The sequence below is a fragment of the Nyctibius grandis genome, chromosome 1 (genome assembly GCF_013368605.1).
Source record: "Nyctibius grandis isolate bNycGra1 chromosome 1, bNycGra1.pri, whole genome shotgun sequence".
NCBI lineage: Eukaryota > Metazoa > Chordata > Aves > Nyctibiiformes > Nyctibiidae > Nyctibius > Nyctibius grandis.
In genome coordinates, this window is record NC_090658.1 from 156536 (window position 1) to 228374 (window position 71839).

General features: G+C 48.3%; 1 protein-coding gene across 1 annotated transcript; it reads right to left on the minus strand.

The window, feature by feature from the left end:
• Window positions 1-1084: 1084 nt before the first annotated feature.
• Window positions 1085-56983, minus strand: SLC24A3 (solute carrier family 24 member 3). The gene is made up of 14 exons (XM_068407304.1): window positions 56918-56983; window positions 52007-52091; window positions 50185-50288; window positions 31066-31140; window positions 26182-26207; window positions 24440-24493; window positions 22749-22894; window positions 19899-20059; window positions 19038-19314; window positions 17240-17406; window positions 15821-15935; window positions 14922-15034; window positions 2265-2330; window positions 1085-1234 (listed from the first exon to the last, which is right to left on the minus strand). Exons 1-14 carry the CDS (start codon window positions 56981-56983, stop codon window positions 1085-1087), a joined length of 1605 nt encoding a protein of 534 aa, XP_068263405.1.
• Window positions 56984-71839: the final 14856 nt, after the last annotated feature.

Sequence of the window (71839 nt, forward strand, 5' to 3'; positions counted from 1 at the left end):
TAACTATGTCTGTGCAAAATATGCCTCTTTCCTTTTAAAGAAACCAGTGTCTGTAACTCATTTAGAAAAGTTCCGACGCGTACTTATGTCCTTCTCAGAACGAATAAGACACGAACTATTCAATCCCCCCAAAACAAGAAATCTGATGAAGCAGAGAAAGTTCTGACCTTCCATTTCCACGTGCAGATCATTAAAAACCAGGACACCTCCTCGGTAGCCCTCCTGGGCTGGTGATCAAACTATTGCTTGGAAATACCATAAACACCCTACTAATAGAACTCCAACATTAATAGTAAAATGGTAGCAGTGTTTACCCTTTGAATCCACGTTTACCTTGCATTCCTCATCACACCGGTACAAGGTTCATTATTTATGATAAAAAGTCATCGTCTGTTGCTGTAACAGTCTTCTTTTAATACGCAGTAAATCCATTCACATGCCGAGTACCTTGAATTGTATTCCCATATTACACTGCCCTGTGACCTTTGGATCGTTTCAGGAGACCCAGCGCTCAAAAGGAGAAGCTGCAAGAGAGGACGTTGATCTCTGGCAATTAAAAAAGAAAAAAACAACAACAAAAAAAAACCCAAAACCCCCAAAACCAAAACAAAACTAAAAAAAACCCCAAACAAAAAAAAAACAACCAAAAAATTCCCATGATTCTCCTTGAAAATCAGCCCCTGTACGATGTATCCTCTTCTGCATTGTAGCAATAGTCTTAAGTCATAAATTAGATTAGTCTTCCATCAAATAATTTAAAAAGAGAAGGAATTGTAGCAGACCAGTTTTGCCTGGCTTGACGCCAGTTAGCAGCCAGTTCATCTAGAGTCCCAGTCACACTGTTCAACAACTGAGCTAGGAAATCACATGAATGTTGAAAAAAAATAATCTTCACATCGATGCAGGATTTTTCCAGGTTGTGGGGGGTCAGGGAGAGGGCGGACCTAGATGGGGCCACGGGTCCTATGAACAGCGAACAGGACATAGGTCACGACTTGGAGGCGCACCGCATTCAGGAGATGCCAGCCGTGGTTTGTATTGCACAGGTAAGAAGGAAGCTCCTCCCGACAGTCTGCCACCTGCATTAGTGATCTCTGCACATGGGCAAGTTCACAAAAGTGAAAACATTGAATTCTGTCATGATGGAGAAACACAGGAAGATGCCGTAAAGGGAAAGGCACACACACCCTAGCTTCTTATCCAGTTTCCATTTGTTCATGTGGACACCAAAAACCTACAACAAACACAGAGTAAGCCACCACAGCAGGAACACTTCAAATAAATTGGATAAATGCCCTTCTCAATTACAGGAGCACTAAGACGACCGTCCCCTTACTGATCACGGTCACCTGGAAGCAATCACAATGCAAGTACTGCAGCAAGGGAGCTGAAGGCCACAGCTGAAGTAAACCAGAGTAGCCCCTCGCAGTCACCGAGGCCACACTGACTTACATCACCTCGAGTCCTGGCCCAAGGGCCTCAAGTTTCTGCAATGAATTTCATTTTGGTGAGAACAACCCCATTTAATTCAATCAGACACATTTTCGAAGGCCAGATTCCTTTTTCTTCACTCAAAATGCTTCGTGTGCCCCTCTGCGTCTCAACCTAGAGCCACACAGTCTCAGGCTGTGCTTGACTTTGCTTAGTCTGCTCCCACACAAACCTTTTAAAAGATTAAAGTGCTGTGTACGTGGGAATTGCGTTGGTGTGCCACGCACAGGAGGCCTCCCTATAGTACCTGGTCTCAAGACTTGGAAGATGTCACAGAAATCCTCCTCTCTATCACTTCTAGTCTGCTACGCTGGACTCGGACAGGTCAGGGAACGTGAGGCACCGATTGCAACAGAACCACTGTCGTGTCCAGGCACCGTTCGTCCTGGTCTGTGTTGTATTTCAGAAGGCTCCTACAGAGGGCCAAAGCAAACTGTCCAGCATTCTGTCTACCTGTCCAACAGGAGAATGGATCTCATCATGCACCAAGGGATCTGCTTCAACTCTAGCATGAAAAAATAACTAATGATTACTAACGGATCTCCCGGGCTCCGTCCATGAAAAATATACAAATACGAGAGCCGTCCTGGGACAGCTTCTGCAGGTGCCAGATTAAGGTCCTGGAAAGCTTACAACAGGAGTGACCACTCCTATCCCTTAACAACAGGACTTTGCAACCACTGTTACAGCTGGAGGTGAGAAAGGAACAGGCGAAGAACACGTCTATAAAAATCACTCTTTTAGAAACGAAGAACAAAAGATTATATACATACTGTGACAAAAACAGATGCCAGCAGGAGACCAACAGAATAGATAAGTCCTCTGCTGTTTAACCGGATCTGTAAAAGAAGGAAGTTCACAAAACCACGTCACAATTTCAAGCAACAATATTTTTCTCTGCTGATAATTCTGTAACACTAAACTGCTGAGTTGCTAAACACTGCCTTGGCAAGCTGTAAATGCCAAGTCGGACCATTACATCACAGGTTATTTTGCCTACTCCCTATTGCCAAAGGAGTATTATTAGTGTCCTTAGGACATGACAGCATTTCGAACTGTTCCATCCCCACGTGGGCTTTGTTATCTCTTGTCCTGTTATATCATGACATTTTCTTTTTGGCAATTAACTCCTATGTGAGTCCTGTAAGAACAAACGAGGGAAGGGAAATTTTGCATTCAGTCACTGATTAATGTGGGGGAAAATAAACAAGGACACACACAAGCACCTAATTTCATCCCTACTCTCACTCATCTCAGTAATCTCACAGCCTGAACCTCATCGCTGAAAATCATCGACATCAATGCACCACGGCACACCAGCACAGGCTGAACATTATTTAGCACTGAGGCAAATAAGGCAAAGACATGACTTATTGCCTGCAGGGCTGTGTAGAGGTGTCATCACTGAGGTACCCAGGGGCATCGCGGGCTCTGACGGAGCTGTCTCCATGGCAGAGCCACGATTACATCCACCGTGCAAGTGGAGAACGGAGACAGAGGTCCTCAAAGCTGTGGAGCTATTTAACTGCCATTTTTAGAGGCTTTGGAGTCTAAGGCACTCACCTACATCTTTAAGCCCTAAATACATTTAAAAACACGATTTTATGTGACATAAACCTAAACCTACCAAACCTAATGCTCCAGGGAGTAAAGCCACCTCTCCAGTCCTGTTCCTCGGTCAGGCAGGATCACGCTTCTCCTCAGTTTCCCATTCCTCTCTTGTGGAGCTTAATCATTGCCCCTTTGGGCTTTTTTATATGATCTTCTCAAATAGTATCACCTGCAGCATCGTCAGGGGAGCACTCAGGTGGAATCTCTTGAGGCATTTCTGCAGGGGCTACTGTGTGAGGGAGCCTTCCTCCTAGGGAAGGTCAGCTTCTCCAGGGAAGCAACAGGGCAGCTGGAAGCTGCGGGGTGGGTGCCATGGGTGACCGAATTGTAAATCTTTAGACCACCTAATATCAATTATTATCTTAAGGCCACTATAAGGTAACGCAGCCCACTGTATTCCTCCCTGCACCTTCTGTGCAGTGAAACCCTACCTGAAGTTGAGTTTCAACTGACAGTCACCAAAACTCACTACTATTTAAAGTAGTAACTATTCACATTTCCTGGCAGAGATCAATCTTAGCAAGAAATTATGTACGAGTATTTTTCAAGCATGCTTTGGAAAAGAACACTGCTATTGTTTGTCTAGTAGACTTCGATTTTGTGCACTGCAGGTATATTTTCAGTCACACCATGCTGCTGCTGAGGTCAAACAGCAAAACTACATGCAGTGATCTTCCTTAAACGGGCTGGTATCCAATTCTTAATTGCTCAGCTCACTCTACGTTTGTACACAGGGAAAAGCAAAAGCATTAATCCATTTCTGCAGACAAGAAAATAGTTCCCAGAATGAAAGCTCATCCACCTCAAATAACACATTTTTTTTTAACATCTGGATTTATTTCTTCTTTTTTTTAAATGGTTTTTAGTACAATAAACAATTCAAACTAAACTTCTACACTATGATATTATTTTCTCAACTGCCAACACAGAAAATAATGGTTCATAGTGCATCACTGGCCACTTTTCAGTGCTCACACCCTTCCAGTTAGACTATAACGAAGCCCATTTGCCAGAGAAGTGGGTATTGCTAATCTGATGATAAGCAGCACTACAATTTCGTGAATGCAAGACTGCTGAGGCACTTGTATCATTTTGCACCACAGTCAGGAAGAAATTCTCACCCAAGTATTGCTCCCAAATCCAGAGTAATCATTTAGCTTCATTCCCCAAGGACAACTGAGGGGAAAGTCTGCCTTCCAGAGTCAAGGAAAGGGTTACTGGGTCTGACATCTGGCAAACCTGAGCCTGCAATGAACTCCACACAGCCAGGATCCTCTCTGCAAATCCATGTCAGAGACAAGGTCAAGCATGCTGCAAAAAGACAGGCCTGGAAGGATTTCTCTCTTCTCCTGTACATGCTCAGCATGACAACTCACTGCTGTACTTCCAATAAACTGTGATAAGCGTGAACAGGTCTTGCACAGCTACTACACACTGGAATTGTTACAGTATTTGTACTCACAAGCGTCCCACCCATTTGCAGAGCTCTGTTGCTGCCTGAGAGTTGCTGTTATCTTCACGTATGTTAAAATACTGGCTTACACAAATGGCACGTTTTCCTTCTTTACTGATTTTTACCATCATAAAAAAAGGCTACAGCCATGATGATCATTTGTTCTTAAAGGTATTACAGGATTTCTTTAAGACATAAGCTGTAAGTGTACGTACGTACAGCAGGACCGTTATATTCCTATGGCCTTTACATGTAAAATACAATATTCTCACTAGACTGTCCAAAGAATTGAAGGATTTGGATTGCTTCAGAGTGTGAAGGCAAATTTTGGGACTGTCTGCATAACTGAAGGTGAAAAATGTCATGATCCCACTGTTAATGTAAACTCCAGGTTGTGAGTGGCGGACAGGAGGAAGCGTATTCTTGCAGCTACAGAAGTCTCTACGGCCACGGCAGCTTCTATTACCAGTCCCGAGCAAACCTCAAGTTTTGCTGAAACAAGAGCTGCTCTTGGGATGAGAGACAATGTCAGGATCTGGCCCAGAAGACTTTTTCCTTTGATACCTTACAGTGTATCTCCTGTTGCACTAAGGAGCCAGGACAAGCTAATTCAGGGGCTCTGTGCACGCATTACTGCTCCCTGTAGAGACGCACCGGTCCACTGCACTCCACTCACCCCCCAAATCCTCTCCTCTTCTCCTGCTTCCACTAATCTGAACAGTACACACACAACAGCTACCCTGGATTTGCATTTTAGTTATTCTAAAATGCAAAAAAAACCTAAACTACCTTTGTGTAACTAAAATACAAATATAAAGCCACCTTCCCTGCTACCCCAAATGAGCAGCAGCTGGCTAGGAAAGACAGATACTATTTTACAATAAATTCCTGTCTGGATTTTGGTCAGGAATTCTGTTTGACCAGTGCCAATATCTGTAAAAAGTGTCAGTATGAAATACATCAATCTGAAAGGAATCTACAGGAAAAGGAAGCAAATGGAGCAGCTGGAATTATTTTAGGATGGAAAATGTCTGAATTCAACCTGAAGTGCAGACGCTGCTTCTCAGTTACCTCATTAGCCTCCCCAAAGCCAGCAGACGTTTGGGAAGAAGAGCGTTCCAAAGGCCTCAGTGTCTAATTTGCTGAGGACAGTGCTTCCAAAGAGAGGTGTTTGGGGCTGCTTGCTTGGGACTATCTGCAAGGCTCCTCTGCGGAGGTGATTCAGGGGAATGAAAGTTGCTATTCAGGATTACTCAGAAGTAGAAAGTCTGTGCTAGTAACTTATGACAGCTTTACAAACGTAACAGTAACACACGCCGTGCTGACCCCACGCAGGCAGAGCAAACGTGGCAACCCCTTCAGCAGCGTCAGCACCAATTCTCCCTTGCAGTGGTATTGCATTAAAACAGTTCAGTTCCACTCCAGGTTAACAGTTCTCAACTCAGGCTTAACTAGCAATGCTCCTGGCCTGTTAAGCAAAGCAATTAGCTATTAATTAACCTAAATAACAAGAACTTCCCTTTACGAGGCTTGACGATTCCCACAGAAAGAAAGGATCTCCTGGGAGGGGTGAAAGGGTGTTTTCTAACGCGGTTTTCACTTTCCAGTGCTTTTTGCTCCACAAAAAATCGGACCATTTATTTGGGTCATCGCCTAATACCTCTCTGCCATGGGACAGCAGGATTAAAACCCTTCCATGCACATAGCAAAGGGTGGTTTCCTAGGGCGAGCAAATGCTAGCTGTGGAATGCACTTTGTCAGGAAGCTCATTTGGCTGAACTGGATACATATCACAGCTGGGCTTTCTGGAAGAAAAAATGCAACTCTCTGTGTAAAAAAAAACCTTGCTGGTGAGCTCAAAGCAGTATAAAAGCTGCGCAGAATTCCAGATGTTTCCACTGCGGCTCAGGAGCTGATACATGCATGGCATCTCCCTGCCATGCCATGGAGCAGGCAGAAAGGGACAGAAGAGGACAAAGAGAACAGGTGAGAAGGGCTATAAAACAATGAGCAGGAAATGAAAAACAACAGGAAGACAGTTGGAATAAACCAATGCTGACGTAAGCCTGTCCCCAAAGCAGATGTGCCCTCGGACGGCTGGGAGATGGGTTCCACGGATGGGTGCTGGGTGTGATTCCAGATGCGCTGGGCTGGCTGCACACGTGCTGTGGGGTTACTCTGTGCACACACACACAGCGCAGTTACTCTGGCTCGCTGCTCGTGCACAGAGCCCAGCTGTGTGTGATGCATTGCCTTTCTGTCACAGGCAGCAAGTCTGACCCCACCACACACAGACTTTGGCACATGTGGAGAATGGCATAGGTCCAGGCACTGTGCCCAGGGTCTCTGGGTTATTTAAGACAGCCCCGGAGCAAGCTGATATACACCAGCAAGAAACCTCCCTCACAGTAGATATAATTCTGTTTTAAGCCTGTTGCCCAGATACCTCTTACTGTAAAGGTTTCCTGGAGTAACACAGTGCTGTGAGATTCTTGCAGACTTCATGGCTCGCATTGAGAAGAGAATGAGAGCTGTCTGGGTTTGTTCAGATCCAAAATGCAATGGTACTCTGGTCTTTGAGGGATGTTTTTGCTAAATATTCTTACTCCAACAAAGAAAAGTCTCCTCAGAGCTAGATGAAACCCACTGCCAAGCATCTGGGGGGCTGCAGCCTGAGCATTTGGACAGATGTTCACCAGTAAACTGGCACTGGTGTTGTAAGGGGTTTCCAAGGTCAGATCAGCCAGCAGCAAACAGGTCACGTTAGAGCACTCCCCATTCACCACAGCTGAGGGAGGCAGGCTTGAGCAAATAGCCCACATTGTTTGGGGTACGAGCACATATTCCCTTCTATCACATCTGCTACTGGGCACTGAGGTATTGACTCCTGCATTAAGAGTAACCAGAGGACCATGGCCAAAGCTCTTGGATAGCCTACGCCTAGCTCCGGAAACGGTTCTCTGAAATTAGCATGGAAACCCCCAAATACTAATGAGAACAAGAACACTTAATTCTAGCAAACGCTGCTGTTACTCCTCTATTGCCCACAAAGAGAACACATCCTTCCAAAGGACACAGGTTCAGATTTGCTCTAAAGCCTGTTGCAACTCTGCACAGTATTGCACTGCCTGGTGCACAGCGGGGACTGCTCATCAGAACAAACAGGCAGGTGTAACAGCTTCCTACTGGTTTATCCTACCTGCTGGTGCTGAAGGTTTTCCTGTGGCCCCTCCTGCTTGGCCCAGGTCTACACTACAGCCATGGCTAGAATCCCAAAAGCCACACAAGCAGGCGTGCTGCTTTTTTTAACCTTCTCTCCAGCTCTCGTAGCCTTGCAACATTTTCTGATCTCATGCCCACCTATCTACTTCAAAAAGTAACCATACAGAACCACGAGCTGTTTTATACAGTATTGCTCAGTGGTTCTGAGACAGTTAAATCCGAACTAGGCTGAACAGCCACTGTGCACTTATTTCTCGTTTCTCTCATTTTAGTTCTACACTTGCCTAAAGGATTCTTTCTGTTTCTCCATTTGATTTGGGACTACCTGCTGCTGATTCACAAATTCCCCCTAAGTCTACAGCTCTGGAAATAGCTTTAACTGACAAAACTCTTCCCACCTCTCTGATTATCACTGTAGCCTGCCCTATTTCTTATTGTGCCTTCTAACTGTGAGCACAGCTCAGAAGATTCTGAAATTGGTACAAAAGCTTAAGAAAAATGTGTCCTTGATCTGTTAAATCAGGGTAGAAATCAGTCTTCTCACGACGACCAGGCTAGAAAGCAGCCTTCTCATGAAACAAGTGGCATTGCCTGCAAGAGGCAATGGAATAGCTTTTCTCAGGGTATGTGACAATGTGTAAGCTCGGGGAAAGAAGGCGAGCAAAATGTTCAAAACTCCCAGTAAGGGGGGAGATAATTTCAGGTTTTAGCAAAGGGCAGAAGAAGGACCGCAGCTGGAGTCGTCTTAATTACAGAAGGAAAAGCTCAGTTCTCTGTTCGTTTAAGAATGGGAAATGCTTCTTCCCCAGGAGAGAACTGTCTGCAGACAAAGCACTCCCTCATTCTGCAAGGAGGAAAAATCAACATTCCCAAACTCTCCTTTGAGGTTTGGCTTGTACCTAGTGGCTAAAGCAAGCCAGAAGAACGCTGTTTGACTGATCACACATGAAAGGTTTGCAAGTTCAAAATCTACTCTGAATTTGAACAGAGGCCATCTCCCTGCTTCTTGTATAGCAAATACAAAGATGCTGCCACGAGCTCCAGCAGGCACTAAGGAACCGAGGCTGAAGCTAAACAGCAGAGGGAAAACAATGGAAATAAAATAAATGTGACTCCATCCTTCAGTTCTTTTCTGGCAGCTGGTGAAGGGAAAACAAGGAGCTATTGCCAAAATCCAAACTGGCTTTGCTCCAGGGTCCAAATACGAGAGAAACCACCGCATTCAGCAATATTAGAAGGATTCTGCTATGTTTCCAGCCCCTTGGCTGAAAAAGCTGCAGGTCCTCTGCCTGTTTGGGGATCCTTTTCCTGCAGTGTCCCTGCCTGGCAGTGGAAATTCAGTGTAAATCCTGCATTCCCCAGGTCTTGCCATGAGATGGGGCCTCAACAAACTGAAACTTCAGACATGTGCTGCATTCCTGCATGTTTCAATGGAATTTCCTTCTTGGACCTCTTCTGAGGCTCCTAAGAAAGCATCCTTGGATTGCTCTGTATCACACAATTCACTTTGCAGAGGGTACACACCCTGGAGTATGCAACATGGAGTGCTGCACACAGACACTCAGGGCATTAAGCAAGAAGTGCAGGGGTTGTGGTTGGAGAGAATTCCTGTACTGTTAGGAGCTTTGGAAGGGACCAGACGCTTTTGCTCTACTACAGTATAATCATCCCAGTCTCCCTGTCATGAAACCAGGGAGCAAATCCATTCAATGGCTGCAAACTATTCCAGGAAGCTGGAGGGAGCAGTTAGTAGCTCCAGCGTGCACCTGCTGCTACGCCCATCCATAGGTTTTTGGGATCAGTCAATAAATTAATCCATTAATACCTGCCAAGCTGCATACTGCTGCTGCAGTGATACCAGCACATCACTTTGTGGGTGCTGATGTGACAGCTGGAGAGAGTCTGGCACCCCAGGGCAGAAGGAGGAGTAACATCTACAGAAGTGAAGGGTGATGCTGTGGGCAACAGGGACCCCTGCAGACACTCAGAGTCACCACCCTGTTGCTATCCTCAGCCTTAATGACTGACAGATCCATTGAACCTACCCTCCCTCTTCCCTCAGAGGATTTAAGGTGGTCTGTATGGAGATACTTGGGCCAGAATGGGGCAGGGAGCAGATACACAGGTGGTGGCTGTGAGGAGATGAAGGCCAGCTTTGTCCTGCTGGCGTAAGATTCATCATAGTGCCTTGGAATTAAAACAGTGAATAGCAGACTGGTCAGTGAGCAGCAAAGCAGCAACGCTTGCCGTCTCCACGTGTGTTTCTTGAGCATCTGCTTCCCCCTGGATCCTCTGATGTCTCACAAGGCTCGCACAGGGTTACTCCTCTCTCTAGCTGCCTGTTTGCACAAAAGGAACATAATGTCTCTGAGACTTTTAACTTACTGTCAGATTTTGCTGAAACTGGCTGAAATTATCAGGCAGAGGACTGATGGACAGATATGAGTACACTCCCAAATGCTGATATGAACAAAGGAACCTGGCTGTTTATCCTTAGGCTAAAATCCCTGTTCTCTAAAATACTCCTGGCTGATGTCTGGTTTACAGCTTCACATCCAAAAAAAGATTCCAGAGGGAAGCAATTAGATGGAAGACACGGAGCAACCATCCTTCCACTCTGGATTTGCCAGGGCCACTGGGGAAGGATGCTTGCAGGACTAGAGAGTCAGCAACGTGTCCAGCACTCAGAGCTGGAAGAGATGAGAAAGTGAACTGTTTCAAAGGTCTCTCTAGGTCCAGAGGGATAATGCTTTTTCTCCAAAGGTCCTGCTGGCATGCTAGATTAGCTATGGTTGATAACAGAAGGCCAGAGCTGCAGCAGGAGGGTGGCCAAGTGACCTCTGAATAGTGGAGATGGAAGCTCCAGTGGGAAGTGCAGAGGAAGGCAGAGTTAGTGCCTGGACATTAATGGGTGTCCAGAAATAACAAGGATTCTTAAAATAATAAACATATAGTTGGGTTAGAGACTAGACGTTGTAGAAAGAGAAGGGATGTGATGTGGAAGCTGTTTGATATTGACTAGATCTGCCTTTTGATAGGAAAACCATCAGTGGCCTGGCCCAAACCAAGAACTGTGGGACTGACAACCGAGTTGAAGGCAAAGGGTGAGGGCAAAGGAGGACCTGTTCTTCTCTGCACCAACACTAACATTTTCCTGGAGAAGCACGAGACAGAGCACACTCTGGCTTGGGTTTGGATTGACTGGGCCTGGGAAAGGAGCAGTCAGAACCGGGAGAGGCCCTTGATTAAAATGATTGCGATTTAGCAACGCAGCACCAGGACGTGTCTCAAGAGATTCCCAGTCTGTTTCCAGTTCTGCCACTTACCTACTGCGTGACCTCCAGCAAGCCCATTAGTTTCTCTTTGGCAGGTCCCCTCTTGCTCTTTTCCTGTCTTATCTATTAGATCACAAGTTGTATTTTTCCCCCTCAGGTACTATCTCATGAAGTGAACTTGTTTAAACGAGAAGTCCTGATTCTGCATGGGGCTTCTTGTGGTTGCTGCCAGACAAAACTAGGCAGCAACTGTGACCTTGCAGGACAATGCCTTCGATGTATCAATGTCTCACAACCAGCCACAAGCTTGCAAGCTGCATCTCATCCAAAACTCTCTGCTTACCTCAAATCAAAATGCACCATCTGTAAAATGGGCTCTGAAACACCCACCTGCCCGGAGGAGTTTAAGGAAGGCTCATCCTACAAAGGGTGCTACAGCAGCTGAAAGCGCCATTAGCAGAGTGAGACTGCTCCTCACGTTCAGAATGAAACCCCACAAATCTCCTTCTGGTTGGGAGCAGCTGCTTGGCTGGTTGGTGTGTGAAGCCACTGTACCAGATGTGGCTGAGAAAGTTGAGAACGTGCATAACCACAGGACAGCAGGCTGCCACGTGAGTGTGCACGCCGCAGCACAGAGGAGGGGAAAGGGAGCAGATCCTCTTCTCCATTTTTGCACGGTAACTTGCCAGAACTCTTCACACCAGCGTTAACAGGGAGCAAAATTTGGCCACAGGGGATTCTGAGTCAGGCAGCCTGGAACACGAGATATATAGGGATTTTACAGAGCATGATATTAGAGAAATACCATACTCTGGAGAATGCCCCGAGTGTTCAGACTTCCAGACTACTTTTTTTGGCTCCCACAAAAGCTGTTACTGCCTTAACAGCTTCTTTATTAAAATGCATTTGCTCTCTACTTCCAGCAAAAGCTTAACTTTGCCACAGTCCTCTCATACCAAACATTCTGGGGAGGCAATCACGGTTTTGGATGGCTATGCAAAAGTAATCATGATCAAGCAAGCTCTTTTTGTCTTTTACAAACCTCTCCTTCCCTCTGTACACAAGACAGGGGCATCACGATGGCTCTGAGGAGTTCCTCTTCTGGAGGAGATGCCACAAAGACAAATTCGGATCCTGCCAAAGGAGCAGTACTAAATTGTGACTATTAGCTCAGAAATTACCTACTGCTCCTGACCCGCGGTCGCATTTAGCGGACAAGCAGGTTGGCCTGAGCCTGTGAACCCCCACGCAGTGAGCGGGCCTTGCTCATGCAGCAGCCCAAGGCTCAGCCCTACAGACCTCAGGGAGCAGGAGCTCCTCATCTGCCCCTGCTGACCTCGTGCCAGGCACATCAGCAGGGCTCCCTGGAGAACAAACAGCACCTTGCAGCTCTTAATGCTGTCACCAGGCTACACCTGACCCAGCTAACTCTAGCCTTTTCTGGCCACTTAGTAATACTTAAATAATTAATTACTAATAATGGGGGTGGTGGAGGGGGGCACTGGTTTTGTTTTGAAGTCCAGTTATCCAAGGATTTGGAGAGAAATCCAGGAACTGCAAAGAAAACTGAGGAAACTCTCTTAGCTAAGTGCGGGGCTGTTTCCAAGACTGCCTTTCCTAACCATGTGATCGCACTGTACAATGAACATTTTGGGTGTGCAAAACAGTAGTGACATTGTTATGCCTCCAGGAAAGCTGGCTGCTTCTGTTCAGCCACTTGTTTTCATCCTTTTCTGAAAAAATATAGATGAGCTACAGATAAGCTGCTCATTAGAGAAAAATATTTTATTCCTACAGCATTGCTTCCTTTTGTCACTCATATTCAAAAAGAGGGAAGATCCAAGGAACTACAGGCTGGTGAGTCTGACCTTGATCCCTGGGAAGGTGGTAGAGCAGATAATCCTGGGAACCACTTCTGAACACAAGAAGGATAAGAAGGTGATTGCGAGTAGACATATAGATTTATGAAGGGGAAATCATGTTTACCCAGACTGATAGCCTTCTATGAGGAGGTGGACTTGTTGGATGAGGGGCAAACAACAGGTGTTGTTTATGCTGACTTCAGCAAGGCTTTTGACACTGTCTCTCAAACACCCTCACAGGCAGAGAGAGGAAGAACAGGCTAAATAAGTGGACAGCGGAGTGGACTGGTAATCGGCCGGACCACTGTGCTCAAAGTCCAGCTGGAGGCCAGTCACTAGTGGTTTACCCCAGGGGTCAATGCTGCTTAACGTCTTTACTAACGAGGTGATGGGGCAGAGGGCACCCTGAGCAAGTTCACAGCTGATACAAAACTGGGAGCGGTGGCTGATGCACCAGAGGGCTGTGCTGCCATCCAGAGGGACCTGGGCAGGCTGGAGAAACACGCAGGCAGGAAACTCACAAACATCGACAAAGGGAAAGGAAAAGTCCTGCACCTGGGAAGGAATAACCCCACGCATCAGCACATGCTGGGGCTGACCAGCTGGAAAGCAGCTTGGCAGAGAAAGATTTATCCTGGTGAACGCCAAGTTGACATCCACAATGCACGCTTGTGGCATGGAGCACCAACAGCATCCTGGGCTGCATTAGCAGAAGTGTTGCCAGAAGGTACAGGGAGATGATCCTTCCCTGCTTAGCACTGGTGAGACACACCTGGAGTGCCTGGTCCAGTTCTGGGCTCCTCAATACAAGGAAGATGGGGACTTCCTGGAGCAAGTCCAGCGAAGGCCCATAAGGATGATTTAAGGGACTGCAGCATCTGACATACAAAGAGAGGCTGAAAGAGCTGGACTGTTCAGCCTGGAGAAGAAAAGATTCAGGGGGATCTTACCAATGTGTATAAATACCTGACGGGAGAGGATAGAGAAGGTGCAGCCAGACTCTTCTGAGTGGTGTCCATTGAAAGGACAAGAGGCAGCACACAATTTTAAACACAGAAATTCCATTTAAATGTAAGAGCACTTTTTTACTGTAAGAGTGGTCAAACACTGGAACAGGCTGCTGAGAGCTGCTGTGCAGGCTCCATCCTTGGAGGTATCCAAGACCCAACCGCACATGGTCCTAAGCATCCTGCTCTAGCTCACCCTGCATCGAGCAGAGGGGTGGGGACTACATAGTCTCCACAGGTACTTGCCAACCTCAGCAATTCTGTGATTCTCCAGTCTTTTAACTTTGCGTTCACTCAGTGATTGTAATGAAGAATCTTTCCTCTGTCCCACACTGCTGAGTGTTGTCCAGCTAACAGCAGCTTCCCTCTAGGACTTCATGGCATCTCCTGCTCCTCCTTCTCAGAAAGGAGCTTGCAACAACTTTGGGGGCGAGGGGGTCGCTCTTTTATCATTTGGGAAGTAAAGGACGGTTTCACTGGTGTTGGGTAGTTTTTCTCACACAGGAAAGCTCTGCAGTGTTTTCTGACGATGGTCACGCTCTGAAATATCCAGTTATTTAACAGCTTCCTTCACCTTCCCGTGCGTTAACAGTTTAGAAACGCTAGAATTTTTCTCTCCAAAAGCCCTACAGGTCTGCTCTACCCTTTACTTTCCACGTATGTGTTTATCCCCTCTGGCTTAATAAAGACAGGATCGTTCTCCTTATTTGGAGTATATTCAAGTGCGTGAAAATACAGTATACTCTAGGGAGTCACCTTATTTTTCAGCACAGACTGCTGCCTTTAAGGAGGAAATGGAAGTACTTGCCTCCAAAGGATGGGGAATGTCAACTGACAATCAATAGCTACTTCTTCCAAATTGTAACAGAGCAAAACTATTTGTTTCTTCAAATCCAATCCACAGAATTTTGGACTTTATCTTTTTTTTTCCTAAATAGATCTTTTATTAAAAAAAAAAAATTAAATAAGTAAGAATCATGTGAACAAATGTAGGACTTACATATGATCCATAGTTCACTGCTAGGGTCTGCAAAGCCCACGGGAGGCCTAGGCCAATTAAAATATCAAACACATTGCTTCCGATGGAGTTGGACACAGCCATATCTCCCATACCTGCAGGAATGGAAAACACATACAATCAGACATGTCTCAGAAAGGTCTTTCAACTTTTAAACAGAAATACATTAATATGAGCTAATCCAGACAATTTCCATGGATTAAGGCAAAGAGTTACGGGAGATCCCCCTCACCCCACCCCTCCCCTTTCCCCTTTGCCCTCCCCATCATATAAGGCCAGCAGGGTTGAAGGGGCTGAATCTACCTTCCAGGATCATCTGAGAACTTCCCTCAACTAATCCCCCGCTGCTGTGGGGCCCCTGGCTGTGCTGGCTGTGACCTGCAGGCACCCTTGTGCCATGCTCAGTGGGGCTTTTGGTGCTTTACTGTAATCATGACACATGAGTTTCCACACTGGACTGATTAGATTAGGTCTTTGGGTAGTCTATTAAGCAGCTGGTTGTTTCAGTGAAGACCCACTGGTTTTGTTCCCCAAAGCAGCACTGACAACTTTCTTTTCCTCTTAAAACACCTATCGCTGGAGTCACAAGGGGGGTAAAAAAAAAAAGTTTCCCTTAAAGCCAGTAGTATCTTCCAGTCCTTATGACTGTGGAGAAAAGCTGGAAAGTGACCTGAAAGACCCTTACGCCATGTTCTGAACAATTCTACACCACCAATACTTAAATAAAGAAAAACATTGTGACTTTTGGGGAAGCCTTGAAGTTGACAATAGTGCCAAAACTTTTATGTTTCCACAGTCAGGACACATCTGTGCTACCCAAAGAGGAAGAGGACACAAGGAAACACTTCCACAGCAGTATGACATCTCTGTGATGAACCTACCCTGCCTTGCAACGATGAGGCTTGCCATGCAGTCTGGCACGCTGGTTCCAGCTGCCAAGAAAGTGATGCCCATGATCACATCTGGAATTCCCAGTGTGTAGCCAATGATCGTCACCTAAGGAGAGGAAATAAACTGTCAAGCTGTTTACAAGAATTAAAATCAGAGAGGAGCTTGGCCCAGTTCTGCAAGATGCTGTGAGACAGAGTTTATTGCTCTGCCCACTACCCTGTGTAAGTCTCCTGATCTTGGCTGAAGTTTGTAGACATTATTATACACAAATAATAGCTAAGCAGACACTAAAACAACTGCATGGTTCATTATACTATAAAAATACTATATGCAGGGACATATCCCCAGGTGACTGCAAACAATTCCTATTGGCAGAGACAAGATAACTTTAATTTCCTCTTTCCTTTGCTATGCAGTCTGTGATAAATTAGTATGTTTAAATTTTGGATGCCTTTGTCTAATGATGTCCATCTCCTATTAGCCACATTTAATTGCTCTTCTGAACTCTCTGCAGCATACTCCAAGAAATGTGAACCTTATGTTAGAAGCAGCACAGTGACACTGTGGGCTCTGGTATTTCAGCGATGGAAAGCTGGGGTAGTTTTTTCTTGAAAAACGCCTCAACCTCACAGGTGAAAAGCAGAAGAAAACAAGTAACTTTCTATTTCCTGTTCAGGATAACTCGGGTTATTTAAAATGAAACAAAATAAAAACCCCTTCTCCATAGCTGCTTTGATTAGTTCGCAGGGAAAAGCCTGGCATTCATTTCTGCATTTAGTACAAGAATGAATTGTGAAGGCAGTGAAGATTTTTTTGTTGCCTCCCTCTTCGCAGCAGGGGAGCAGTGGCCAGTGCTTTCGCAAGGTATCTCCACGCTCTTCTTTAGGATAATGAGGCAGCATCAAGTTCCTGTTGACTGGAGCAGTTGTGCAAGGATTTGGCTGAACGTCATGCTTTTGTTCACGCAGAGTTCAAAGCGTTCATTCACAGAATCACAGAATCAATCAGGCTGGAAGAGACCTCTGGGATCATCGAGTCCCAACTCTGTCTCTCAAGCCTGCTTGCTCCAACAAAAGGAAAAGCTATTGAGGCCAGATTCTTACTGGCATCAGGGCTTCTTTACGCTGCCCTGCGTGACAAGGAGGTGTTTAACTGGTGCAAGCGCAATTTTTTCCCATGTTAAAGAATCTGGGTGAAATTCCAGCCCTGAATCACGTTCAAAGGCCGTGGCTACTGGCCTCTAATTTTCTTATGTCAGTGTGGGCAGGTCTAACAGAAACGGAAGCAGACTTAAGGTTTCTTATCTAAAAATTCAGGTATGTAGAACTTCACACACATTTCTCTAAGCTGACACAAACCACTTCTGTTGCCTCTCCCAGGCTGTGGTTTCTGCTTTAGCTGCTACCTACCATCCACACCATCATGTAGGAGAAAGCTGCAATCCAGAGGGTAGAAGAAGCGAAGGTGACCATGAACCATTTTTCCAAGTGGGGTTTGTTACAGTTGGGCACTGTGAAGTACAGGACAAAACTCAATGGCCACGTGAAGAGCCACTTCAGGATTTCTATCTTGCCCGCTGTAAAACAAAAAAGGGAAACAATCACAGCTCTAGTCTGCTTTAGTCCAGAATGTTATTATTTTGCTAATATTAACAAGCAAGATGCCAGGGACACCTCAGCTTAAGTGCTATTCAGGTAATGACAAGACATTCCTTGTTCAGAAGACCACGGTGTGATGGCGGAGACGGGAGGGCAGAGAGGGGCACAGGGAAGGAGTACGAAGACCTCCCCTGGGAGTTTAAGTAAAGGGTCAGAGCACACCTGCTAGCCTACCTGGGTCAAGTTCTTACAGGTACCACATAAAAAGCAAGTTCTAGGAAGAGACCTGACCCATCTTCAGTGACCTAATGGGAGGGTACAGAAAAGATGGAGACAGGCCCTTCACAGAAATGCACAAGGAAATTATAAGAGCCAGTGACTCAACTTGCAATAAGGGAAATTCAGGATAGATGCTACCATAAGTTGTGCATTTTCTTTTTTTTTTTTCCTACCATAAGGGTGGTCAAACACTGGAAGAGGTACCTAGAAAGACTGTGGGATCTCCATCCTTATAGATAATCAAAACTCAACTGGATGCAGCCTTGGGCGACCTGCTCTGAGCAGGGGTTTGAACCAGAGATCTCCAGAGGTCCGTGCCAACCTTTCCCACACTGTGAATCTAGTGTCACAGTCCATAGCACATCTAAATTACTCTCTTCAAGGCTCAGGTTTTTTTTGTTACTCTAACTACAGCTACGCTGTGAGAGAGGAGATCCAAACAGGAATTCCCCAAAACATCTATCACCTGTAAAGGGCAGGACCAGTCACTACAGCATTCTGGCTTGTCTGCAAAACAGCAGGCCTTGCCAGTTGTGGCAACTGTGAGTCAAAGGCAGGGCAGGGATACATTATCATCGTCCCAGGACTAGAGCCCTGATGGGGTAAGAGGGACTGGGCAAAAAGGAGATCTCCATCCTGCAGGCACAGTGCTCACCAACCTGAGGCACACGTGGTTTTTCACAAGTCACGTAGCTGCTCTGACTTTCTAAGCCCTCCAGAAAGAGTGAGAAGACGCTGTGGCTGTGCCCAGCTAACAGCAGGAAGCAGAGGCGCCCAGGACTTTCCTTTGTCTCCGCTCCACATCAGCACCACCACTGCCTTGTCTCCACTAGCACTACAACTTCCCACCCAGGTAAGAGCACAGCTTGTTTCCCAGCAAAGGCAAGGCCCAGACGCAGACACATCTGACCTGCGTTCAGGCACCTTGCCAGTGGCCCCACCATCCTCAGCTTCCTCCGCAGTCAGCAGAGATGGGTCTTTCCAGAGGGTGACTCGGGTTTTGGGGGCAGGAATCACCCCAACCTGGGTTTTGGGGGCAGGAATCACCCCCTGGAGATTGCTGCCTCTCCCCTCACTGTAACAGCAGCACCAGGCTAACTCACGAGCTGCAGCAGAGGTGCATCCAAGCCCTGGAGCCTGCACCCTGAGAAGTTCCTGCTGCTTCCCAGCTCCTCTCATCTTTTACCTGTGACCAAGAACTACACTGCGAGGTGCAGGCTGACGGGAGCTCTCAGAGACAATTCTACCTCAACACGCGTCTGCGATGCTTTCTGGCATACCCAAACTGAGTTTGGCTTTCCGGAACAACACAAACCCAGGAGCTTCTTACTGGGTAGGTCAAAAGGTGTGTACGGCCCTTCATGGTCATCGTCGTCATCGTCTTCCTCCTCTTCCTCGTCGTTTTCGTTGTTCTCGTTATCCTCATTCTCGTTCTCTGTCTCATTCCCGGCCTCAGCCACGTCCTCGTCCCGCCGCGTGCCGTTCACGCCCCGCTCCGCAGAGTTGCTGGGGCCTGTGCCGTTCTCAACCACGTGCTTGATAGGTATTTTGATTGCTACTTCTGACTCACCGTTAGTGTAAGTCCTGCTGTTGATCAGCCTTTGTCTCTGTAAATACAGGCACAAATTCTTGCTGAAAGACAGATTTTTTAAAATTTAATTTTTTAAAGAGAAAGGGAGGAAGGGAAGGAGAGATTTGCAGAGTTCTTTAAAAATTTGGCTTTAAAAGCAAAAGGGATGTATTTTGATCTGATATAACGTGATGCTTGCTTCCAGATGACGAGATAAATCTCACGTATACAACTTTTATAAGAGAAGGACCAGTGGCTGTAGGATTGACTGCAGGAGTACTCCAAGACCAGGGCCAGACTAAGTGCAGACTCAGTGGAGCACCATATTATTAAATAGGTGCAAGTGATATTAATGTCAGATCAATGCAGGGGGCACCTCCTGTGGGCAACAGCTACAGGTAACATAACCACATAATGACTTGAAACTTTATCTCCTAAAACCTCCATGGGGACAGACAGCAAGAGGTGATTTAGTAAAGTCAGTGTCAGAAGGATAAAATCTGGGAAAATGCTATCATGGATCCAGAAAAACCACAAGAGTTCCATTTCGACCCAAACACTGCTCCGGGAAAAGGCAAATTCAGAAGGAGAAGGGGAGGTGGAGGAAGACAAAAGACATACCTCATTGATCAACATGCGGCTGGCCATGGAGAGACGCGTTTTGGGGGGGAAGTGGCTGGTTATCATGATGCGGAGCCCGGCCTCAGAAAAGGAAAGCTGATGTGGGTAGGCAGACAGCAGCTCATCCACCATGATCACCGAGGCTTTACGGTGGAAATTTCCTGCAGCCAAGGAACAAAGAGAAATTGAGGTCGTCTTCTAGCAGCCTCTTTCTCTGCCCTACATGGCTTTCAGAAGAATAAACCTGCGGGTTCCAGAAGTCCTTTAAGAACCATTCCTTCAGCTAGTGCCACTCAAAATATGCCGCCTCTGTCCTTAACTTCTGTCTTTACACGTCCTACATTTATGCCTTTAAATAAGTCACCAACATGGTATCCCCACTCATGCTCATTACAGAGAATTAAACCTGCTCTGCACAGCTCATCACAGGCCTGCATTAGGCAGGTCACTGCTTCCACAGCAGCTATTCCACCAAGGTGGAAACGGTGCTGCAGGAAAGCTGCACTAATTCCACTGTTCTAATCTGCACTTCTGGGAGGATATTGGCCTCACCCGCCATTAACTGTACACGGGGGTGAGGGAATCGTCACTGTGTTCCTGCAGGGTATCAGTGCAAATGAAAAGCAGGCTCCTGCACCCTGGGCTCACAGCTCATGTCTGGGAAGTGCCATCAAACCTGGCAGAAAGCGCATGTGCCAGTCCATGGGGTGTGACCCACAGTGCGGGAGCAAAGGAGCAAGGAGATGGGGCAGGTACCTGAATCGTGCCCCAGCTGGGGCACAGTGCCAGCGCCCATCACCTCTGGGGTGGCACAGTGCCAGCGTCCATCCTTTCTGTGCCTGGATGCTACCTCAGGCTGTGAATTCTGGGCCAGGACTGGGACTCGGCAGCAGGGGAACCTGGGGTCTTCCTCGACACATCTCTGCTTTGGTTTATTAAAAATTAGTGCTGAACACTGGCAGATGTTTCATGGCATTACTATTTATCACCATCACTATTAGTCTTACAGAAGAGCATCTCCTCGGCCTTAGCGCCACTTTTTCTCCTGACTGAGAAGGTTTCCATGGATTGGGGTAGGTAAGTGTGGTCATCCATATTCAAAAAAATCGAAACAGCCAGACAGCTTTTCCTTGTGACTTTTTCCACGCTGGCATTTCCTGCGCGGCACTTGGGGGAACTGCCCCAAACACAGAAATCCTTCTCTTTGATTCTTTTTGGTCCTCTGTTCAGAAAAGGCCTCAGAAAACAAACAGCAGTGCCTGAAACCCTCAGGCAACCTGTTGCAATGGGTGCTACTTGCGACCTCATGCTCCTGGCTGGTGTGCACAGCAGCACCACTCGCCTGTCTGGGCCTCCGGTGGCCCACTGCCAAGTAAATACAGGAACATTCTGCAAGAAAATGAAGCAATCCCTTCGTCTTCCTTCCTCAGCCAGTTTGAGTAACCACAAGTCTCCAAAACAAAAAAACACCAGCAGCTGAGCGGTGTCATGCAAAGACGCATTCTGGGGAGATCTAAACCAAACCCCACCATCAGAACTGCCTCGTGGTGCACAACCTTGAGGCCACCGGGTAAACCTAGACGACTAAGGCCTGAATTTATGCTTACTGAGTTTTACCTGTCCAGCTTTACTGGTACAGGGTGCAGCCACCTTGCCAGCACAGCTTCGCTGTTGAGAGCCCCAGGCTACAGATAGCTGTTCCCATAAAAGCAGCTTCCCCAAACCAGAGAGCACAGCACTCGGAAAAGCCTTCCCTCAGCAACGGGGCAGAAATACCGCAGCTGGCCTCTGGCAGACTCAGAGGGTTTGATGTCAGCAAATAAACCCCTTCACATTTCATGCTTAGTTGCTTACTGTGTACAGACTATGTCTTTCAATCACCGTTTGCAGGAAGAGAGAGACCTATTTTTGTTAATTTTTTTTTAGTCCAGCAGAACAAAAAGGGCAGCCCATCTGTAGTCAGAGACCAGGACTGCTTTAGACAAGACAGAGCTCCTTCTCGAGTTAAACCAGTGACCGGGGCGGGGGGGATGCTAGTCCTGAGGATGGCTGCCTATAAATCCCAAGGAGTTACTGCACGTGCTTGTTGACTGTTGCAAAGATAAAAAAATTATCCTCTGTAAATACAGTTTAGCACATGCTTGCAAATACACACATCAAGCTACTGCTGCTGAGCTATTGAGTGGGTGAATTTTTTTTAAGCTGAAGAAATTCTATGATTCTATGAAATATGATCATTTTTATATGTGATCGTGACCAAAGTCAAATGGAAGCAGATTTTTGCCGAAGTGAAATCTGCTTAAAGATCATTTACATGGAAAGTTGTGCACGTTCAAGACAGCACGCTACCCAAACCAACAGAGAGTCCTCACCCTCCCTTCACCAGGGGGATAGTGAACACAGGTATCAGTAGGGCCTTTTTCCCTGCTCAGTTTATTTCGCTTTGGAATGGAGTTAAATTTAACTGGAGATACCAGATATAAATGGGCATCTTCAGTGCAGAATAACAGCGCCCACAGGAGGACTTACATGGCATGGCTGTAACAGTCTAAATGAGTAGCCCCTGGGCAAGTCTGGCCTGAAGCTGGAGCAGTCCTTTCAGCCAGGCACTTGTGCAGCAGCAAGAACTACCCAGGGGAGGCCTGAGCTGCCTCCAGTGGCAAAGGATGCGGTGGCTGGGGTCACCATGCCACACCCCCAGGCACAGGAGCCGTGGCCATCTGGCAGGGGGGTTACCAAAGGGCCACCTCCCCACCTATCTCATGGCTGATAAGACAGCAGTCCACACCGCGTGGCTAGCAGACAAACTTGTAAACATTCAGAATGATGCAAGCAAGCAGGGTGACTTACTGGAACAGTTACCTTTCTTTAGTAACACCACTGTGGCATCGCAGTTACTGTTATCGTCCATTTCCGTGTTATTTGCTAAACCGTTCACCATATTTGCAGAGTTTTTTGTCTTCCTTTCGAAGCAGTGATGTATGGTTGAGTTGTACCTGCACAAATGAAACAAACTCTAGATGTAACTTTGCTCCTTCTATGTGGATTTCTTGATGCTTTTCCTTTCCTAGACCTATATCCTGTGCGATCCAACTAAGGGAGGGAAGAAAACCCCTCTGGTTTTAAGGAAATCTCGTCACAGTTTGCCAGAGCTCTAACCAAATTGGATACAACGCAATCTCTCCATACCCAGAAGACTATGAAAGATACAAGACATGAATCTTGAATGACATGCATGCTTATGTATTATGTGTAATTAATAATCTGTATAGCAAATAATGATTACTTATCATCCAAATTTAATTTTTATTGTATAATCACACCTGAGCATGAGTGTTGTTTTACCTGTGAAACCACAGAAACACAAGACCTTATGCTAAGTTCTGTCTCAACTTTGTGGGGGGTAAAAAACCAGTCTCTGTTTCTTATTTTATTTAGAGTGGGCAGGAGCTGACACAAACATGAGCTGAGGATCTCACTATGATACTCAAAGGTAAGGGTAGACCACTGTGAACACCTGACCAAGGTCCCTAACCAGGCTGACAACCTCCCCAGCTACATCCAAACAGGTCTGAAACATCTGTTCACACCACAGCGTTGCTTTCAGGAAAAACATCCATTCTAGATTCAGACATTACAACTCTCTGTTTTGCTGGTCAGTTAATTGTTGTGAGGGTGAAGCTACCCTCCATGTTAAAGAAAAAGTTTCTAATTATTAGAAGTGAAATGAATTCTGACTCTGTTCCCTTCAACCCAGCCTCAGTGTTTTGCTGTTCTCACTGAGAATTGCTCTCACAATATTTACTCTATATTCATCATTTCAAAACAAATCTCTACTCTTACTTGTTGAGGCAAGACCACTGGTGTGCTTGGCAGCTGGTAGGTTTTGTTGAATGTTCCAGTTTAAATCTGGGTTTCCTTTACACTGGCTTTTAAAAACAAGGCAGGAGGAGGGGAACCAAGCAGCAGAACAGAGTAGCTTTGCTAGCATGAACTTGTGTGAAAGAAGTTACACAGGTCAGATGCTCAGAAAATCAATGCTGATTGTGCTGCAGTTTTATCACGGGCCTTCAAACAAGCAAGAACAAATTGCTGGGGAGTTTTGCACCCATAAAAAGTAGACTGGAATCTCCTGCGTGTTTATTGCTAAGTAAGGATGCTAAAGCAAAGTCAGAGGAGGCTGCTTTGGTGAGACTCAGAGATGGATTCGGCTCTCTGCTCTGCCACAGCCTCGATGCATTAGCCTTGGTGGGTTCACACGGGGTGAGATCCATAAAGCAGCACCCACCTTTAGATGTCTGATCCTTGGATCTGAACTATGGGGATAAGCAGCCCCCTCCTGCCTCATCAGGATAAATTACAGGTAAGTACACGACAGGGCAAGGTGCTTTAACCCCTGCTGCTGGAGGTACTGCTGGTGTGCAAGCTGGGTGATGCAAGGGCAGCCCTGCCCACAGCCTGCAGTTCCCTTTAATTACCTTTGCAACCTCTGGAGCAGGGAGCCTTACAATCTAAACAAGCCGAGGGCGCATTCGACTTACTTCATGATAACAATGTAGATGACATACATCAGCACTAAGACTAAGGACTCCCACCTGCAAACAAGAGCGACACAGAAAACACATCAGAGCAGGGCACAGCGCACAGCAGTCAGCCATTCCCCCAGTGAGGTCAGCCATTCCCCCATCTGTCAGGCCACAAACTTGTGGAAAGGCTCGACCCTCTTGGACTGTCTTAACACCTCTAGAAAAGGGGATGCATCAAGAAATGGCTCACACACCCACATGTAATGCGCCCTTTGTTTTCTTGACTTCTCCTCTGGTTTTACTTGGCCAAATCAACCCGTCAGCTAAAACCAAGTGACTAAACCCAGGAGTTCAGTGACCAAATTGTGCACCCAAGGAACACCGACACCTCTGTAAGGACGATACCTGTGGGGGCTGCGGCAGAGGGAGGGGATCAGTCGTCCTGCTCTGCCTGCATGGGTGTAAAGCAGGTTGTTGGGCTTTCTGAGCATGCCAAAGCACATCGAGCATGCCGAGATGACCTGAACAAGGGGCAGCTGCTCTGCTGAGATTGCAGCAGGCAGCAGTTTAAACTGCTGATTAGATTTTGTCAGGTTTTTTCTCCATGGTTTCTGTGTCAAACTAATGAAATTTGTATGAAAACAAAATAGAACATGACTTTTAGAACTCGTTTCTAGGTAATCTTTTTCATTGACCAAAATGCTGCATAGTTCCCTCAGACAAACTGCTAGTGCTTGTGGAAATCATCCATTATCAGACTGCTATATACTAAAACTCATGGGCCATTTTCTCTTCAAGGATTTTGAGACATTGCACTAACCATATCAATATCTCATTCCCTGCTTCTGGCAGTTCAACACTTGGCTTCCGCATTGATGTGTTTAGTTGAAGGGCACAGGCAAATACAATGGGGCCTCGAGTCAATTTTAGTTAAAAAAACACAACAAAACAAAGAAAAACAAGCCATTGCAAAACTCAGTGTTTCAGAAATCCTTCTCTGAAATTAAACATAAATCCCCCAGTGAGAACAAGTTTAAGAAAACACGCAACCCAAAAGGCCTGACTCCCCCTAGTGCTTGTAATCTAAATAATACTGGCTGTGAGTGAAATCAAAGCTACCACTGTCATCTACAAGCCCTGAGAGGTGCTGAAAACAAAACCATGAAAGCAAAACAACTGAGAGTACACTTTTAAAAGGGTTTGAAGGCCTCCTAGCCTACCATACCTATTGCAGTACTTTTAAGCACATTCATGGGGATAGTAACATTATTTTTTCTTCAAAGATCTTTAACCAGGTCATTCGCTCTTTAGTATTGTCCTAGGAGCTTTTATTTTTTAAATTATTAAATTATTAAAAATCCAGATATTGGAACACTTACTTATGGCTGCTTGGGTGGCCCTTTCCATTCCCAGGGGGCTGACATCCCTGGCACACGAGCACCCAAGCAGCAGCCTCTGCTGAGCACATCGCCAGCCCCGGGCAGCTGCAGGGTGGGCAGAGGGCACAGACTGCCGCCGCTGCATCGGGAAACAGTCTGAGTGATGCTCTCCCAGGCTTTCCTCTCTGGCTCAGAAAATGCATTATTCTAGCCCATCTTGTGCTGAGGTTTCTCACGCAGCAGGAAACTGCTGCCTGAATTGCCCTGCAGAACTTTTTAGCTTTCTCCTCCTCTCCCGATGAACCTTACTTATTGTAGCTTTTATAGTATAACCAGAAAAAATGAAAAGAGAAGGGATTCACGGCTGGATATACTTACCAGGAAACTTTTTCGTCATAAATAAACTGTGGAGAAAATTTTTAAAAATAGGTATGTTATACATGAAATCACAGCTGAAAACAGTTTATCACCTGAGCAGGGGTCAGAGCGGGCATAGCAACCCAGGGCTCGGGGCAATGGGGCTAAGCTCTGGCCTGTTTTGGCACTGCCCTCCTGCCCAGCCTTTGAACTTTACAACCCTTAGTTTCTGTCACCTAGTAAAGGCAGGCAGGTACTCCTTCCCAAATACCATGGGATCCTTGCATAACCAGGGCTGTTGCAGCAGTGAGGCAGAAGTGGTTACAGGGAAAACAGAAGCGAGTCCGAGAAGGGGCTGTACCTGCCCCTGAGCCACATGGCTGGTCTCACCAGAGACACGGCTTCTCCCCCTGACCTGCTCTTGAGTGGCAACCAGGCAATCAGTATGGAGATTTACAGCCAGCTCCACACGTGCTGTGCAGTTTTGATGGCTAAAAACTGGGCCCAGGGCATTATTTCCTTAAAATTTACATGATCATCACACTAGCTGAATTAAACTACTGTGACAGTCATTTCAGCACACCTGCGGACGGACGCTGAAGCTTTCATAACAATGCTGCACAAGCCTCCTTGGCAAAGGAAAGCGTCTCCTCCTATATGTGTGAGATGCTGCGCGTTGGGGAAGAAACAATGCCATGCCAGAGGTGGAGGGTGCTCGCCCGCCCGCGCCGGGCTCAGGAGGGTCTGCAGAGGCGGGAGGGTGAGCTGGGAGGCGACCGGCAGATGGCTGCCGCGCTCCGCAGCTGGGCCCTTCCCTGCCCCACCACCACCAGCAGTGCTGGGAGCCGAGGGGCTGCCACCTCCCCGGCTGGCAGCACCCTTGTGCCTCCGCTTCTCCTTCCGCCTCAGACTCACATCTGCGGAGGCTGCTCTCGCTGCCGGCCTCGGCTGTCACTCACAGAGCGGGGGACCGCATGGTGGCTCAGCCTGCGTGCTATGATCCACCTGCCACGGCTGCTGCAGGGCCGGCGGGCCGGCCAGACCTGGTGCTGTGGCGGGAGGGCTGCAGGGCCGGCGGGACGGCCAGGCCCGTGCTGTGCAGAAGGGCTGGAGGCCCAGCCAGGCCTGAGCTGCGGCGGGAAGGCCGCAGGCCCGGCCAGGCCTGAGCTGCGGCGGGAAGGCCGCAGGCCCGGCCAGGCCTGAGCTGCGGCGGGAAGGCCGCAGGCCCGGCCAGGCCTGAGCTGCGGCGGGAAGGCCGAAGGCCCGGCCAGGCCTGGCCTGTGCTGCGGCGGGAAGGCCGCAGGCCCGGCCAGGCCTGGCCTGTGCTGTGGCGGGAAGGCCGCAGGCCCGGCCCGGCCAGGCCTGTGCTGTGGCGGGAAGGCCGCAGGCCCGGCCAGGCCTGGCCTGTGCAGAAGGTCCAGAGGCCTGGCCAGGCCTGTGCTGTGCAGAAGGGCCGCCGGCCCAGCCAGGCCCGTGCTGCAGCAGGAGGGCTGGAGGGCCGGCCCTTCATGGCAGCTGAGGCCTCTCCAGGAGGTCAGAGCTGGGGTCGCACACAGCAACCTGCAGGCCCGCGGCCTGGGCAGCCGCTCTGCCCCGTCAGCCTTGGTGAGGAGCCTGCCTTCCCTGCAGCCCTCCCAAAGCACCGAGCCTGCGTTCAGCTCCTTGCTGTGCGGAGAGGCGGAAATGCTGCATTTGCACCAGGGAAACACGTCCGTGGCAGTGCACCAGGGAAAAGGGAGGGAAAGGGAAAAGGGAACGAGCTCCTGAAAGCACAGTGAAACACTTCCCTTCAGCTACACCGACTGTAAATAGCAACTCCTGCGTGACAGCCAGCACCAAGCAACAGTTACATTGGTTACTAGAAGAAAACATGACCAGAAAACGTTATGTGTGTTATAAGTTACAGCTCCCAGTCACTGTGATCTAATCTGACAAGGCCTGTTTTAGGTCACAATGTGTTGGTGTGATGGGACATGAAAGTGTGTGCATTGACCTTTGTGATTAAAAATAGCACCCATCCCACTTTTGTCACTAATGACTCTGACCACGTCCCTTCAAGTTAAGATACATAGGCATCTTTTTCCTTTTAAGGGAAATAAGGAGTAACAGTTTTGCCAAGCTCTACAAGAAGACAAGGTAGCTTTGTAATATTATTTTAAGGTCAAAAAAAAAAATCACGGGGCTGAACCAAGGTGAGGCAAGTATGGCAAGTGCGGTTTATCCACTTCTAATCTCTGTGATTTAGAATTCACTCATTCTTATCAAATGGCCTGGAGCAAACAGGTGAGTTTATACTGCTTTGCTGTTTATTACTGCAGCACTGCAATTCCTTTGCTAGTGGAAATGGAAGGAGACAAAGTCACATTGATTTACCCAGCAGCATATCAAGCTCTTTAAAAGTTGCTGAATCTCTACATTGGCAGGAATGTATCTATTTCCTGTCAGGTGTATTTATTATTAGTAAAGACACTAGTGGAGTGCAACTTACAACACAGCACCACGAGCTGCTGTTTAAAATACGATGAGAGCAACCTTCCACAAGCAATATCATCCCTCAAGAAAGATGACTGTATTTCAGCTGCAGCGAAGTCTCAATGCCCTCATATGGCAAATTATCCCTATATGGCAAAGCATTTAAGGGCCTTCTAAAATTTAAGGCACACAGAAATCTAACAAAGGGGGAACCACATAGAGGTCGTGCTACTCTCTTCATGGAGCCTGTGGCTTGTCTCCCAGCGGAGACATCAGGGACTAGAGAGCCAGTATTTGAATAACAATGTGCTGCCATCTAAATTTGATTCTGCCTTAAAAGGACAGGAAAGATCCGAGCCACTGTGAAGCCAGGGGTCCCTGGCTGAATGAAGTGGAGGAGAAACTTCTTAAACTGAAGCAGTGTTTGACTCTGAAAGGAGAAACCCTCATTTGCCATCAACTGGGGAGCAATACTGCATATAAAAGGGTTGGTAAGTCAGCTGGGAGCTGAATCTCTAACCATTTAAAATGTTCTCCCTTCCTCCCATCTTTCTCTGTTGTTCTCTAACAGGTGTTTAAAAGTAATCTGCAATGACCGCTGTGGAGTAATGCTGAAGAGAAGTGGGACATGCTCCACATCTCCCAAGCCACAATTAGCCATGTAGTGCTGGAGTTGCACAGTCCTGCCAGCCTGGCTGCGTGAAGGACCTTGAACCTCTCAGCTGATGAGAAGAGTGGGCATACATCTGGAGAGATGCTAACCCGAGGCTTAGGAAAGAAATAACAGTATCTTGATATTATGGGGTAGAGTCCCAAAAGAAAAGGACTTCTGCAGTTCTGTTATTATGAAGGACAGCTTATACAGAAACAAAGCATAGGAGAAAAGTCTTAAGGATAACAGATGTCTGACCAATGAGCCATACAACTCTCTCATTACATTAGACACGTAGCTAGGAAGTTCAGGGGTGCACTGGACACAATACAATAGAGAATGGTTCTCGATGTCCTGAGGCAGCCGACAACCAGAAGGAAGAACCCGCCATGAAAAAATCCTGCCTTGCTTAAAGAATTTAAAAAACAATGTCAGATTCAACAGATTTTTAACTTGTCTGACACCATGCAACAAACGAACCACCCAACCCAAACAACAGGAGGCTAAATGCCAGGCAGCTGCCCACACCTGAGCTCCCCGTGGAGTAAACTAAGAGAATGCCTGCTACATGTCTTTAAGTTTGTGCAATGTAATTAATTACAATAAATAGGTGTGACCAAGTTTGCTGTTTAGGCACACTTTCTGGTATGAGGTTACTGTCAAGCTGTCAAAGCAAAAAGAAAAGTTTTTTGTTTTGCAGCTCATTGCTGATAATTATGTAGAAAAGTTATTTTTCATCAGGTGCAAAAAGGCTGACCTTGCAGTGTGGGGAATAAAAGTACAAACAGGTTGAGGCAAACCCTGTGTCTGAGATTAGACAGATACAGGCCTTTGTACCTACAGAATGTGTACGGTATACAGGCACGTGCAGAATGGAGGCAAAACAAAACGCACTGTTGAAACTGTGACTAATAAAAGTAGCGCAAACTTCAGAAATGAAATTGTTCAACTCCTGGCTCTAAAGTTCCCTTCTTGCTTACATATAGAAGTTAAACACACAAAATCACTCTTCCTTCCTTAGGGAATCTAGGGTCCTAGACTAGGCCAGGGAAAAAAAAAGGAAAAAAAAAAAAAGTAGCAATTATTACCAGGAAACTCAATTTTTACATTTCCTGACTTTGTTTGGTATTGGGTGCAAAGGCAATACTAAACTGATGGCATTTATCTAAACACTTGTGCTAACATTTTTTCACTATACAGCCCGATTCTGAGAGATTCAGAGTACTTACTGAGCTTGATGAAAGCTGGAATAGGAGCAGGACTAAGAATTACTGAAACTGTAGCCTTCATTAGAGGACTTGCTGCTAGCGTGCACTGAACAAGACCTGTCCCAATCATGTGTGGAAAAACTAACTTTAACATTTGGTAGTTGTTGAGGATCTCTTTCCTCTGGGCACAAATGCTGTCTCCTTACAGGTCAGTTAGACTGTTCTTGGGAAGCCATGAGGGTCCCTGTCAGGAGAGGACTGACCCACACATCCACTCAGAGCTGGCGGTGGGGCTGCAGCACGGGGTCTCAGCTCCGCACCCCGCGCCCGCACTGGGGCACTGCACTTCCCCCCAGCTATCGCTCTGGGCCCTCCGGACACTCCTCGATCTCCTGCCCCTGGGCCAAGCTTTTCTACAGAACCAGGGAGATCACAAGTACATTTTTCCACAAGCAGAAAACCACGTGACTCCCAGAGCTAGGATCTACAGGACTATGACTCCTTAGCAGGTTGCCTTTACAGGTGGCATCAGACACGTGGGCTCCCACAGAAGAATAAAGTTCAAAAACTTACCACAATGAGTGCAACAACAGACAGTGTATAGTAGATTGAATCTCTCAAGAGACTCCACGACGACAGTGCAACAACCTGGGAAAACAGGCAAAGAGAGGACGTCAGCCAGGCTCTGTCTTCTTTTAGCCCGCACCTGGGGCTAAACAATAACAGTTTTTCTCTCACCCAATGTCCCTTTCCCAACTGAGGAAGGAAATTGGGAAAAAAAGAGGGAGATTCGTGGGTTAAAATTAAACAGATTTAATAAAATAAATAAACCAATATAAATGCTAACACAAAACACACAAAAGTATACTTAGCTACAGGTTGCAGCGGGTTGTCCAGGAATAGCAATCGTCAGCAATGAGGAAAAAAGGGAGGAGAGCAAAACCAGCCGCAAGTCCTCCCTTTTATAGTGAACTTGATTGTCAATGATACAGAGCACACCTGTGGGCCAGCCTGGGGCAGCTGCCCTGGGTTTAGCTGCTAATGGCCCTGATCACCATGGCTGGCCACAAACTGAAACCAAACCCCAGTGAAACCAGGACAGGCTCTCACCAGCACGACTGCCACGCTAACAGCGTGTGCCAAAGTTAACCCGTCATTCTGTGTAAGCTGTGCCCACACGTGCCAGGACACAAAGAGGAGACCCAAGCCAGGAAGCACAGTGGCTTTCTGCGGCTGCTGGAGGAACAGCCGCTAGGGAGATGGGTGCACGGCCAAATCTGAAGAGTAAAAGGAATGAGAGGTCACGGGCAGCAGATGACTGCCATACAACATCGCAGAAATGGTAAAGCACATGAGTGTTGTCAAAGCCACGGAAAGGGGAATCAAGTCCCAAGTGTTTATGGATGACAGAGAAGTTTCTCATGAGCTCAGCAGGCTACCTGACATCCTTTCCCCCTGAAATCCCTCCTGCACACAGGATTAATAGAGAATGGTCACAGGAGATGAACAGCCCTGTTGAGTCTCTAGGACAGGATGTAACCACTCCTTCCACTCACCCCACAGTTCACATCTCTTTCTTGTATTAATTTTCCCCAACCTGGGACTCCGGCCTTCCTTGAGAGAGGAAACCAGCCTGAAACGCTGAGCAAGATCACGAGGTATGCAATGGTCCGGCAGGCAGGGGAGCCCCGCCAGACCCAGTCCCCAGCTGCGGCCTAGCAATGCGGGTCCTCCCCATCCTTGCCCTACCGCCACGTGCCTATATCCACCACGAGTCCAGCTGCTGCCATCGCATACCCTGGGTTTCCAAGAATTTTAGACTGCTGGATGATGGCCTTGTCCTTGCTAAAAACGTCAACTTGACCCATGCTGGTTCACTCAGTGGAGGGTAACTTGGACAAAAGAAGTCGCACTGCAAAACAGGAGTCTGACAGCACAGAGTAGTCGGATCCCCAGCACGCTGACACCTGAACCTCAGCAGACCAACGGCTTCACCCACCACACTGATGGGTATTGCTACGGCTCTGTGTGCATTTGCACAGGTTTTGGGACAAATACTCAAGTTAACACTTCAGCAAAGCGTTAAGAGCAGGAATTTATATGCAACAGAGGATAAAATGGGACTGCTGTGCAGTTCATTTCACTTGACACCTTCCAAAGCCACAGAAATGAGGAGGAACTGCCATTGTAGGCTGAACAAACCTGCAATTCGGATCTTAGGAAAAAAAAAATACCAGTGAATAAGTTAGCCTTTAACTTCATTAATAGCATTGAAAAGGGCAGACTAAAAGCAGTCCTGTGGTGGTAACATCTTCCATATGGTTATATTTTTTGCAGCTCTAAGAAGCCCCCTCAGCAGGAGCTTCTCCTCAAACCTTTACTCCCCGTTTCTGGAGTGCATTTCCAACACTGAGGGTCACATCCTCCACAGCACACGGAGGCAGATGGGAGATGGCTAATTTACACCGATTTGGATCTGGCCCCTAAACGTACAAATGAATTTTCTGACCACACCCTCCAGTCATGCTTGTGCATGAATTCAGTCAAACAAACAGTAACTTCATTTTCATTTCTATGATATCCAAATAAAGGCCCTATTTCAGAGTGCTAGCAAAAATAGTTTCCCAGATTTCTTTACATATTAACTCTTACAATATTAAAATTTTCCAGAACTGCTAGCAAAACAAATGCTGTAAAAAGATACCGACCATTATTCTTTAAAACCTCTGCAGCCTCTTAATACCATGGCTTCTTAAAGTGGATGTAATTTATGCCCAGTGTAAAGTCTCTTTACACAACCCTTGACATGTAAGCTAAGTAAAAAAGCAGGCCTTAAGGTCCTTGAGTCAGATTAGATTTATACCAGCTGACAATACATTTCAATGCATGTAGGGACAGATGAATGGAGATGCTTTATGATAGAAATTTCCAAATGTAGAAACCTGGCGCTGAGTTCATAATTCTATTCAGAGATCCTTAATTAAATCTCACATCTTATAGATAGCGGGCTCCTTCATTTCCATTGAGCAATTTTTGTAAGACAGTGTATAAAATAATTTGACATTATTCCACTCAGCTTTTATGGTGCTGCTTAAGGTTCTACGCACTTTTCTCAGCACAGGGGCTGGTGGGGATCTTATAGCTGTAAACTTAAGCTCTGCATAATAAAAGTTACAGCACTCTTGTGTTGAATTCACACTGGATCGAAGGGAACACGCTCGTTCCTGGGACTTGTACAGCCTGCTCACACTTCACAGACACCCTAGTAGGTCTCCCTGATCAGTAACTACAGGGAAATTAAATCTCAGCTCTCCTTAGGGCGCGAGTCATTTAACTGAAGTCTTTGAACCATTTGATCACTGGGAAGAACAATCTGATACAGGAAAACCGTGCGCATAAGGTAACTGCACTGAGGGTAAAAGGAGCTAATTAGCCCTGAGGGAAACGGCAGTACTTCCAGCCTGCTGACAAGAATCGTGTAGTCTAGTTATAACTGTCAAGACCTTGACTGCCTGAGTTGTGCCATATAGTCTTGCAGCAACCAAGGACTTCACATAAATCTTAATGCGCTGGAAACCACTTAAATTACAGTTTAGCAGACTGAGGCAGAAAGGAAATCAGGGAAGCAATCAGCTTGGCTAAAAACATGATCAAATTTGAGTTTTAAATCAGCAATACTGTAAATCAGCTGATCCTTTGGGAGCCCAGCATAAGGAGGCAGCTGTAAAATCACCGACTGTCAGGTTACACATTTTCTCCGTTCGACACAAGTACCCGAAATTCAAAGCCAAGACAAGTGCCCGTTAGCCCTCTCTTGACTGCTGCACTGGGGGCTGAATCTGGCATCCCCAGAGCTGAAAGGAAGAGCTCTTTAGTCCGGGCTTAAATGAGAGCAACACCCGACAGGTCCGACACGGATGAGGACCCACAGTGCACGCTCACCTGCGTGGCAGCACCATTCCTGGGGGTAAAACGACCCATATCAGACATTTGGTTTCTCATTGGTAAACTTTTGCCCTGCAAACTCTTATGTGTAACACTTACTACTCCGAATGCTTATTTCCCTTTCTTGAAGGGCTGGAGAGCAGAGAAATCAAGACTTTACCAGTTCCAGTTTGATTTCTGCCATCGTTAACTCCTGAAGCAGTGGCCCCAAGCAGCACACACAATCTCCTCCACCTAGCACACACACGGAGATAAGCCACCAGGGAGAAAACCACTGAACATCAGGCACTGGCACCTGCTGCTCTTGGCACCTAAGTTAGCTCAGGGTACGCAGGGCCTCAGTGGCAATGTGCTCCACGCTCCATCCTAGGGCTTCACCACTTACCCTCTATAAAACTGACCCTTCTCTCTTCTGCTCTCCCAAATTATTTCTCTCCCGTTAGCAGTGCAGAAGCTCGTCTCCCATCCAGAAGAGACCTGGGGACAGACGCCATCCATCTGGCTGCTTTAAAGCCTGCTGCTCACCTCCTCTCCCATTAGGGTGATGGGCCCAAGGTGAAGGGTGTGACACAGAACATGGCTGCTGCTACCTCGGTAAGGGTGTTTGTGCTCTGCTGCTGCCCACCACAGTACAAGGCAGTCCAGGAGGGCACGCACTGCTGGATGTTTTCTCTGCTCATCTTCCCAGGGGAAGCACGCGAACGTCATCGAAGCACATCCATGTCCTTCAGGGATCTTTTTCACCCTGAATTGTTCCAGGGCTTTTTCTCCTCTCACGGCCCGTTCTTTGCTTGACATTCTTGGGCTGAATGATCGGCTACAAACACTGCCTGGCTTTGGAAGCCATCTTCTTAATCTTGTTTCTCTGTTACCCTCTGGTACAGAAGGTCTAGATTTTCAGGTATTAAGAGCTAATAACTTAATTTGTTAATGTGAAGAGGCAGGAATGCTTGGGTGACGGTGTCAGAAGATTACAGACAATCCCCACGGCGATTAGCCTTAAGACTCTATGGAGATCAACAGAGATGTGCTGGCGGTGAACCCGCCGCTCAGTGCCTCACAGCTGGAAGCATCTCCTTCCTGGCCAACAGGCACACGGTGCTGATGACTCCTGTGTGGTTGACTCCTCGTGGGTAGTTTGGTTCGTTGACGTTATCTGGACAGAGAGATTGCTGCTCAGCAGAATGTGTTTTCGGGCAAAGATGAACATTTCTCATGAGTTTTAAAGGGAAGCAGCAGAACGTCTCCGATTCATTAGACATAGTTTTAACACAAACACGTCTCCTACAGCACTGCACCACAAGCAAACGTTCCTTAGTGACTGACCAAGGTTGCCATTTTGGGTAGATCTTCCATGCAGCTCTGGGGTCCAAGGGTGCTTCCAAATTAATACTGGTCTGGAATTTTACTCCATAAAGTTTGAATGAGGCTGTACCAAGAGCCACAAAGCTCTTTTCTGGAGAAGCAGCTGCTTCTTTTAATGGTCAGCTACAGCCTGAAAGATGACTGTAAACTGAGACAGCCCTACCTGGCAATGCTGCAAGACAGATTACGAAAACAGACAGCAAACACATGCCCCTGTTCCCTGCTGCTGTCTCCCCCTCCTCAGAGCCGGGAAGTCAAGGGAATACGTCCAGCTGCCAGGCTCTGCTAGGCTGGGGATGAGAGGGCAGGCAGGCAACTAGGCAGTTTCACAGCAGATGCTGCTCCCTCAAGTTTTCATTCAACACATTTAAATTCTCATTAAGGGCTTTGTCAAAAGGCATCCAGAAGCAGAGAATCTGGGTCAGTCTTCGTGCTGCCCCTCTTTGATGTGGGCTGTGCAGAAGCAATTAGGGAAGCTCTTACACCACGCTAACAGAGGCTGGGATCTGGTTTTTGAATGCTCGTCTGTGCTGACTGACAAAACCCTGCGATACCTTGCAGGCACCCTGAAACACGACAAGCAGCCGGCAGCGTGCTGTGTCAGCCCCTTCGCTCAGCTGCAGCGAGACACGCAGCGGGAACGTCCTCGCACGCTACTCCTGGTTTGCGGGAGCTACCCTGGGAGCCGAGGGGCTGGCTCTCACAGCCTGGCGGGGTCCCCTCCAGAAGGTGCTGTTTTCCTGACATTACTGTTCAGCAAATCCTTGACACAACCCCAAATCAGCCCCGCGATAACAGAACAGGATCTCACGGCAAAGCAAGATAAACGACTAACTGCTGCCCAACGTCACAGTAAGTAGGGAACTCGGGCGGAGATCGGGGACAGATTTTCAGGGAATCAGACTGGCAGTAGTTTGTAGTTAATACATGCCTTATGCATTTGGAATTACACAGAAATAAAAAGGGCTCTACCTCAGGTACCAGCTCTCACCCTGAAAACGACGGGAAGATGAAATCCAGCAGCACTTTACTTCCTCGTGGTTTGCAGAATTCAGTCCGCAGCAAAGCCCTGGTTTTCACCCCACAGCAGACAAACCCAAACACTGCTGCAACCCACTGAAGAGAGACAGGTCACAGCAGAGCCCATCAGCTGACGTTTCTGAGCCACAGCTGAAGAGAACTAGAAAGGGAGAAGCTTCAGGGTGCAGGCTTATTTCACCCATCCAGATGCAACACGTGCATAGTTCCACTTACTGATGGGTTTCATTGTCATTAACTGCATTGGTAATAACAGTGATAGTAGTTGAGGTTTAATTTTACTTGCTCTGCATGAATATAAATGGCAGATGTCTTAGCAATAAACATCGTTATTGGATCTTAATGACCTTATGCAAATCCAACCAATCATCCTGAAGCCACAGCTGCTCAGCCAAGCCAAGCAGAAAATTAAAATATCTTCCATGAAACGACCGAGACACTTTCTCCACTAGGTACTCGGGAGAGAGGGAAATGACTTGACTGGACACAGCAAAACCTGCCTATAAAGATGGATCCCTGTGTGCCAGACATTTATGTTAAAGACAGAACTGTGCTTCATTTGCAAAATTAAAGTTACGAGCAGTTTGTCATCTGTGTCAGCGCTGGGTAGAAATAAGAAGAAAACCTACTTCACCATGCTCAGGTAAAGTTTAGTAGGTTCCACTGCCTTTTATTCGGTTAAATACAGTCTAAGGTTCATTCCAATCTGAAAAGCCCTGGCAGTTAAGGAGATCTGTATGTAAACGAGACAGAAATAAAGGGATTCTTACAGTTCCTACAAACGGTGGCACTTAAAAATCACAGAGCTTTTTTGGAATACAAAGAAACCTCTGGGGCAGTTCCTTGAAGCCCTGACATCGTTACAAAGACCCGCAAGCAGCTAGCCGGGGCTGCTGCCCGCCACAGAGATGGAGACAGACAGAGCTCTCCTGCCACCGAGCTTTGGCATCCTCCTGGGCACGCACGTCACAGGGGTGAACACCGACAGCTCCCAGCCTCCCCCACCGGATGAGCCACCAAGCCTGCTCCAGTGCCAGCAGAGGCCCACGCCACGGCTCACCCTGGTGCCCCTCCCCAGGCTCTGCGTGCTGGGTGGCCGCAGCAGACTGCTCCGGGCAGCACACACCTCGAGGGACCCTCTCCCGCCCTGTCACCAATGCACTGAGCTGAAACACCCCTCGTAAGACCAGAGAAGCTAAAAAGACCCCTCGGGTTTCGTGCTGCTCCAGCATCTGTCGATCTGCACGGAAAAGCAAGAAAAGCCAAATTCTTTCTGCCTGCCTTGACAGCAGCCTGGGAAACGCTGACTTCTGAGAAGCCGAACACCCCTGACTGCCTCTGGTGAATCTGTCAAGGGCCTCGTCTCTGGGACAGCCCTGACAGGGACTAATCTCTCAGGGCTTCTCCATCTCCCTTGACAAGGCACAGGCTTTGCCTTTTAACTTTGCTGTTTATTATTTTAAGAACTCCTTGCTCAGCTCAGGTAATTACAAGGATCCTGCCACCTGCCTGTTCACCCTCGCTGGCTGTGATATCAATGAAGCATCATATATTAACGTGAGAGTGACACTGCCTTATTTGTATCCATCTCTGTATTAAATTAGGCCTCTGCATGTTTCCTGGGAGACACATCCACATATGTCACACTGAAGAAGAGAGCTAGCCTGGAGGATGAGGTGTTCACCTGGGACTGAAGCAATGCAGTCCCTGTTCTGCCCCCAGCCCTATGGCCTAAGCTTGGGTGAGTTAATTAAGCACTCTCACTTCCTTGTACAGGAGATAAAGGATTTTTTTTTACCCAGCAGCAGCACTGGAGAATAAAGGCCTGTGGGACTGCACAGGGCTGAAATCCTTCAGAAAGGGGGGACCCACAAACGTCACAGATACATGCTGAGCGTTCATGTCTCACCCATGCTCACCTTGTTCACATGCAACTCTGTTTTGACAGTTTTTCTCTCTGTTCAGCTCTTTTTTGCCCTTGTGTTAATCAGTTTACCAGCATCCACTTGTTTTATTAGCCACTGAAACCATTCACTAGCCTGCCCAGCAGTACTTGGAGGCCTCATTTCCACCAGCACCGTTCCCACAGCAAAATGTGGGGTTGTGCCTGAGCTAAGAGGCATGGGCTAGAAATCCCACACCCAGGACTTGGTACAGTTTAGAGGGTGGCGAGTTCCTGGTGGCACTTTGACCCACTCTGTAATTCAGATACAGAATCAGCCAAGCAGGTCCTGCAGGATCTCAGAGGCCACCCATCGGTCCCCAAACATTGGAGGCTTCCAGCCCTCACCAGTGGGACGCTTGTCCTGGCGTCTCAATTGCATCTCCCTGGCTGCAGCCTTCACCCACGTCTGAAGTCTGCCACGTGACTTCTGGCCACATCCTCCACACTGCTGGCCTTTTGGGGATGCTCTTCCAATGCATTTCACACCTTCTCTGAGGTCTTCATCTCAACCAAATCTCCCTCACCTGCTCAGTGAAACGTCCCACGAACCAGGCTCACAATCCTTCCTGTCACTGCAGAAGACAAACCCTGCCAGAAGGGACGGTGGAGTTTCTGCTGGCTCCAGAGGCAGCCCCTCGGGGACGCAGGCAGGGCGGAGGCAGGTTCTCCCTGTGGCAGGGCAGCCTGCAGCACCTGGCAGCGCTCGGCTGCCAGGGAAAACAGCAAACGGAGCGCCAGAGGAGATGTCTGTGGTTCAGGCTTTGTGCTGCTTGAAAGGTCACGACCAAACAGAAGGTGGGAAATAGCAACTGCATGTTTAATATTCTGCACACACTCTCTCTTCTCTGCGGGTAACTCTATCAGTCCTACAGCAATTGTAATGAAGATACAAGGCAGGAAGGAATTTCTTAAGATAATTACTGCCGTCTTCCAGCAGCGTTTACAAAGAGAGGAACTGCCCGACCATCAGGACCTGCACGTTAATTTCACAAAACTTCCCTTGTTTTAGGCACTGTTACATCCTACCTGCAATGAGCAAATGAGTAAATCAGAAGCTAACAATCATTAGCACAAATCACATACAGCAGAGATCACAGGGTGTACTTCTCCCCCGTGCTGCTCCTCCAGCGATCATCTGCCAGACTCAGACACGAACCTGTGAGTCAATCACGCTCATTCCCATTTTACAGACCCTGGAGGGAACCCACACCTCAGCGAGAGGAAGGCCCGGACACCTCTGGCTGTGACGCGAGGAGCTGGGGTCAGAGCTGCAGAGGCACGAGAACAGGCAGCGGAGGGAGAGCTCTGCCTGCCGCGGGAGCAGGCCCCTGCTCCTGTTAACTCCTGTTACTCCTGGGAGTAACAGCACAGGGGGATGTCCTGGAGTGAACGCCAGGGAGCAGGTGGAGATGCTCCCCCCGTGCCCCATGGTGACGTCTCCCTGCTGATGACATGCTGGGGTCACGGCTGTCCCACCATCCCAGGACACTACGAGTCTCCAGTCCCCTGACCATAATCCTTACGGAGCACCTCCTGGCAAGGACACCAGAGCCCTGCAAGGTGGCATTCGGGCTTGCCTGGGGCTTTGACCAACACTAAACACCCCTCCCAGCTGAACTTCAGTGAAACATAAAATATGAGCATGGGTCAGGTCAAAAAAAAAACCCAGGCCTTAAAATACACGTCTCTCTAAGCCTGTAACTGCCGAGCAGCTCTGATCTAATGGACTCACTGGGAGGAAAGCCTCCTTCCAATTACCAGCCCCCTAATTTTACCCCTGGTTAGCCATTCTCCGCAGAGTTCCACCGTCACTGCGGCTCCCGGTCCGTACACTGCAGACCAACTCAATTTATTCTCATTATTTCCCCAAGAATATTTGCTTTTTTAAGCACCTCCTGATATTTCATCACTGCGGCAGCAATCCGTCTCTGTGACATTCTCAGAATGGAAACAGCGGACACTCTCCAAACCTCAGGACAAAGCCAAAAATATTTCCCTGCTCAACCGGTACTCATAATGGTCCATGAGTTATCCACATCAGCATGACTCTAGCTCAGACTCCCGCAGCGCCGAGGCAGCCGGATCCCGAAGCCTGCGTTTGCAGATGTCTCCTGGACTGCAGGCGCAGCAGAATTCAAGGGCAGCTGTAGACATGGGTAAACATTTCCCAGTCTCCTCAGACCTGCCAGTCCTTGTCAGACATAAAAACAGGTTTTGTGACTTCCCTTGCTTTTACACTACAAATGATACACGAAAAAATCCTACCAATGGTAAGTCCACAGCATTGATCTGTGTGTGAATTTTGACAGATAAAACTTGACCTCAAACAGTGATGGTGTTCAGTGGCAGCTAGGAACTAGACTTGTTTTGATGCCGACAGGAATCCATTTTCAGCTCTTCTGATTGCCTCCCCTATTTGTATCCTACTGTTGAATGTAACTCTGTGAAGAAGGTTTTGAAACACTAATAAAAAAAAATCACAGCAGCTTCTATGATGGCCAGGCCGGTCTGGGATCATTCGCCATCCAGACAGCAATCGTGGCACCCAATGTGCCCATTACACCAGTCCCCACCACATCTTCCTGAAGCAAAAGATGGTCTTCCATCAGTACCGTCATGTTGTCCCTGGGCCTGAGAGGAGCTTCCCATAAAGACCTCACCAACGCCAACCCCTTCCTATGCCCACACAGCCCATGAATCACTCATCACGTGTTAAGCAGCTGGCCTGCTGCGTCCACACTGCTGCTCCATCACGGTTTCCTTGTGCCGCCCCACCTGCCCGCTCAGCCCCTCCTGTCGTCTCCCATCACACACTCTGGTCACACCTTTCAGGCTCAGGGCTACGCTCTGGCTCTGTATTGGTGTAACACACAGTACCGTGGAGTTTTAACCCACGACTGAGCCTGCTAGGTGCTATCACAACAGCAACAACGACCTTACGAGGAAAAACCCAATAACTGTCAATAAGCCCAATCCCACTGACCTCACTGTGCGGTTTCTGGTCCGACTCAGATGCAGATGGCAGGCCCCCGACACCACAAAGCCTCACCGGACAGGAACGATGCAAGCAGCCCTGCTTCAGGCCAAGGATCTATGAGCCACGTGGCTAAATGGTGCCCAGTGCAGCAATACTGATTTCACGCGTGCTGCTGGCCTAGTGCTGCGAAATAAAACTACTTTGGGAACGCCAAAATGCTTGTAGAGCTCGTCAGACCTCTCCAAAAGGAGACCGAAAGGGTGATGGTGTAACAGGCAGCTCTGACACAGCTTATTCACCACGCACAGGTTGATGATACGTAGCAGCATCGTGGAGTCAAGGCACGACGCTCCCAGAGAACAGGACAAAGTCACCCGCAGTGTTTTCTGGTTAACAAACCAACTGCGTGGTTAACACAGACCACGTTTGCTCGCACCACAGCTACAAGTTTGCTATAAATCCACCAGTCCCCGATTCCCACGATAACACTCCCTGTGTAAAGGGGGAGCTGGAAAGGAATCTCATTTGCCTCATCACTCAGAGTTGCTCTGCTGCCTGCCAGCGCCAAACGTCCCAGCAGGCAAAGCCCTGGGCGGAGGAGCACTCTGCTGCTTTTACAGAGGAGAACAGCCTCCCCAGCTGCTCTGACAGAACACAGCGCAGGGAGTGAGGGGCAGAGGAGCCCCCCCAGCTGCCTGCCCGGGCAGCAGCAGGGAAGGGAGCCAAGGCAGCAGGCAACTTCTGCTGCTGGCCCAGCCTAGGAGCACCCTCTTTATTCTGGGGGTGCACAAGGACTGTACTAGGGCATACAGAGAGGCTGCAGCCTCTCATCTCTGAGGGCCCTTGGGCAGCATCTCTACATTAACTGATGCCTCTCTCCTGAAACTCATCCGCCACCTTTCTGCCCTGCCTGCACTCTCAGCCGCTTACCCACCGACTGCCTTTCTGCAGGACAGCGGGAACGACACCCCCAGCATCCTCCCTCTGCTCTTCCCATACCTGGGGTTTCACGTACACATGGCCATGCCAGCAGCTCTATGTTCCCATCAGGACCACAGCCTTGACTTCTGGGACAAATTCTGTCCTCAGTGGAAGTCTCAGTGCTGGATTCTTGTCTGGCTTATTCCTCTGTCCCTTTCTCGCTTCCAAGTCCAACACACTTGGACTTCCAAGTCCAAAGCACTTCACACTTCCAACACACTTCTGTCCGTGGAAGAGCAGGCCCACAGCCACTAGAAAATGTCTCCAGCACAAAAATCCATTGTGCCCCGGACTACAAGAGCAGCGTACAGTCCCAACAGTTGGCACTAAGTTCTCCTTAAACCACTTCTCCACAATTTTACATGTTTTCCACCGACGGTCACAGACCAATGAAGAAAAAAAACAACATTCCAACTCTCACCTCCCAAAACTCCTCCAGAATCCAGCAGAAGAAAAAAAAAAAAGCTCATGAACGCAGTGATAAAGCCAAAGGCCAGTAACGACTCCAGTCTGAATTACTTGTTGTCAGTGAAATTAAAGCTTAAAAGATTAAGATGCATGCAAGCTAACTGTATGACAGAACTGGGTTAAAAATAGATTACAGAAGTCCCAGTCTCTCCAATAAACAATGTTCTACCTGGTTATTAAATCCCTGTTGAGTTTCCTCATCTCAGCTCTTGGCTGTTTGTAACACCTATTGCTTGGGTTTATTTTCACACCGAGATAAAAGTGAGTGCACGTCAGCTGATGATTCTGGGAGGCATCCGCAGCTTACACAAGGGTTTACCGTGATTTGGACAGAGGAGAGCCTTCTGAATTTGCTTTTTTTCCTCAGGTAAAACAATACCACTGGAGCAGGAGAAGGCAGATCAGATGGTCAACGTAGTCCTTTTTTACTCCAGTATATTGAGGAATGACAGCTGGCCACCAACTAGACCCCTTGACAGAAGAAATAACTGGAAGAGCCTCTAAAAAACCAAGAACATCTCTGGTACAACGGAGCACTCATGGTCCCCTGCTCCACCCAGAGCAGCCTGTCTTGTTCTGGGGAAAGGTGAAACAGAGAAACTAGAACATTGAACAACACTCCAGTTAAATGGTAATTAGCAAATCAAACTATGCAGACTGAGAATCACTGTTTAATGCTGCAGCTCATGGTTATACTGCTTTCACCGAAGCACTTTTCACTAACGTCTTCTCACCCTTCATCCTCTTCTGCAACACTGCAAAGAGTTGCAGGTTAGTGCTGGATGAGGACAGAGGAAGACCGGGTGACACGCAGGAGAGAGCTGCAAAGCTGCAGAAAAGAGAAGAATCTGGACAGAGGAATTTTCAAAACTGAAGAAACTCTGTTTGTGCTGGCTTGAGTGAGAGCTGAATCAAGCAAGCACTGACTGCTTCAGAGGATCCCACATCCCTGCTGCCAGGGACGACGAGATGGCAGCGGAAGGAGGGGAGAACTTGTGAAGCACAAACGTGACAGAGAGGGGACAGGGCAGAGAGACTGAGGCTTGGAGGGGAGCCTGGGCTAAGGTCAATCTCCCCACACACAGCTGATTTGCCACCGTGGAAAAAGCCTGCTACAATCCATCACACCACGGACGGCAGACTCCACTCCTTGCTCTCTAGCACGCACCCTCATGAAATGCTGCTGAGCTTATGTTTGAAGGGCTGCATCTGCTGCCATTCCACCTCTTGCAGCATTCTCTTACTTTCTCGTGCCCTCTCTTTGCCTGTAGAAAGCAAAACAGCCACAGCAGCTGAATAAACATTTTGGGAGGTGTGACCTAGCTGTACAACTAAAGAACAAGCATTAGTGTCGCAGGTGTACGGACAACTGAGGAAACAGCTACGGACACATCCAACCTGCACTACATCAGCATTTGGGGAATGAGGACAGTTCTTAATATATTTCCACATACTAAAACCACCTACAGCTTAAAAATCACACCTACTGCCTAGTTAAATAGGGCAAATCTTCCTCGGCGTGTGTGTGCATGTGAGGCAGCAGCACAATATCACAACAGGGTGCAAGAAGAAAGAAGGAAAAGCTTCCAAGGCTCACTGCCATCGCCACGTGGGCTGCGCTCAAGCCATCCACTGGGTAAACTTTATCCATCTCTCTAAATATGCCTTGGTCAGAGATTTCAAAACACACCAGAGGCTGAGTTCTTCAGTTTCCAGAGGCCCAGTCTAAGCTATTTTAAAAACAGATCTGATTTTCAGAGGGTGGATGCTACTTTAGAAAATCCAGCCATTGCAGGCGGTTTTGGTTTGGCCATCAAAAACGCAGGCAGCCTGCACTGACGGGCACTTTTGGAAAGCTGGTCCTCCTGTGCCAAGGATAGAGGCCTCAGGAGATTTCATTGCTCGTGCCAGTGAGAAGAGACAGAAATTATAAAAAAAAAAAAAATCCTTCCAGTCCAGAATCCTCCCTGGTGATCCACAAAGCGTCATCAACACTAATTGGAAGAGAAAATCAAGTCACTTTTAGACTACTGAAACACACATTTCTACTTTTCAGTAACAAGCCATGGCACAAATATTTTTTATCTAAACTAGAACCATCTTGGTTTTGAAATTAGTACGAAGCCCACCAACTCTTAAGGGTCTGATGGGTAGAGGTGTCTCTGACTTATACTGGATTTGAAACTTAGAAGTTTCACCACTATTTAAAACAAACAAGGGAGACAAGGGGTTTATAATACTTAACACTAACAGAAATGTCTTTATGGTTGTTGAAAGCAATTTTGCTTGCTTGCATTTGTCCAGCCTTCCCTGGAGTTTGTAACACACACAACTTCAGCTCTGGGCTGGCACTCGACAACCACATGGTTAATCTCCCCAATCTGTTGACATTATTCAAACCAACCCATTTTCCAGCCCAACCTTGTCCTTTCTGGCTGGGCCACAAAGGAAAAAGAGGCACAACAATACATTAAAGCTGATTTTCATCTCCATCAGTTGGTTTTTAGCATGAGAGCAGCTCTTCAGGAGCGTTACAACACTACCACAGTCATTTGGAAACCCTAAAGCGAGGCAGATGGTATAAACAAGTTGTGTGGCTTTTAGACACCCATCCTGCAGCAGCTCAGCCTGCAGAAATGAGTTGGGCTCTAACTGCTTGCAGGACTGCAGCTCCAGCTACCAAGGTGATAAATTCCTTAAAATTTCAAAATTAAATACATAAATAGTGAAGTGGAAGCTTTGCTAACTACTGCCTTGCTTGAGGGCTTCTGGCAGCCTGCTCCCCAGCTATTTCAGACCGACTGCGAAGCATTAAGCACTTTTCCCCCTCACACAGCACCAGCTCCCAGCAGCATCTTCCCACGTGAGCCAGGGCAAGGGACAGGCAGGGCTCAGCTGTGGACCTGCGAAAATGGAGCCGGGTGGTCAAGGTCTGAAAATGCAGTTGCCGGGCCCTAGAGCAGGCTCCTGTACCTCCCCAGCATGGATGCAGTTAGCCAGGAGGAGTTGGGTCAAGGAGCCAGAGAGCAGAGGAGTGGGGAGAGGAGAAGGGATCTAGACCACTGTGGGACTGGGGGAAAGCTGGATGCTTGAGAGACAGCTATGGGGTGGATCCATGATCCAGGGGGAAAATCTATCTGGAGAAAGCTTTTCTCTGAAGCCTCAAGAAACTGGATGGGGAAGCAGGGGTGCTGGGAGGCAGATCAAATTGAAAGAAATCTGGAGCGTCTGGGTGCTCAGAAGGAACATCATCACGCTAGCAAAAGCAAGCACTAAATGTTGGGAGATGAGGCAGTTCAGTCACTTGCTAAATTCAGCTCGAGAGTGGTCCCAGGGATGAAGCCAGGGCTCATGACAGCAGACGAGTTCTGTGTGTCCCCTTGCAGGAGGTGGAACACGAGGCTGGGACCTAGGAGGAGAAAAGGGGCTCATGGCTAAAGCAGCTGAACGCTCCCAGGGACAGCTGGGCTGTACGCACATGGAGACGGCCACCCAAACCAAGGCCAGCCCAGCAAGGAGAGCCTCGTGCAGTGCTGAGGTGGAGCAGCAGGAGCAGCATCTGGAGCCAGAGGGAGCTGCCCTCTGAACAAAGAACATGCCACAGGATGCTATACATTGTGGGGAAAAAACAGGCCTGTGCCAGCTCTAATTGGCCCCTAAAATGACAAGTTATTCTTTTGTATTTAATCTCTCCGTGCTTTGTTTCCCCATCTTTAAAACATCCCTTCATCTCACAGAGGTTTGGGGAAAATTAATTACTTGTTCATCAACTGCTCAGATACAATAGCAATGAGATCGGCAGAAGTTCAAGAGGAAATTAATAATTCTGCCTCTGGAACAGGGCTTGAATAGAGCCTGGTAAATAAGGCAGAAGGGCACACACTGAACAATGAAGAGAAAACAAAATAATGAATAGCTGCTCATTAAGTGAGCAAAGACCATTCTGTGCACCGAGGGAGGCAGGGACCCTGTGGAGAAACCAGCACGGGATCCCGTAATTAAAGACTGTATAATAACCCACACGCACCGGGGGGGCAAATTAAGGTTGCACAAGGAGCCTCACCGTGGCTGTTCCCTAACTTTTCAGTGTTTGACTTTCAACCTTAACAATTCCCTTTTAATGCAGTTTTTAGGTGTGTAGTGTCACAGAGAGGAGTGGGCATCATACTTTCCTTCTCCAGTTCCAGCAGTGGGACGTCTATTCTGATTTATTCTGAGAAGTGTGCACTTCCCAGCCGTTAAAGTCTTAGAAAAATAATCAATTAGACGCGGTGTTCGAGTAAATGCATACCAGCTTTTTGGGGCTGTGCGTTTGTTTCTTTTTTTTACACTTTTTTTTACCTCCCGACAGCAGAGCATGCAGTGATGGGTTTGATGAACACCAAGGCCACATGAGCATCATCGGGGTGAAACTGCCACGGGTGCGGGCTTAGTTCTCTGCTTCTCCCCCCTGACAAACCCCAAAGCCTTCCAGCCTTGAATCGAGATGCCTGAATGTCGCTTTCCAGGGCAGGAGTCGCAGAAACTACGTTTGTGTCCTGAGCAGCCTCGGGGGAGGCTCACAAGGCAGCAAGGTCTGGCTGGTAAATGCCGGCCCACTGACACACTGGTCTCACCTGACAACCAGAGGACTCCAGCTGCTGACCCCACAGGTCCGAGCCCACAAGAGAAAGCCCTGCTCGAACAGAGCTGGAGCACAGCAAGCAGCTCAGACTGACAGCCTGCCTCCAGGCTCAGGGGCCATTACAAGGCAACTCAAAGCTGAGATCCAGCTCCCCAGCAGAACTGAAACCCAACCGCCAGCTAAATCTGGCACCTATGTTAGTGTATCTATACAGACATTATGGATAACGAAACCAAATTCCTATTAATACTAACACAAAACAAAAAGACGAATCACACCAGTAAAAGTGAATAACTTTTTGGTGAAGGGTTGGGATTGGGAAAAAAAGAAAAGCACAAACCAAAATAAAAGTTTTATGTAGAATACTGGAATTATTTAAAATGTGATTTCTCATTTGCTCATTTAAATCATGATTCCACGCAGCAACATCAGTCATTCCAGTTCTCACCCACCCTCTGTGGGTTAAACTGCAGCAAATAGAGGTTAAGTGATCTGACGAAACCACACGCAAATCGCTAGCAGAGTCAGGGAAAACAAAGTTGGGATAGATCAGTCCAAATCTCAGTTCTTGGCTTCAAAGAGACTCTCACACCACGCTCAGGATGACTTACAGCAGCCAATCCCCCCTTTGAACTTCTGAAAGCTACCACACCTGGAAGACTGAAGGCATTTATGAGAGCGTGTCTGCTGCGTTATATCCTCCAGAAACAACATCTCCCGAAACAACATCTCCCACCTGTAAATGGTCTCTCGAGAAGACTGACATTCTCCATCAACCCCCAAACTCTTGCAAACCTTTTCCACTGAAAGCTGTGATTTGTAGATAGTTTTTTTAGCAGGTTTGAGGCATGCAATCAGTACTGTGGAGAGTAAAAATCAGAAGAATTATCTCCTCTGCCATCATGCTAAGCAGTTAATTGCTTTCATTTGCTTGAAAAAAGCAACCTGAGCAAAAAGTCCTACTGATTACAGGAGAATACCTCTGGGGAGCACAGCTTCACGCTCTGGGAAAGCTTTGGTCATTAAAAACTGGCCTGAATCAGTTGGGCTTTCACAGTAAGAGTTCCAACAGAACCACCACCATATTGAGCACGTGTAGCTTCCACCTCCACGTTCCCATGCGAATCAAGGGAGCTCAGGTGGCTAAGAAGCACTGCTGTGGGCTTTTCCTGAAGCCTCCCCCCACAGGGAAATGTTCACCTTCATCCTCAAAACGTTCACTGCTAATGCAAATAAAATTAGATTACGAACCTTCCCAGGAAAGCCCAATCTCTCTGCATGCTTTCTCATACTGACCAAGTTACACAGGCCCCTTCTCAAGTTCTTCTTCCAGAGTGAGTTACTCTATTGCCCAGTATTGATAACGTCACCCTGCTTCTCCTCTTTACAAGTCAGTCTGCGCAGAGACATTTCAAAGAACACTTTATGAGACTGTAAAAACACTGGGCATGTTGGCAAGTGCTAAGGTGAATGCAGATTCAGATATTTAATTATACAGTCAATCACGTCTGCAATTCAGACAGCAGCTCAGATCTCACAACTTAATTACTTTAATTTCAGATGAATAGCTTGAGCTGTCATAAGCAGTTTGACAGGCTGGAAAACAGTCAGAAATTACACTAGGAATGGATAGTCTTACTGCTGGTGAGAAAAAAAGTTGGGGCATCCTCAGAAGTATTCAAAACATGGCTGGACAAGGCCCTGAGCAACCTGATCCAACCTGGAAATCAGCCACCACGCAGGTGGTGAGGGCTTTGGATCAGAGGCTCCAGAGGCCCCTTCCCACATACACCACTCTGTGAATCTGGATATAAATAATGAGACAAACACCAAGCAAAGGCTGTACCCTTCTCACACAACTTCGTACATCATGCCAGTCACCAACAGCGTTGGGCCAGCTCAGCACACGTATCTGAAACTCTCTTGCACAGAGGCAGCATCTTTTGTGATGCTCCAGAAGTGTCACCGTGCTTTCAGAGGCATCTTGCACGGCTCACCGAAGCGCATTTCACCAGCCAGACGCACAGCCATTTCCTGGCTCCTCTGGTCTAAAAGAACCAGATATAAACGTCACAACGCATTTTTCAACAGCTGCCAAGAGGAGGTGTTAAATAAGCAACTTTTATTCCTTTGACCACCCACATATCTTGGGCAGCTTAAAACGCCCGAGTTGACATTTGCTGTTCAGCTTTTCATCTCAAAAATGCAAGAGGAATAGCTTAGGGTCCTGTTAAAAAGAGCAAAGCCAGAGAAATTGGTGGCAAGGTTGTGAACCTGGCAGCTGATTTCACAGTAGAGCCAAGGCACAGGATGAAGCCAGAACTGTTAGGAATCATTAAATGCTCTTACCTGTCCTGCAAAAAGCCCACACACGCCAATAATACAGAGGATGTTAAACACAGCCGAGCCTACGATGGTTCCAACGCCTACGTCTCCTTTTGTGATAAAAACACCTGAAAAACAAGTTCAAGGCAAGCTGTGTAAATTGGAAAGAGCAGAATTTTTCCACAAAACCCTGCAGACCTTACACCCCGGTAATGAATCTAAAGGCATGTACCAGTTCTGCCACTTTTTCTGCAGGAAACTATCTCCCATAAGACATCCCCTCACCGGCACTCTGCTCTTCCCCATATCTCCATCCCTACCAGCTTCAATAGGCAAGGAGAAGCTGGAGCTGATTCAGAGCTGCCTGGCCACCAGCTACGTGCAAGCTCAATGATGCCTCTCAGGATGAGTTATGGGGCTGCATTACAAACTCCTTTCAGAGCTCTTCTGTCAAATTTGGTTAAAATTGTCCGATGAGGTTAATGGTGAGGGAGACAAACTGACAGACACATGCATCATGGTACTGCACAAAATTCTCTCCTTAGGAAGTCAGCCTAAAAATAACACTCCTTCTCCTGCTAGCTGTCAGTCTGTTTAAATTCACCACTTGCTTTTAAGGTTCCCACAGTATTTACCCAGCCAGTGTAGTTTAGATATTTTTTCCACTTTACCCTTTTCTCAGAACCATGTTACACAGAAGCAGTCACCCACCAAGTGACACTCGGTATGTAGTGGATTACACCACAGCAAGATAATGATCTGATCGTTAGGGCTTCTCCAAGCTGCCTAAAGGAATCTGGTCTTATTTTCACGCTGCTACTGCACTGTCCTTAACTAGAACACAACCACAACTTGGTCCAATTTAAGCTCCTACATTTTAAGGCTTTGCTTGTGTAATCAGACCTCCCTGCAGAGCATGCAGCTTTGCGTGAATTAATTTGTGCTCTGCATCTGATAGCTGTGACTGAAATACAAGTATCTTCTAGAGAAAGTATCTAAGCTGAGAATAATTCTCCTCGGTGATGGAGAGCCCACCTCAACCTCCCAACCACTGCTCTGATGATCACCTACCAATAGAGATGTGGACAAGTAAAACTGCAAGAACACTCTCCCCTTGTGCCAGGTAGCATATGTACAGCTCATCTTGTAACAGCTGACCACAGTCCCCTCTTAGCTCAAGGCTGCTGAAGGACCACACGAGTTTCCCAGGTTTCACACACTTAAGGACTGCTGAATCCCTTGATCACACTTCCCATAAGCAGAGAGCTGCTTTGGTAGTGTGATGCTCTAACCAGCTCATTGCTGTGAGAAAGCATTCCAGATCCTCCTCTCCTCCCCACTCTGGTGTTCCCAGAGGGAAGTGGTGTTAGAAGACTAACCAGAGCGGAGGTGATGGCAGAGAACCTGCCGCTGAGCACACAAAGAGTTCGCCTGGGTACCAACCCAGGAGGCTGGAGGTGCATCCTTTCACACTACGTCCCGCAGACGGCGTGGCAGAGCGTGGGAGGGGAGGGAGGGGAGGGGAGGAGGCTGCGCGTGCAGAGCTCAGCGCTGTGCAGCTCGGCTGTGCTACAGCGAGGCAGATGGACGGACAGTGAAGGTGACCCGCCTACTGGCCCTGGGTTGATGGGGTCAGATCAAACCACTTCCAGGCAGCCCTGCTGTGGGATAACGGTACTTTTTCAGAGCCACTTCATCTAGTGAGGATTCCCCACAATTAGTCCTATGTGTGCCCACAAGGGAAGGTATTATAACAAATGTTACAGGCACTTAGCAATCCCATTTCAGCTCTGACAAACAGCCAGGGGAACACGAAGGTTTCAGGAAGCAGCAGCAGGTTAGTTACCTATGACAGATGTAAACAACTCAGGAGCAGAGCTTCCCGCTGCCATGAAAGTTGCCCCAGCCACATCTTCGCTAAGATGCAAGCGCTGCAGAAAAACACATCAGAGTCATTGGTTACAACACTGAGAGGCTGAAGGAATTCAACTAGAAACGTTAAACTGTCCGCCGAGAGTGGGAAACTGCCAATACGTATAAAGTGTTATATTAATAAAGTTTAATTACAGGGGAAAAAGTCATCATGGGCATTGGCTACTTAAGTTAGCATCTCCTTGTAGAGAGGGCAGGTTGTGCTGTGATAGCCTTTACAGAGCAGAGAAAGAGCAGGACTCTGGACAACAGCGAGGCAGTTTCACCAGTCACGGCTCTCTGTCTCCTCCGTGGTCCCAACAATACCCACCTTGTCTCATCTACTTTGGTACATAAAGGGTAGGGCTGGAGCTCAGGCTTGGTTCACCCCCAGCCGCCTTCGCTGGTTTCATTTCAGCTCTGGACATTTAACCTCTCCTCACCCACTGTCGCTTGGATCACCATCAAAGACACTTACCTCCTCCAGCCTTCCCCCAGCAGTGCCCGGGGACCACCTGAAACGGGGGTTTTGGGAAGGGACCCACTGCTCTACAAAAACTTCATCGGCATACGCTGTTCCCAGAGATTTACTTGGTTAATTACCTCCTTTATGCTTCCTGCATTCCCACCGCTCCATCTGCACAAGCCACTGCTCAGCCAACGCGACGAGGCTGTGAAAGACCACATGCCTTGCTGGCACCTTCCACAGTTTAACGAGCAGCTCGGAAAAGCCACCCCCCGCCATACGGCCACACGCCGCTGAGCTGTCACTACACAAAGCTGGCTTGCTCGCACGCGCGCGAGTCAGCGGCTGTCGTAGGAGCAGGGGAAGGCGGCTGGGGGCGGTGGGGACGCCTCCCTGGCAGAACCGGCCGTTGGGAGCCGCACACCCAGCCTGGCAGGACGGAGGAAGCCTTCCTCTCCCCTCTCCCCTCTGCAGCGGCGCAGGGTTTCTCTGCAACTTTATTGTTACCAAAGTACATCTGCACGGAGACAAGACTGCAGAAATCCTCCCACCGACCTCATCTGGATTGAAGATCCCACAAAGGGTATTCTAGATCTGTAAGAGCAGGTAACTCCATCCACTGACCATACACACATAACAACAGATTTTGTACACGTTGTGGGGTCAAGGAAAAAGGAAACGATGTGCCCTCACCAGGAATGCTTTTTAAGCAGGAGACCACGGCATCGCTGCACTGCTATAAAAGCTTGCGCAACCTGATTATACACAGTTTTATGGAAAATGATTTTAAATAGGATTAAAACTATTGTGGAAGAAGTTCATAGGACCAGAAGTAGATCCCTAAAGGCCAGCTTCTTCTGCAGGATTCTCTATGGAAATATAGAGACCCTCATCCTACAATAGTCGGTCTGCAACTGAAAGAAAAGGCCCTCAGCCACGGAAACCAGCTGTGCTGACTCTCTGTGGGATGGCTTAATTTAAAGCTATAGTAGGTTCCCTCGAGGACAGTCCCTAGATAATTTATTGCAACGCATATGATGATTCAGCTAATAGAATAGAGCAGAAAATACAGCACACCATGTAGGAGGCAAAAATGTGTCCTCTGGTATTTCAGGCAAACGTTTGCAACTGACGTACGACGTTAGCTGCGTCACGCAAACACTGTAACGCCAGTGACAGAGTAGCTGGGCAAACACAAGCACAAGCTGTTTCAGAAAACAAATTAAAACCAGGGCTCTATTGTAAGTACATCTGAACTAAGACACAATGTGAACGTCTACCATAGCAAGTGTTCTGGAACAAATTCTCATCTCAACACACGCATTCGGGAGCGCAAATGCCTTGTTGGTTTAACTCGACGACCGCTTTCCAACCTAGACGAAGCTAAGCCAGAAAAAGGGCATTTATTTTAGAATTAGTGTATCTAAACTGCGAGCAACTGGTCTCCAAGACCAAAAAAGCCTTCAAGCAGAAGGTTTAAATTCTTTTGTGTGGGATACGACAGTAGGTGGTCATTGGATTACTGATGGTAGATCTGAGGTCAGCAGCGAGTCGTTACCACCTACGGTTGTTCGCACGCTGTACTGCCATACCCAGCACGAGCCTTCAGATGTGAGCTCCTGCAAGGGGCTCTCCCCGCTCCCTCAATTATTTTTTGTGAGTTAACAAACAAGTGACCACCCTTGAGAACATGACGGGTCTCGTGAGGTGATGGAGGAGGACTCAGGTGGTTGTCTCCCTCACAAAGCAGCCCCGGCTCTCCAAGTCAGCCTGCTCATTTCTTTATGTGGGGAGAGTATTGGTTGGCGTGGGCAACGGTGGTAGCACCTGCTGTCACCGGGCAGTGATAAAGCCTTCCCTTTCCTGGGAAACCAGGCAAGAGTGGACACTACCAAAGGCTGCAGAGGCCTTGGCGAAGTGACCCGAGCCTTTTGCCATGCATTCTTGAGTGCTAACGCCAAGGACTATCCACAAAAAGCTGGATGTTCTGAAGACAAGCCATTCTGGAGTGATAAAAGCAAAAGGACTTGGATCAGGAAACAGGAATGCGTATTTCTTTTGCTATCATGTGATTACAGAACTGCTCAATTATGCATAAAATACATAAACAAAAGTACTTCAATGCCCCCAAAGGCCACCTATAGGGTGAGAATAACCATTTTTGGGAGAGAATCAAGTAGAAGCAATAGGCTGGAGCTGTTGGCTCCACCTGTGTCCCTCTGGGTGGCAGGCCTGCCCTTGGGCATATCGATGGCCCCCCAAATACAAGCCTGTCCTGGACACTGCCTACTCAGCTCAGGTTTTGTTCACCTACAGTGACCCGAGCTGGCCCTCCAGATCCACATTTCCCAGCAGGGTTCCCTTGCTCGGGAGCGGGGAGGTTAAATAACTCAGCATGTCTGCACCTCCAGCATCTCCCATCCCCACGTCTCCGTTCCCTCCCTCTGAACCTCGCAGTGCCTCTCCCTAGACTCAGCCCTAGGGAGTGCAGTAACTTTGCAGGACAGAAGCCCCTGCCTCGTGTTGTCGCCCTTCAGTTACCTGAATCCTTATGCACCAAAATAGTGGGATTTCCTGGGGACTTTTTTTTTTTGATGATACAGAAAAGGCTTGTGTGGCAGGGTGCTCAACTACAAATATCAGGTTAGCTTAGAGACAACTTCCATCAGAGCTGTCAGCACAAATGAGTTCTTCTGCAGCTCCCACACCTCCTCCCAGGGTCAGGCACAGCCTGTGCCCTGATGAGTGACACTCATTGCCAGGTAGATGGGCAGGCGTCTCCTCCAGCTGACAGAGACGTCAAACTGGCAAGACCAAACCATATTTTCTACATGCAAAGATTTCATTGCCCGAGACTGGCACTGGAGAGGGCGTGCAGTCACTTTGGGCACATGGTCTCTGCTCAGCCTGTAGCTGTCTGAGCTGATTTACGCTAAAATGTACTCCTTGTCTTCTAAAATTTCAGCACGCCAACCTTAGCAAAGAGGGGCAGAGTCCCTTGCAATTGCTGGAAGTGCTCAAGAGCTTCTTAACAGCTGACCTAGCTGTCCCTGCTGCTTCACAGCTTACACCAACACAACGCAAGGTATGAAACTCATGACTTTGAAGGCAACGTACAAGATCTGTGATTTCTCCTGGGGTAACTCACCAGAGGTTTTAACTATATCAGCTAAGCGTAGGGCCTAGAATTTTGAAGAGACATCTGCAAAGACACACAAACTCAAGGCAACAGCAGCCATCACAGCGTGAACGGTCGGAGAACCTGGAGAGCCGACAGCCTGCGATCTCCTGCGCTGGGCACCGCACAAAGCCGCAAGGCCCCGGGAAGCGACCGCGCTGCACATCTGCAGCGTCCTGAACCTACAACAAGACTTCATCTCTAACCAACACCCGAGCAGCCAAACACAGCTCTGGCACGGGCCTGCTCAGGGCAGCCCTGCTCTGGCTAGGCAGCACGCAAACGCACCAGCGGCGTGCAGGTCCTCACCGGCCGGGCAGCGGGTGCAGCAGGGAGCGCAGTCCCCTGGTCCCACGGGGCCAGGGCCACACGCAGGGGCAGGACCCAGCTCTCAGGCAGCCGGCTGACACCTTGGCATCTCTCCCTCCTCTGGGTGTGGTTTTGATGTTAAATACCAACACATCTAAACTCTCTTGGGCATTTTTTCTTTCCCAGTCTGACTCTTGGAGGTTTCTAAGTTTTAAGTTTATGGTATATGAAACTCAGACACACCCTGTGGATCAATATTTCCATGCAAAAGTCAAGAAACAGAAGATTGTCATCTTTCAAGTCCCAGGAGAACCGAGTGACGTGCCCAAAGCCATAACTGAACCAAAGCTGGTGTCCCCACGATGTCCCAACCGCCTCGCGGTTCCCGACGGCTGGATCCTACCTCGAGGGCAGGGTTTCTCAGTCCGAGAGGTGAAAGCACGTCAGCGGCGAGCAGCAGAGCACAGGACAAGCTAACGAGCTCTGCCGGGCTGATTACCTGGAAACCCACGCTGCAGCTAGCGCCGCCGGGGAGCCCACAGCGCGGGGCTGGGTTTGGGAATCGCTGCTCTAGAGAATGTGTTTTTCACTGTTAGAAATTGCCTTGTTTTTTAAGAAGCGGTACAATGCATATACAGGAATTGTTATTCGAGAGGCAATGCTAGCTTTAAGAGGGAGCGTCAGCCAAGTTTACCCACCAGCAGACTCCCAGCCCATCTCCCATGAGTGAGAACACGAGGCCGAGCCAATACACACAGGCAGCGTTGAGCAACGAGGAGCACGGGGAACACTCTAAGACAACAGTGAATACACCATCGTCACGTTCTGCGGCTCTCGAGGAGCACTGCTGCTAAAGCAGCACACCAGCTTATGTAACATCTTCCAATACTTACTTCGCAAATCTTCTCCAGTGAAGGGACAAAGAAATCATCGCAGACAATTGCCAAAGCATAAAACATATACACGGCCTGCAAAAGAAAAGAGAAAACGTTAAGTCTGGAGATTGTCAAGCAGGAGCGAACCGCAGCGTCCCAACTCATCGTAGGCTTGTTTTGACACACACTTTTTTAAAAAATAAAACGCTCTTGCAAGAAGAATTCATGGGGCTCTCTGAGATTTAATAGAAAGATCACGAAGTATTTATCCAGAAGTTCTTACAAGCTATCAAAAGCTGCCAACATTTTATCGTTATCATAAAGACTTTTTTTTTTTTTAAATTCTCTGGATATTGCTAAGCCACACTGCAGTATTTCTGCCTTCCTTTTTTGCCCCTGTTGCACAGCGCCAGGGTTTTTTGTGATTGCATTCTGTGAAAATCTAAGCACTAGACGAGAAATTTTTGAAATGCCAGTGTTTTGGAAAATGGGAAAGGAGCTTGTTTTCTGCGACAGAAGTGCCCTGCCACGTCGTCTGGGATCCCGGTGATAATTCCTGCTGAACTCCACACAGGAACAACTTCCAAATGACTGAAACCCAAAGGGGAACACGAGACTTGAAAGGACACCAGCGAATCAAGAAGCATTTAATCTGTATTTCTGTATTATTAAACAGGACACGCTGGGGCCTGATCTCTGCCCGTTGAGCAAATGGCACAGCGTGGCTCACACCCATGCAGCTAAGCTCTCGTCCTCCCCCAGGAGGATAACCTGGCCCATACTGCCCAGAGGGAAGGATCTCTATCTCCTGCCTCGACTTACGTCCTGGAACTGGATAGGAAAATGCTTGTTGACACAGAGGGAAACCAGGTGAAAACCGTGCCAGCTACCTAGCAGAGCACACCACCACAGCCAGGCTCGTGCCCCAGCCCGCTCTGGTTTACTGGTGTAGCCATATCCGAGGCCACCCAGGCTCCTCTTGCACCACCTTACACAACCTCAGACCTGTGGTGAAGGAACAGAGCCAGAGGAATAAGGGCATCACCCAAAGAGGGTGGCCCTGCCCACGCTGCCCAGAGGAGAACAGCCCCTGCAGTGCCCTAGCAAAGCTTTAAAGCTGAGCGTCCTGGGCAGCAGGGGAGCAGAGAGGACGCCTGCACCCTCCCAAGGCCTGCGGACAGGCCAGCGCCCACGCCTCGGGGTCAGGTACACAGCGTATCTGTTACAGCTGGCATCCCCACGGGAACCAGGAAAAGATCCATCTGCACGTGCTGCCAAAACCCTGCCACAGAGAGAGCCTGTGGTACCACCCTGGATCTCGTTCCCAGCGGACTGCAGCATCAGCAAAGGTTTGTTCATTGCTAGGTACTGGTGAAAGCACGCGCACGCAGAGAGCCGTAATTTGGGGCACGTAACCAGAGAAGCGAGGCTCGGGGCACCGCAGCAGCTGTGCACAAACCAGCTGTGTCCCAGGAGAGGGGACGTGAAAGGCTGCACGTGGTGAGGCAGGAGAGCCAACACCTGAGCTCTCCCTCTCCGATCCCCCCCGGGAGCTCGCTGGCCGGCTCTGGCAGGGGGGGTCCCCAGCCGGCCAGCAGGCTCAGCGCTCGCACGCCAAAGGGAATCGTGTCCCCCCGCAGCACGAGGCCACCGCAGACAGACACGCTGCGGCGGAGCAGTGGGCAGCGTTAGCCACAGCAGCTCACTGAGCGTCACGGCCGGGTCTGCGGTGCCCAGCTCAGCCCCAGGGCTGGCTCACAGCACCACGGCCCTGGGCCCCCGTCCCGCTGGGAGCGTGACCCCTGCCTGGTGTGACCATGTAAACCCCCTCACGCTGGAAACGCACATCTCCGTAATACCGTCCTAGGTTTTCAGTGCATGTAGTTGGGGTTTTTTTCATTTTTTTTAAAGATAGAGCTTCTCACCTGTACTGTGCCTGAAAGCAAACCGCCCAAGGAAGAAGTAATGGAGGCATCTGGTCCAGTCAAGCAGGTGAGCACACATCAATCCCTTTCTTTTTCACAGTATCACTCACAGGCATTACAACATGATTCGTCTTTCCAGTCCCAAAGTGAGATAAAACTACTTTAAGGTTCAAACACAGCTCTGTCTTCTTTGTAACACCTGCCATGTACCACTGTGGAATTATTTTTACAAGTAGAGCAGCTCCAGTGAATAACCAGAGCTGAGAGAAGTGGCCAATATTTGCAGAAAAACAGTGTCTTAATCCTATCAAAGCACGGAGTTATTACCACATCACCAACACATCCCCCTGTTTTGCTTGTCTTTGAAGTTTACTGTTGAAGCTCAGGAGGAGACCACAGTATCTTTTTCTGGAGGGAAAGCAGCAACAGAAATGGCCTCTGGGTTTTTGTTCTTGTTTCAGTTTTCCAGGAACAGGTTTAAATCCCCCAAGCCCCCAAATTCTAACTTGTCAGAATTTAATTATAACTTTGCTGCAAAAAAGCCAATAATTCCTGTGAAAACCTCAGCCATGAAAACTCCTCAAGCTCAAAAATAATTCAAGTATATTTTTTTCAGGATTAGAGATGGGAATTTCATAACAATGGATGATTTTGACACCATCTTGAAGATCCAGTGCTAGACTGTCACTTAGTTTCTGTGCCCCTCTGTCACTACTCATAAACACAAATAAATGTAACTTACACTTCATGAAACTCTTACACTGCAAAACAGCCCAGAGGACCACAAACGTAAGCAAAATCCCAGGTCCACAGCTGTGCCGGCTGCAGCAGAGACCCTGATCTTGCAGAGGGAGCACTAGCTGCTGACGTGACACCAACAGCCAACTGCACGAACAGAGACAAAGGAAGCAAACGGCTCACAGACATTGTGCATCCCAGGAAGAAGGATCAGAAACAGCCCCAGGGAGTCACGTGGCCAAATCCTGTTGAAATACAACGGGTAGCGGGTGCCCAACTTCAGCCTGGATTTTTTGATCTGCTAATCATACTAATCTGCAGCGGGTCATGCACCATTTTCCCCTCCCAAATACACAGTAATGCCTCTCAAGAACACTGATCTGTACATCATCATCGCTGCAAACTGAGCCCGTCCTCTGTGTTCGACATAAGCTACAGCCACAGAGCGCAGGGCATCATATGGTTGCCGGGGCCTCCTGCAATCTGCTGCGGCAGCCAAGCTCTCCCGAAGGGGGGCAAGGCCGTGGGGACGGGGAGAAGACAACCAACCAAAAGCCCACACGCTCCACAGCCAAACCAGGTCACCGCAGCATCTGCCTCCGCACGCGGCGCACACGCACGGTCTCTGCCTCCCGTGTGTCCTCACCGATTGTTCAGATCACGCAAAGTCACCGACCAGCGATCGAAAAGGCAAAAAGGGGACTGAAATGAGTAGGGAGTAGAAAAGCGAATGTGAAGAAGCTGCTGTCACACTTTCTCCAGTCCTCTTGGAGGCAGTGGGGAACGCCACGCTGCTGTGCCTGCTGAAAGCACCGAGCCAAAGTCAGCACGATTATTGTGAGCGACGGCAGTGGATTTTAACACCAGGCTGATAGAACAGATCAGGCTGAACCCACACTGACTTATATGCTTGAGCATTTATTTTTAATGATCTCATTGTTGTCACAAATCTGATTTTGGCTGGGAGTCTTCCCTAATTTTATTTAACTGGCTTCAGTGCAAGACAGTATAAAGTGTCAAAATCTAAGGAGTGTCTGGCTAGAAAACAGCTTGGTTTGCAAACTACAACACTGGCAACTACCCCTGGTAAGTGACACACGAGGACAATAACTGTTACTTCCTTGAAAGTTGTTTGGGTTTTTTTGGTGGGTCTTTGTTAGTTTGTTTTTTAAACAACAAAACAAAATAACGTTTAGAGTTTGGGCCAGCAGGAACACAACCAAAAAATTTAATTTTACGTCAAGTCAGACTCGTAAAGATGGAGCCCACACACCAGTCCAGGCTATTTTATGTGGAAAGGGGAAGACAGCCAGCACCAGGGCAAGCGAGCCTGGTCTGTATGTCAGATGTGGGGAATGCAAACAGCAAGGCTTTAACATCCTGCAGCTCATCAGGTGGAATCAGCTCCCATCTAAGCTAACTTGAGAATCCAACACAGAGTCCCATCGCTTCCTCCTCCAACACACACAAGCCCGTCCCCGCAGGCCATGGGAGCAGCAGGTTTAGCAGAGGTAAGGAAAGCAGCAGGGTGAAGCCTTTTCCACCTGAAAACAGCCCTCGGGATAAAGGCAGCAGCTGGGGGAACACGGGTGAGCTGTGGGCAGAGCTGGACCATGACGTGGGTAACGGCAACAGGGGACAATGTGAGGGACAGAACCAAAAAACGAGTCTCAGCTCCAGCATCACTGAGTTGTGTTCGGCTCGAAGTGAAGTCATGGAAGTCTTTAAACAGGCAACCTACTTAAGAGACACTCTTCCTCCCCAGAAAGACATTAAAAAATTACAAAATATAATGGCCCTGCATAAAAGGATTACAAATACCAGATTAAGTATTACATGAGGATTGATTTTAAAATGACGATTCCAACAAACAAGCACCAGAGAAGTAATTGCAATCTCTGCATCAAAGCAGATTAAATATCTTACTTGAAATACATGTTCTGTTGCACAGGACGTAAATGATAATTTTTTCATGTTTGTCCAGCGGCCCTTTGAGTTTCCCGTGCCAGTCTTCATACTCAGATCAAAACTTGCCTTACTGAGCTAAAGCAAGCAACTTTTCATAAGAAAGCTTAAACGCTGTAGGAGCCAGCAACTCCCCCAGCCCTGCCTTCTCCTGGAGAGAGCCGGGAAAGGAAGAGGCCCCTGTCCCTGGCTGCTCCCGCCCCGGGGGAGTGGGCACGGCCAAGGGCCATCACTGTAACCAAGCACAGGGCTTTTCCCAATCCCAACTGCATTGCACAACCACCTAAAACTCCATTATTGAAGAGAAATTAAAAAAACCCAACCGAACACGGAGCCCACAGAGTCCAAGGTTACTCGGAGCAGCAGCCCGTGGTACCAGCAAGCTGTCCGTACCGCGCAGCACCGCTCAAGCACGCACGTCCAGGGCACTGGAGAACCATCGCCCTAAAGAGGCAGCTCTGCCGCAGCAGTGAGACGCGGCTGGGTTTTGACTCGGTGCAGCAACAGATAAAGGCAGGACACATCCAGAGCGACCTACATTTTCTGCGGCTCGCACAGGGGAGGCAGGTGCCTGGCTGGTGCCCCCCGTCCCCGTGGCTACACTGAGCGATGGCGAACAGGCAGGATGAGGGGCCTCCACAGGCAGCCAGCGCTCCTTCGCCCCTGCCCGGGCTCGACCTCGGCCGCACACGCATGGGCTCTTCACACCGGCAGCGCAGCACGTCCTGGCACCACTCTTGGATTTGCCTGGAGAGAGCTGGGAAAAGGGGGACCAAGGCTGCGCTGTCAAAAGGACAGGGATAACACGGGGTGTCAGGACAGACGAAGGTTGAGCAGCGACAGGGCAGGGAGGAAAGATCGAGCCCATCCCATTGGGCTTTTCCAGGGAAACCCGCAGCGATACCCAAACCCTCCTTCCTCTGCTGTCAGCAAACACCCTACAAACCACTGGCAAAGCCATTTGCCTCCCCTGTCTCGTGGAGGTAATGGGCACACATCACCCAGTGCCCACGAGCGGCAGGGCTGGGGGTCTGCACGGGCATCAGTACGCCTCTGCTGGAGCAAACTGGAAACCTGTACAATGCCACGAGAGCACCCAGACCCTGCACACCGCCGGGAACCACGCTCAGATCCAAACCGAAGCTCTCAGGTGCGGGGAGCCCCGGATGGCAGGCTGCACGCTTGATCCCTGCGCAGTGCACAGCACCCAGAGCCGGGCTCCCTCCAAACCGAACACCCCAAACCAGCTGTCCACAGCAGCACGCCCTCTTCTCCAAGGGGACGTGAAAATAATTAATAGCAGTGAAGCAATCAGCTGATGAGCTCTGAAGAAGTATCTAGGCGGAATTAAACACTGTGGCTCCAAACCTGTAATACGTTTTTAGTGGCCCACTTTTCTTTTAAACTGAATTATTTTCAGCTCAGACCTAAAACTATCACTAAGTTGTTCCTGCCTAGTTTTTCCTAGATTTTTGAAGTGTTTAGGGATTTACTTTCATCCTCATGAAGTGCCAGATTATGTTAAATAATTCTGCACGGCCCCACCGTGGGATCTGCTGGGGTCTTTGTGTTTGCACTTTTATTAAACAATCAGGAGAAGATGCCATGGGAATCCTCTGAGAGGCCCCAATTTACAGCATTTGCCCCATTTCTCTGCCTTCTGTTAAACCAGCTTTATCTTGATGTCTTTCAGGAATAAATATCAAAGCATGGGCAAAGGGGAGAGCAAAAAGAACAAGTTTTTACTGAAATGAATAAAAACAGTTTAAGGGGAGGTCAATAAACATGAGGAGCATGATGATGACCTGCTAATCATCACCCTGCAGTTACAAAGCCCCTCTCACAGTCCAGTTTCCTCAAACCCACAAAGAAATTTCAACGCAGACAGTGCGACTCTTTGTCTGTGTCCCTTTTTCCCCACAAAGTGCATTTCTGTGTGTGCTCCCATTTGATCAGACATTTGGTAACTGTATCGCTGGAGGGTGAAAAACAGAATTAGAGGTTTATCACCCCAAGACGACCACAACCCCTTTCAACCCCGACTAGAGAGGCAGGTTGCTCAACACTGACAGTTGTCTATTTAAGTATCAGCTTTTTCTTTGACAATAGGTTACAAACAGTTACTCTGCTATAGGAGAAGGCAAAGCATTTGTCATTGCTGCTTCTGCTTCCCACCCAAGGGGCTGGACCCATTCTGACACACGTTAAAAGTACATTCACAGCTTATTCAGAACTGACAAAAAAGCCTGTGGAGAAATAAACTACCTTGAGAGCAATTACGAAGCCCAAATCATAATTAAAAGTAGACTGGAAAATAACCCAGCTCACAGTTTATGTAGTCAACTGTATGAGAATACCGTGTGATTTCACTGTTAGTAATAACAAAAAAAATACAGTCCAGGTCTTGTCTCTTTTAAATAGCCTGGAAAAACACACTCAGAGGTATGGATCACACAGAGATTAACAATGATTCTAGCAACTCATATTTTTAATGGCCTCATTATAAACTTATTCCTGTAACTCAAGAGATTTTTAAAAAAATATTTTTTGCGTTAAAATCTAAGAAATGTGAGGTTACAGGTAGCAACGTGCTGCTATAATCATCACCTGCTTTTGCCTAGAGTGGCTGCACAGGAGCCTGCGCGCTGTTTTTCAAGTAGAGGGATGAATTTACCTGCATATAGTTCATCCCTGGAACCCAACCTGCAGCTTCACCCACACCTACAGCGGAGGAGCTGGGGGTCCTCTGAAGGTCTCTCTGGGTGACTAGCTGCTGCATGACACTCCTTGGAGAGAGGGTTTATACCAATTTTTGGGAGTATTCTTGTGGGTGCTAAAAAATCCAGCTCAGGTCCAGTGCTCACTTCCCAAAACATCTCAAAGGTCAATGTTCCCATGGAAACTTGGAAGCCTTGAGCTTGCCAGACAGTCAATAGTGATGTTACTCAACAAATTATTGCAGCCATTTAGCAGAAATAAAATCATAACACAGAGCACTCACATTACAACACGCAATACAATCTAATTTATATTTAAAAAGAAAACATGAATCATTGCACATAGCTAACAGTGAGTGCTCATTTAAGCTGGCTAAAAATTATGAAATGGTTTTAAACTTTCATTAGAAGCAGTTATTTTCTTGGCTGCTTAAGAATGCCTCTCCCCCCCAAGAAGTACCAACTTGGCAGTTCTTCTTAAAATAAGACCACATTAAAAAAAGAAAAGAATTGTCTTCATCTACCTAACAAAAGTTGGGGAATGGATTTGGGGGGACTGCCTCCCCCTGCGAGAGCACTGCAGCTGCTGAACGCAAGGTCCTCTAACACGATCTAAGTGTCTAGTGGACTGGCAGACCAGGGTGATTTAAATATATTTGTGTATCTTTAATTTTGGCCTTACCCATGCACACTACTTACAGTGACTTGTTTGGGGCAGAGATCACAAAACTCCAAGCCCAAAATTGCACAGATTTCTTATATTAGTAAGGTCTTCAAAATAGCATCTATTAAAGTCTTCTTGGCACATTTCTGCACTTAGAGGCAAATCCCCTGCCTGCCCGACATCCTCCAGAATTCCCCAGAGGATGCAGGACACTCTGCAGCTGATAAATGAGAAGTCACGATCTTTTCTTTAATATATTCAGGAAGAAAAACTCACTTTAGCAACTTAACTACTCAGGGTAATTCTGGAGACCCAAACTTTTTTTTTTTTAATTAATCCACTTGATAATCCTTTTAAACAGAAAACCCTCTCTAATTTCCTTCTCCTACAGCTACATCATAAGGGGTGACACAAGGATTTCTGGGGGAAATTGCTGGGGATAAGACTTCACTTATTTTTGAAGGTGATCACATGAATGTCCTCCCTCGACCTGCCAGCCCCACAGCATCCTCGTGCTACAGGGCAGAGGGCAGGGGACCACAGCAGCCTGATGCCCCCAGCAAAGCCGGTCTGGCTGGAGCAAAGTAACCCACAGGAGGTTATTCACATCACAGCATGTACCTGCACTCACAGGCTGCACCTGGGCTTTTAAAAGGGGTTTATGTAAAACTGAAGTGTGTTATACTCAGTGTAGTTACTGAAACTCACCCAGCCACGACTGAGAGCAGAAGCCCCTGTGGGAGGGGGGCCTCAGCCCACGGTGAGCGCACCAAGCCCTGCCTGTACCCACTGGAGAAGAAATACAAAGTCACAGAACTTACACAAAGGACGTGCAGGACCACAGCTCCATGTCTCCTGTCCTCGTTCGTGAAGATGTCATTGGGGAATTCATGGAGAGCTGCAAAAAGGAGGGAAAAAAGAGAGCTCAGATGTTTAATCAGCTACTCAAAACCACTGCACGTGCTGTTACTAACATAACAAAAAGTTGCTTGAGCCCTTCTACTGGGCATAGTCCTATGACTACCACGCCAGAGGCTCTTTGTTTCGCCTCCCTGTTAGTTTGGCTTAACTTGTCCTCTGGCACTTACAACTTTTCCCCAAATGTTTACTGTGCCATCTGCTTCTGTGGCAACCCAAGGACGCGTTGGGGAGGGCAGATAAATCCCGAGAGCACAGCGCTGCACTCTCCCAAAAATGTTCAAGGGAAACAGCGTTGTACAGAGTAGGTGGTGATGGGTCACTCTCACCAAGCACTTCTGTCTTATGGTTTGGTACCTGAAATGGAGTTGCAAAAACTTTCATCAGGAAGGCTCAGCACTACTGCAAAGCCCCATGAGCTGTAATCCCAAGTACAAAGGCAAGCTGGAGCCCTCCTGAAGACAACGGTTCAACAGGGCGGCGCAGGTCTGAAAGGCTGGCAGCAGGCTTCCCGTGAAAGTGCCATGTGCCCTGTGCCATGGAACGGGTGAGCGCTCCCGCCCTCCCCTGCTCTGCCCAGCCGAGGCCCGCCGGGCAGTCTGTGCAAATGGCCGGGCCCGGGGGCCAGGCCTTGGCCACGGAGCCACGGCGAGGCAGCAGCTATCGGCCACAGAAACACAAGGACAGCGTGCGAGGAGCCCCTGGCACCACCCGTACGTGTCCCAGCTGCAGCTTTCCACCTGCAGCAGACTCAAGAGCAAAGCCGTTATCGCTCCAAACGAAGGACACACGCCTTTACTCTGCAGTAAGGCTGCAGGACTCAGGCATGAGTCTCATTAGCTGCAGAAAGAGCATCTGTTGGTAGAAGTGAACCATGAAGAAACTTCATGCAGAAACATAATTATTTCAAATAATGATATGATAGAGCAGGGAAAAAAACAGCAACCTAAATCAGATACTGTTTCTCTCAATAAAGCTGCCCACTGGCAGGGTAAGTGGATCCCATTTCTGACCTCACTGATCTTCTCATGACCATCATCTCCCCAGTGCTCCACAACACCACCTTGCTGTAGCCCAGCTCAGCAAAGGAAAAGACGACAGCATTTTACATGGTCAGAAGGCAACATGTGAAAGATCGTAACCCTCCTCCAGTTCCTTCCACCTTCTGAAATTACAAAGTGGCACATTTTGCCAACGGGCAGAAGTACTTTTACCACGCAGCGTGTTACAAAATGGTGGATTTCATTCCCCTGGGAGGCTGTGACAGGCAGCAAAGCAGGAAAGGCCCAAAAGGATTGTCCATGGATTGTCTGTCAGTGATATTAAGCATAGCAATCTAAATGCAAAGTCCAGTCGCCGTAAACCCTGTCTTGAGCAGTCAGCCAGGGTGTGCATGGGCAGAAGAACTGATCTTTACATGCTCCGTTGCTTACACTTCTCCCTAAGCATCCCCTACCAGCCACTTCCAGAAGCAGGATGCTGGGCTAGGTGGCCATCACATCAACTTCCTAACTTCAGCAGTTTTCTAAACAATCAGGAGAGAAGAACGGGACATTTTGAAATCTGCAGCAAGAGGTGACGGAAGCAGGGCCGTGACCTCCTGGTTGCTCAGGCATTCATGCTTTTGCTCCCTCCTCACAGCAGAGAAAAGCACCAGCTCCTAACTAACCAGCTTACACCTAGAGGAGGTTTGCACTTCACCTTGGCTTTATCATCTGGTTTAACTCCAACTGAGTCATAAAGTCTTAGAAATGACACACTAACAAGCACCTGGGACAGATAATGGCCCACTATGCCAACCCAGAAAACATCCCAGCAATTTAGTTTGTTCAATGTGCCTTCGTTAAGAGCGATGTATTTTTGTTAGATTAGCAGCTCTCTTTCCCAAGTCAAGTAATCAGTATAACAGTTGAAAAGAGCACGCAATACAGCCGGATAACCTTTGTTGCAAATACGGTGCTGCAAGTCATTTAAAGACAAATTACTTCCATTTACTCAAATGCTTTATTACTGTTCTGGATGTTAATTGGATTATAAAGTACTTTAAGACAGCCTACCAATTAGGTTGCAGGACTGGCTTTTGGTTATGAACTGAAAAGGAAGTGTGAAGATGATGCTCTGGCATTCCAAGTGCTGCTCAGTAATTCCAGATTCGAATTGCTCAATAACAACTAAAATAATGGCTTTCCTCTAATGGTCAGTCCCGCACATTCAGCCTCAAGCTGGAAAAAATCAAGCGGCATTTTTCCTGCCTTTCACATCATTATCGTTAATAAAGCTCCAGCAACTGGAATTTAATTAGCAATTCCATAGATGATTAAATGGAAAAACAACCCAGCTCATTCTCACAGCTTTGCTGCCTGTGAAGCAATAACTGAGCAAAACGTAGCTGCATCTTAATTCTGTTTTTAATGCAAGCAAAGGAGCTACCCGGGCACTGTATCTGAGGAAGAAAACATTCCTCTTTACCTAAGCAGTCTTTTGGCCAAAGACTCATCTTAATACCATTAGTTGTGTTCCTATGTGTTGGTAACTGTTATAATGAGTCTTAATGAAGTACAACAGCACCTCTAAAATTCATCTTACAACAAAGTACTGCCAGCAACACCCTTGAACGAGGGACAAACCACGTCGCAAGCACAGACACTGAAACCCCACGTTGCCCCAGATGAGAGGGCCGAGCACCACAGCCCCCCGAGGAGCCTGGCACGGGAACCCACCGCCACGGCTCACCCGGACCACGCACGCCGAGGGACAGGGACCCACACCTCACCTCGGGGCTGGGGCCGCCCTGGTCCCATCGGGGCCTCCCCTCAGAGTGGGCTGGGGCAGCCCTGGTCCCATCGGGGCCTCCCCTCAGGGTGTGCTGGGGCAGCCCTGGTCCCACCGGGGCCTCACCTCGGGGCTGGGGCCGCCCTGGTCCCGCCGGGGCCCCATCTCATCTCCGGGCTGGGGCCACCCTGGTCCCGCCGGGGCCTCCCCTCAGGGCTGGGGCCGCCCCGGTCCTGCCGGGGCCTCCCCGGTCCCGCCGGGGCCTCCCCTCGGGGCTGGCGCCTCCCCTCAGGGCTGGGGCAGCCCCGGTCCCGCCAGGGCCTCACCTCGGGGTGTGCGGGGCTGCCCTGGTCCCGCCGGGGCCTCCCCTCAGGGTGGGCTGGGGCCGCCCTGGTCCCGCCGGGGCCTCCCCTCAGGGCTGGGGCCTCCCCTCAGGGCTGGGGCTGCCCTGGTCCTGCCGGCCCCGCCGGGGCCTCACCTCAGGGTGGGCTGAGGCTGCCCTGGTCCCGCCGGGGCCTCACCTCATCTCCGGGCTGGGGCCGCCCTGGTCCCGGTCCCTCCCCTCGGGGCGGGCGGGAGCTGCCCCGGTCCCCGTCAGGGGGAAGTCTGGGGGGAGCAGGGGCTGCCGGCACCTCCCCGGGGAGAGGCCAAGCGCGGGGGCGGGAGGGTCTGGCCCTTCCCGAGGACCAGCAATGCCCGAGGCGTTGTGTGGTGGATCAGGACCCACCTGCCAGGAGCTGGAGCTGTTTCCCTCCCAGCAGAGCTGGGATCGCCAGGGTGCCGGCACCGCCCGCCCCAACACCTGCACTGTGCCAGCTGCCAACACCGCGTTCAGGTGGGCAACCCAAAGAGACCAGGCAGGTACCAGCACAAAGACAGGAAATCAAACCAAACCCAGCAGAAAACACTACGGAAGATGCAAGACAATGAAGTTAAAATAGCTGGAAAGGATTCATCTTTCCTCAGCAAAATATAATTATGTGAAAATCAAATGTTTTCATCACAGTTTTGTTTCAGAAATGTTCCTGACCCTCCACCAGACCGTAAGACACTGCAAAGGAAACACGGGGAGGTGTGTTTTTAGCAATGTGCAAAATGGTTTGCTAACACACACACACATATGCTTCCCTCTCCCTCCTGCAGCTGCCTTGGAGATCTGAGCATGACAATTCGTAACGGACAGAGACGACAGAAATCGAATCCCTTTATCAAGAGTCTTTACTTGTCCAAGGAGACTGCAGTGCACCTAAGGTAAAGCATACAGAAATAAAACAGTATAAAAATAGAATAAGGAATCCTAGCCATCCTTTCTGTGCACAGCAGAGACATCTAATCCTCCCTCAGGTTCACGTTCCCACCCCCACGCTGTAATGAAATGCGCCTTCTTATCTGAGAAAATCCAAGGTGTCCATCACTGCATTCTCTATGACATTGAACACAAACACTTAGTGGCTTACACTTGAATGTCTGCAATTAGAAAATAATGTATGCAAATTTGAAATCTGCTGCATTTTTATTAGATGCGTCAGGTGCAGATAAGAGGAGAGCTTTGCAAAACACGGGAGCTCCTTTCTAAGAAGGAATAAAGGGTGTTGCTGGAACACCACTCCAACAACAGCTGCCCTATTTTGCTAGTATAAAAGCTCATCGTGTTTGTTATTTTGCTTAAAAAAGAGCGCTCAGCTTTTGTACAGAAAACAGGGGTGGATTTTGCCAGGCTTATTTTGATTGCACCAGGAAAAAAACGCAGCCACCCTGCCAATGAACCTAAACTCAAAGAATACAAGATTTCTGCCTAATTGATCCACTCTTGTCCCGCAGACTGTGTGGGTATGGGGCCTGCAAACCGCAGAAGGGCAGGACCTTCACATGAACTCGGCCCCTCCACGGACATTCTCCGCGTGGGCATTAGGTACAGCGCTAGCTGCCAAGACCAGGCCCGTACCCGGGCAGCAGCACCGCAGCACCCAGCACCGACAGCTTTTCTACCGCGGACGTGAACCCCAGCGGACCCGCGCTGCTCACTCGCGCCAGAGCCTCCACAAGGGTACTGCGGTGCACGCTCCCCCCGCCAGATTCAGGGGAAAATTTTGTATCTGTGCTCAACAGGGAGAAGTTATTTTAGTCATAATACAATGAGCTGGAATAAATTCTTGTCTTTTTATTCTCAATCAGCGTGCGATTCATTAAAATTGGAAGCCTGTTCAGCCTTGGCTTTAGCTGACTTACAAAATGATCCGCATTACCGCTGTTCAGAGGATTTGCCGGCGCAATACAAATTTGCCTCTGTTCTGCACAGCCAAGCTACTCCAGGCAGTTCACATGCCGTGCCAAGGGCAGATGCACAGAGAAGATGCTGCCGTACCATTCTTCTGGACCACAGAAGGGAGTGTTACCTTTTTAAAATCCTTTTCCTTGCCACTCCTTCCCCTCACCACTCCTTTCCCTCTCCTATTTGGTGTTTCCACCTTTCCAAAAGGATTCTTTTTAAAAAAAAAAAACACAGCACTGTATTGGATCAATAGTTCTCAAAGCTGCAATTTATACTTATTTTTAAACTGAAGTCTTTACATTGCTAGCCAGCGTACCTACTCTAGGGACAGGAATGCCCTTGGGAAACCTGCTGTAGTTTTCACAGAAGCAGCAAGAACTGAGGATGTTCAGCCTAGGCAATGAATCATCAGCACAGAAAATTGTCAGAAATTAAAAAACTCAGTTAATTTTCTCATGCTGTCCACACTATTCTTTCGTGGCCACAGATAAGCCACATCAGTGCTAGGCACTGCAACCCCAAAGCATCCAAACACCTAGCGGGAAGAGGCCCAGCCTGTGTTCGTACACAGCTTTCCAGGATAATTACTCTGCCCAGTGGCCCCTGTTTGACTTCTTTCCCAAGAGCTCTTCAGAAGTGGGCTGCACGTCCCATCACAGGGTAGAAGATAAGGCTAGAGAAAGGCACGACTTGAAAAAATTACATGAGCGGGGTGGATTAGAAAGCAGGATTTAGGTACCCAGCTCCAACACTTAAGAACCACTGGTATTCACGATACCGATGCTACTTCATCTGTCATTAGAAGTCCCAGAGACAACTGTACTTCTGCAGCTGGAAAAACACACGGACACGTCGCTGTGCCACGCAGCTGGGTGCGAGCTCTTGTCTAAGCCCAGATGACAGATCGCTCGCTCCTGTACAGCAAAGTCCCTGTACAGCAAAGAGCTGCAGCTGGGGAAGGTGCATCAC

Excerpts from the sequence above, each read along its gene's own strand:
- SLC24A3 (XM_068407304.1), bottom strand. The coding sequence starts at position 56,983 with ATGTTTTATGCTTTGGCAATTGTCTGCGATGATTTCTTTGTCCCTTCA. Across the intron at positions 31,141-50,184 it reads GTGGGCTTTTTGCAGGACAG|GTTGTTGCACTGTCGTCGTG; the intron begins GTAAGAGCATTT and ends CTGTTTTCCCAG. Across the intron at positions 26,208-31,065 it reads CTGTTGTTGCACTCATTGTG|TTTATTTATGACGAAAAAGT; the intron begins GTAAGTTTTTGA and ends TTTTCTCCACAG.